General features: G+C 39.6%; 3 protein-coding genes across 3 annotated transcripts; 1 reads left to right on the forward strand and 2 right to left on the reverse strand.

Moving 5' to 3' along the window:
- Positions 1 to 34147: 34147 nt before the first annotated feature.
- On the reverse strand, positions 34148 to 34930 carry LOC138894544 (uncharacterized). Its single transcript, XM_070179248.1, has 2 exons — positions 34615 to 34930; positions 34148 to 34467 (listed from the first exon to the last, which is right to left on the reverse strand). Exons 1-2 carry the CDS (start codon positions 34928 to 34930, stop codon positions 34148 to 34150), a joined length of 636 nt encoding a protein of 211 aa, XP_070035349.1.
- A 142-nt stretch (positions 34931 to 35072) lies between these two features.
- LOC138894545 (uncharacterized) lies at positions 35073 to 35792 on the reverse strand. Its single transcript, XM_070179249.1, has one exon. It carries the CDS (start codon positions 35790 to 35792, stop codon positions 35073 to 35075), a length of 720 nt encoding a protein of 239 aa, XP_070035350.1.
- Positions 35793 to 37421: 1629 nt separating this feature from the next.
- On the forward strand, positions 37422 to 42120 carry LOC138894546 (cytochrome P450 71D7-like). Its single transcript, XM_070179250.1, has 3 exons — positions 37422 to 37514; positions 39619 to 39672; positions 41503 to 42120. The coding sequence occupies exons 1-3, from the start codon at positions 37422 to 37424 to the stop codon at positions 42118 to 42120; spliced, it is 765 nt and encodes a 254-aa protein (XP_070035351.1).
- Positions 42121 to 72089: the final 29969 nt, after the last annotated feature.

Below are 72089 nucleotides of genomic sequence, written 5' to 3' on the forward strand. Positions count from 1 at the left end.
GACTGAGCAGTTGGTGCTTCACGATCGCATAGCTTATTACACGATCACGTAGTGTATTTTCAGGGGCAATGCATTTTCTTCTTCGCGATCGCGAGGGTATTTTCGTTATCGCGATTCATTGATTCGCTTAGTGATTATAAAGTACTCTATTGGTTTAGACCATTTTTGCATTTTGGGAGCTATGGAGCTCGGATTGAGGCGATGCTTGAAGCAATTTTCACCTTATGAATTGGGGTAAGTGTTCTCTACTCGGTTTTGGCTATATTTTATGAATCTATCTTCAATTTTAGCGCTTGGTTGATGAATGTTAAAGAGGAAATTGGGGATTTTGGCCTAAAGTTTCATAATATGAATTTTTGAGTTTTGAACATCGACTTTGAGTCAGAATTTAGTGAAACTAGTATGGTTGGACTCGTAATTAAATGGATTGTCGTATTTTTTGTGAGTTTTATTGAGTTCCGAGGCGTAGGCCCGGGTGTGATTTTTGGCCGGTTTTGCATTTGACTTAAGGATTCGATCATTATCATTTGGGAATTGTTTCCTTAGGCCTTATTTGATGTATTTGAGTTATTTTCGGCTAGTTTTGAGCCGTTCGGAGGTCGCTTCGCATGTGAGGGCATTTTTGGAGCATCGCTTGGATTGCTCGGTGTTGGAATTTGCTTGTTCGAAGTAATTAACTCTTCTAAACTTAGTGTTGAGGGTATGAAACCCCGTAATACATGTTATGTGATCGGTATTAAGGTGACGCACATGCTAGGTGATAGGCGTGTGGGCGTGCACCGTGTGAATTGGGACTCTATTGCTTCTACAACACAGTATACTGGTCCTACTTTGTTGATATCCGTGTTTTCACCATGAGAAAAAGTAGTTAAGATGTCAACCATACTATATATCATGTTTAGGTATTATGCTGATACTGTTTGGACCCATTGTGGTCATTTCTTACTGTCATCTCACTGATTTTATTGATATTTGGTACTCAGTCATATCCATGCATTCATACCATACTCAGTCTCAGATATTATTTATTGATACATCATATCATTGTTGTCGGCCTAGTTTCATGTCATTGTGAGCCCGTGAGTGAGACTGGAGAGATTGATGACTGAGTGAGGTCGAGGGCCTGAGTGAGAGTGACATTTTGGGATCGGGATGCACGCCACAACATATTATATTGATTATATTTTATGGGATCGGGCTGCACACCGCAGCGATATATTGTTTATGGGATTGGGCTGCACGTCACAGCTATATATTGATTACATTTTATGGGATCGGGCTGCACGCCATAGCGATATAGCACTTGGGCTGAAGGAGCCCCTTCGGAGTCTGCACTCTCCCAGTGAGCACAGTCGACTATATATATGTGGATCGGGCTCTACACCGCAACGGGTATTGTACAACGCTGAGTGATTGAGTGTGCTAAGCATTGAGCATAGTGAGAGAGGATGCGAGATAGTGAGATTGGGTACTATGAGAGTGTGTGTATATGAGCTCATCATCGAGATGCTTTGCATTTGATATGCGTACTTGAGATACATGCATAGAGATGTATTTCCTTCTACTACCCAGTGTTGGGACATTTATGATTTTACCGATATCTTGACTTGTAGGCATAGAGACGTACTTTTCTCATGCTATCTGAAAATGAAACATCTTACTTATTGTTGAAAGGACTTTTAGGAAAAATCACAGTTTTCAAACTAACTCGTATTTTGGCATATTTGGTAAAAGATTTGAGTTTTCACTGAGATACTTCTTTTATTACCTGTATTATGTTGTTATGAACTGTTGTGGAATATTGGTATTGTACCCGACCTTGTGTTAGCTCGTCACTACTTTCAACATAATGTTAGGTTTGGTACTTACTGAGTATATGGGGTCGGTTATACTCATACTACACTTATGCACCTTGTGTGCAGATGTTGGATACTGATATTGCTGTGTTCCATGGGAGCTGGATTGAAAATGTACCTGCGTCCCGGTTGTATCTGCCTTTTGTTCGTGGTAGCCTTAGATCTATAAAACCCTGTTTATGTACTTTTCAAATAGACTATGAATTTATTTCATTTTAGCTTTGTAAACTCTATTCCTAAAATCTCATGATTTGTACTGCCAGTCCTTGGGAAATGTATAAAATTTAGTAAATTACTATTGTTTATTTGTCTTGTTAATATCATTGGAATTGGATAGTTACTAGTTGGCTTACCTAGCGGGTTGGGTTAGGTGCCATCACGACTAGTGGATTTGGGGTCGTGATAAGTTGGTATCAGAGCTCTAGGTTCATATGTTCGACAAGTCATGAGCAAGTGTCTAGTAGAGTCTTGTGGATCGGTATGATGACGTCTATACCTATCTTCGAGAGGCTACTGGACATTTAGGATATACTTCCCATCTTTCTTTCCTTATTGTGCGGCATTGATTCAGTTTGAAGCATAACCCTTTGAATTCCTTCCACGCATTCGTATGCACATATAAGTGCTCGGTATTAGCTGTGCAATGACGGCTTGTGATTCCATGGTTCAGGTGCGAGATGTGATTTTGTCATACTGACGATGGTCTAGTCAGGAGCACTTGAGGTAGGGTTGTGATGGTAGCCTTAGCACAAAGATTTTGATTGAGTGAGCACGCACTTTTTGGATTTATATGTCCGTTGGTGTCCCTATTAGTAGAATTTATTATTAGATGACTACGTGGTAAGTATGATGTGACTGCGAGATGTGCTCAGATTGTTCGAATGCGACGAGAAGTGTTTCCTTGAAATTTAAAGGAGGGGCCATTGGGTACTTGATTTTCGTTTTGTTGTGACGTGTATTCTTGAGTATGAGTGTATTGAAGGATCATTTCTATTGCTTAATGGTGGAACGAAATAGGTTCTCATGTTTTATTGTCGAGATCAGACTCAGGGAGATTAAATGATTGCTTAGTAGTTGTGGCTATGAAAGGGTATCAAGAGATGTCAGTTTGAGGCTAGGCAGGTGGGTTATAACCTGCGAGGTAATCTACATATGTGTGATTTTTATAATGTTGTGTGGAGGATTGTTTTTCTACCAGCGGGGTATATTTGTGCAATTTGAGTTTGGATCGGTTGTAACAGTTAACCTGACTATCACGAGGATGAATGTGAGATTTGCAGACGATTTGAGGTATTATATGGTATGTGTTACATGATCTTATGAAGGATTTAGTTGAATTTCAGTGTGGAATTTTGGCAGTAATAGAGTATGGGTATCATGATGCTATTGACTATTTTGTTCTATGGCTTTGAGCCAAGTGGGGGAGTCTGCTATTGATGAGTTGATTGTACGATTATGTGTTGTATTGGTTTCAGTTTGACGTATACTGGTGAATCAATTATGACTCGCAGAGTTAGAAATAGAGGATGACTCGGGTAAAGGAATTTCTGAATACATGTTGTACTACACTCTATGGGTATATATGAATTATAAATAATTGAGTGGTTATTCGTGAAGGACGTAGTGTACATGGAGTAGGAATTTGCTCGATTGCTTAGGAGTGTGGGTTACTACCTTGGGTGTTGGTGTGCTAATGGGGCACATGCCATTCGGTTCGTTTGGTCGGTTTAATTGAGATTTGAGAAGAGTGGATGACTCTCGAGAATAGTTCTAATGGATTAAAGATTTAAATATAGCGATTTGGAATTTTCAAGATTGGTATATGGCTAGGAACTGAGAGTTACATTGGACGGTGTCGAGACTTGTGGCATTTTTATATCATTGGGGATATGCATTTCAATATCAAGAAGGTGAAGGAAATAATTTTAGGTTCACATAAGAACTCTTTAGAGTGAGTGTCTCGGTTGTGGTGCTTCGGGGTGCTTAAGAGGGAAGTCAGCGACTTGTGGGCCTTAGGGCGTTGTGATTTTATACTAGGGTCTCTTGTGTGGCGAATTTTGGTTAAGGATCACGGTGTTCTAGCAAGGAGAAGTATCAATTTGAAGCCAATTTGGAAAGGACTTGGAGAAATAGGACAACTTGGTAGTAGGTTGGGTTAGCACATTAATGGATATAATAGGTTCTTTAGGTACTCACGATGTGGCTAGTCTCTACAGGTATTTCGTTGAAATTCTCTTAGGTTTTGGCAACCTGCGTGGCTGGGTTGAGTTAATGAGATTCGGTTCTGATAGCTTGGTTATGTGGAAATGGGTTCGAAAAGTTCTCAATGGTTTTTACCAAGGATTCGAGGGGTATTTTTCCTGCTGGCATGAGGAGTATGTGGTGTATAGTGAATTTCTCCTGGATGAAATCAAATGAAAGGTCCTTAGCTAATTGATTATGTAGTTGCTTGTGACTCGGAGTGGATTATGAAGTTCTCGTATTTTTTATATGATGGCATGGTATATGCGGTGTGTTGTGTGGGATTGAGATTTGCATGAGCGAGGTCACAGGTAAGTTTTGAAGGGAAGGTCATAAAAGTTTTAGGCAGCATGGACAGTTTCAGATGATTAGGTAAATGATATTACTATTTGGTATGGCTTAATGAGAGCATACATTTCAGAAGGTCATTGTGTTTTGATTTATGGATACTTCATTGGTATTGCGGCACTCTCCTAGTTGATTGACTGCTGATATTCAAATTTTGCTTTGTGGCACGGAAGAATTATAGATGTATTCCTCGTGGGATGATCGTGTATAGGGGATGTGTTAGACATTCAGGCGGTGGAGTTGGGATCAAATATGGTGATTCATGTATTCTATGGATTTGGAGATTGGGAGTTGTCAGGAGCAGATTGTTTCATGGTTGTGGACTGTGAAATTGTGGCCGAAGCTAGCCAGATGATAAAATGTGTTATGATTCAGTCATTGTGGACTTTCGGAGGTTATTTATCTATATGTGGGTGACTAGATCTGTTTTGGGAGTTCATTGGTAGGCCATATAAGGATGTGTATTCTACACCGAGCTGGATTGGTTGGCTCCATACAACTATTGTTGAGGGATGTTCCATTCGGTTGTTGTTGAGCTTATTCGTGTTTTGAAATGATCTGTGAGTTACTGTTCTATGCTACGAGGAGTTGTGATTCACTGGTTATATGAACATATGGTGTGGTTCTATTGGGGCCTTATAGCGGAATTTGAGCGAGAAGAGTATTGGGTATTGCTTGGTTGATATCGTATTGGTTATATTCTTTCGGTTTTTATGTGTCATTGTGTCATTTTCTTCTCTGTGGTTATGGTAATGCACCTTGAGTACTTGATGTCGAATTGCGCATGGTTATTGATTTTTAGCAAGGTAGCTTGAGGTATTTCATATGGACCCGTATTTGGATAGGGTCGCGCATTATAGCAGAGTTATGTGGAGATATGATCCTTTGTGTTAGATTCGTGTGTTATGGTTCTATGGTGTGTGATGGGTTTTAAGCATTTCGTTGTGGTGGTACTTGTTAAGCTTGTAGGACGATTCTCTCGTTGAGTCATTTTTCCATGATTGAATACATTTGGAATGTTGCTATTTGGTGCACGGATTGCACGGGTTGTGGCTTTAGATTGTATTGATGACGATGTGTCATGTCACTAGAGTGGTCGTGTTGGATGAGATGAGGTCATTGGACCTAGACTGGATACTATCAGATTTCATTGTGGTATATTTGGAAGGATAATATCGGAAGTCGGCTTAGAAATTGGCTATAGTTCTTGTAGAAGGAGAGGGAGCTACATGACCTATTAATCTGATGAATGGTTATGAATTCTGCATGTTTCTTTCATCGTCAGCAGTGTACGAAGGTTTTAGAACAAGGCTTTGTTTGATATGAGGTTTATTACCGGTATTGGGTTGTTTGGAGCAGCTACTGTGATTTGAAATTATTGCTATGAGTATTTGAGTTATGTGGTACATCATGTGATTACATCTTGGGTTATGGTGAAGGCTTGATACAACTTGTTCAGACTTATACAGTGTGTAGATGCGAGATTCTGACCGTAACAAATTTTGGATGTTGAAAATTGGATTCTATGGTTTATGGGCTAGGTTGAATTAAGAAACTATAGTATGTTGTGTTGTCGGGCCTATATGGGATAGGGTGACGTGAGATCACCCCCGGGTATGGGCATGGTAAGGTTACATGGCGATTTGAAGGCTTTTGGAACAACTCTTGGCACGTTCGAGGGGAAACATATGTTTAAGTGGGGGAGGATGTAACGACCTGACCGGTAGTTTTGAGCATTTACACATAGCTCGGTTGTTTGAGGGCATGGGTAGCTCCATATCATGTATTATGTCTTATGTGACTCGTCGGTTTTGGTTTTTCAGGTTATTCAGAATTGATTTGGAAGAATGATTCTCAGCTAGAAGCTTTAAATTTGAAAGGGTTGACTAATTTTGACTTTTTAGTATTTGATCTCGGATTGGATTTTTGATGGTTCTGTTAGCTCCGTTGGGTTATTTTGGACTTTGGAGCGCGTCTGGATTGTGATATGGAGGTCCGTAGTAGAATTTGGCTTGAAATGGAGAAAGTTGGAATTTTGGAAAGTTTGACAGGGGGTAGACTTTTTGATATCGGGGTCGGATTTTGATTTCGGAAGTGGGAGTAGGCCCGTAATGTCAAATGTGATTTGTGTGCAAAATTTGAGATCAGCTGAATGTGATTTGATAAGTTTTGGCATTTGTTGTGGAAGTTTGAAGTTTCAAAGTTCATTGAATTCGAATTGAGGTGTGATTCCTTGTTCCAATGTTGTTATGTTGTGTTTTGAGGCCTCGAGTAGGTCGGTTATGTTATGGGACTTGTTGGTATGTTTGGACGTGGTCACGACAGGACCGGGTGAGTTTCGGGCTATTTTTTCCTTCATTCTTCACTGCTGGTTCTGCTAATGCCTGGTGCACCTAGTGTTCTTCGCGATCGCGGACTAAGGGATGCGATCGCGTAAGGGAAAAATTGAGGCTGAATGTTTCTTTATCACATAGGTTACTGTAAATTGAGCATCGCGTTCACATAGGTTTGCACGCGTTCTCATTGTAGAGCTGAGCTGGGCAGGTCTTCATGGCTTCTTCATCGCGTTCGCAAGCCTGGGGCCGCGTTCGCGTATGTTCTTTTCGAGACTGAGCAGTTGGTGCTTCGCGATCACATAGCTTATTATGTGATCATGTAGTGTATTTTCAGGGGCAATGCATTTTCTTCTTCGCGATCGCGAGGGTATTTTCGTTATCGCGATTCATTGATTCGCTTAGTGATTATAAAGTACTCTATTGGTTTCGACCATATTTGCATTTTGGGACATATGGAGCTCGGACTGAGGCGATTCTTGAAGCAATTTTTACCTTATGAATTGGGGTAAGTGTTCTCTATTCGGTTTTGGTTATATTTCATAAATTTATCTTTGATTTTAGCGTTTGGTAGATGAATTTTAAAGAGGAAATTGGGGATTTTGGCCTAAAGTTTAATAATATGAATTTTTGAGTTTTGAACATCGACTTGGAGTCAGAATATAGTGAAACTAGTATGGTTGGTCTCATAATTGAATGGGTTGTCGGTTTGTTTGTGAGTTTTATCGGGTTCCGAGGCGTGGGCCCGGGTGTGAATTTTGGTCGGTTTTGGGTCTAAATTAAGGATTCAATCATTATCATTTGGAATTATTTCCTTAGGCCTTATTTGATGTATTTAAGTTTCTTTTGGCTAGTTTTGAGATGCTCGGAGGTCGCTACGCGCGTGAGGGAATTTTTGGAGCATCGCTTGGATTGCTCGGTATTGGAATTTGCTTGTTCGAGGTAAGTAACTCTTCTAAACTTAGTGCTGAGGGTACGAGGTCTCGTAATACGTGTTACGTGATCAGTAGTGAGGTGACGCACATGCTAGGTGACGGGCGTGTGGGCGTTCACCATGTGAATTGGGACTCTGTTGCTTCTATGGCACTGTAAAGTGGTCCTACTTTATTGATATCCATGTTTCCACCATGTGATAAAGTAGTTAAGCAGTCAATCATACTAGATATCATGTTTTGGAATTATGCTGATACTGCTTGGACCCATAATGGTCGTTTCTTACTATCGTCTCACTGATTTCATTGATATTTCGTACTCAGTCATATCCATGCATTCATACCATACTCAGTCTCAGATATTATTTATTGATACATCATATCATTGTTGTCGGCCTAGTTTCATGACATTGTGAGCCCGTGAGTGAGACTGGAGAGATTGATGAATGAGTGAGGTCGAGGGCCTGAGTGAGAGTGACATTTTGGGATCGGGATGCACGCCACAACATATTATATTGATTATATTTTATGGGATCAGACTGCACACCGCAGCGATATATTGTTTATGGGATCGCGCTGCACTTCGCAGCTATATATTGATTACATTTTATGGGATCGGGTTGCATGCCATAGCGATATAGCGCTTGGGCTGATGGAGCCCCACCGAAGTCTGCACTCTCCCAGTGAGCGCAATCAACTATATATATGTGGACCGGGCTCCACGCCGCAATGGGTATTGTACAGGGGTGAGTGATTGAGTGTGCTAAGCATTGAGCATAGTGAGAGAGGATGCGAGATAATGAGATTAGGTACTATGAGAGTGAGTATACGAGCTCATCATCGAGATGCATTGCATTTGATATGCGTACTTGAGATACATGCATCAAGATGCATTTCCTTCTGCTAGCCAGTTTTGGGACATTTATGATTTTGTCGGTATCTTGACATGTAGGCATAGCGACGTACTTTCCTCATGCTATCTGAGTACACGGGGTCACAATTTTCAAACTTACTCGTATTTTGGCATATTCGGTAAACGATTTGAGTTTTCATTGAGATACCTCTTTTATTACTTGTATTTTGCTGTTGTGGAATATTGGTATTGTACCCGACCTTGTGTTAGCTCATCACTACTTTCAACCTAAGGTTAGGTTTGTTACTTACTGAGTACATGGGGTCGGTTGAACTCATACTACACTTCTACACCTTGTGTGCAGATGTTGGCTGTTGATATTGCTGTGTTCGATGGGAGCTGGATTAAAGATGTACCTGCGTCCTGGATTAGAAGCTCATGATTTGTACTACCAGTCCTTGGAAAATGTATAAAATTCAGTAAATTACTATCATTTATTTGTCTTGTTAATATCATTGGAATTGGATAATTACTAGTTGGCTTACCTAGCGGGTTGGGTTAGGTGCCATCATGACTAGTGGATTTGGGGTCGTGACAATTTGGTATCAGAGCTCTAGGTTCATAGGTTCTTCAAGTCATGAGCAAGTGTCTAGTAGAGTCTTGCGGATCGGTATGATGACGTCCATACCTATCTTCGAGAGGCTACAAGACATTTAGGATATACTGCCCATCTTTCTTTCCTTAACGTGCAGCATTTATTCAGCTTGAAGCTTAACCCTTTGAATTCCTTCCACGCATTCGTATGCACACATGAGCGCTCGATAGCATAAATTCCTAATGGGAAGTAAAGTGTGTTACCAAGTTAATCATTATCTAGCAATGCATTAGTGGAATCTTCGAAGATACAAGACTTCCAGTGTTCCGATTTACACTCTTTGCATTCGGACATGGGGGGGAAGGGGGGGGGGATGATATGAGAATACGACAACAATGACTGCCACGTCGACCGGGAAATGCAAAACCGAAAATATAATTGCATCATCGGGAGCGGGGACTGCGGCCAGCCCCGTAGAAATAAGTTGTACAAGTTAGCCACAAGTAATGACAATTTCTTTTCAGCATAGCAAATGCTTATGTATTTTTTGAAAATAGAATGAATAAAATGAAATCCTTTTGTATTTATCTTGTTTCTTGTCTGAACGATTAATTAACTTTGTCATTAGAAAGTTAAACAAGTACTTCAAATGCTAGTACCGTAATGAACATAAGACATTCTCTTCAAGAGCACCGTAATCATTAAAGGGCCCTCTATTATAAAAACCCTCACGTTAAAGGGTTGGTTCTAGAAAACTTTATGCCCGGAATCAAAAATGCGATCGGGGAAAAATACACCCGAAGCCGTATATGAAAAGATGCAAAACAGTTTGCACCAAATTCTTAAATAAAATTCAAAGATTAAAGACTTGCATGAATATTTTAACGAAAAGAAGACTCAAACAATACTTGAGTAAAAGATGTTTTGTTTACAAAACATGTCAAAATGGCACAGGTATGAGAACTGGAAAAACAAAAGAAGCTAAACTGTAGTATCTCCGGAACTAGGAGGAAGAGAAGTGTCCGCGCCCCCGGGAGAAGTATACAGACCCACCGATGGCTCAACATTTTCACTAATGTGGCCTTCGGCTTCATCATCCTCTGATTCCTCTTCAGTTCTCGAAAAATCAAAACCAGAACCAAAAGGACCAGGTACATCAAACATCGATGGGAGTCCACTTTTAGCATCCAACTCAAGCTCGCGGGCCTTAGCAATTTTGGCATCAAAATCAATGACATCAGCTTTGGCCTCTTCCAAGGTTTTTCTCCTCATACTGTACATGGCGTAAGTTTTTTCAACAATGAGGGATGCCGCTCGACGCTTACGTTCTTCCTTGAGTTGGGTTACCTAGGCAGAAAGGTTTTTCCAGGCGAACCTAGCAGATTTGAGACTGACATCAAGGTTGTAGACAGTTGAACTAAAAAGCCTATTATACTCGATAGTTTTCCTGTACTTCTCTACTAGTTGGGCTTGTTTCGCCCCCACAACAGCAAGATCTTCAATTTTCGAATTCAAGGTTGCCTCTAAGTTAATCATTCTTTCAGCTGAGGCAGCCTCATGTTCGGTTGCAGCAAGAACGATGTTATGGACTTCAATCCACTTGGTCTTGGATTCATCAAATCTAACCCTCAAAGGGCCAACTTCTTGGCTAAAGGTTACTACTTATTGCTCCATTTGCCACAAACGAGCCTCCCATACAACAACCTCCGCGACTTTGGCTTCAAGTTCCGAAAAACGAGCGACATGTTGCTCCTACTATGCCAAAAGCCGATTCCATGTGGAGGTAATCGCTTCCTTTTCACGAATCAACCTCTGAAGACCCTCGGAAGAAGGAAAGGAATGTACCGCTACAGCGTTGTGCATGGCATTATTTAACAGCACTCTCCCGAGAGTGCTTGAATCTTTTCCCATCCTTTCTCTAAATCCAAAGGCTTCAGATAATTAGCAAGCTCCACCAGCCGGGGCAACAAGTTGCATCCGGTAGAGACCGAAAGAGTAACGTTCCTCCTCCTTTGTAGATCTTCAGAAGGGGCAGCATAATTTTTCCCTAACTTTTCCATGAACTGGGGACTTTGGAAGAGGAACACCTTCTTTATGGTCAGGTGTGGCCGGCGGAGATGGTGTAGCAATTGTTGGTAGAAGGATAGATGAAGATGAAAGTAATGTAGCAGTTGCTGGTGTTGGTGAAGATGGAGATGAAGCTGATGGAGTTGAAGGGTGAGAAGCAGCTGCATCAAATGCAGTGCTGGTTGTTGGATGCTCGCCAACCACAAATGGCAAGAGTCCGATACTCACTCTCGCAGTACCAGACACAACAATTGGGGCCCAAAAATGGGAGTTGACATTATCTACAAAATCAAATTCTTCCCAAAGTGCCGAGGCATCGTCCTCGGTTGGTGTAACTCTCTCAATAGGTTGAGCATCCTGTAGAGATAATAAGGATCGTCGTCCTCTATGTAGAGAAGCCTCATCACTAGCTTCTTCATCATCATCATCATCCATCATCACGATGTCTATGACCGGCCCAGAAGAAGGGATAGTCATCATCGCTATCGGAGATGACTCTGGGGCATCGGTCCTCACCCTTTTATTCTTTTCCCCGGTTGCAGATGAGCGTCTTCTCTTTGGTTGTTTGTCTTCCAACCGGGGACTCCGTATTGAAGCATTTGCTCTCGAAGCAGGCCCAAAGCCACCTGTTCGAGTAAGCGCATCTTGAAGCAGGGGGACTATCTATATAGGGTAAAATATGTTATGACACATGGCCGTCCGAGAAAGGGCCATGTGGAACCCCAGGCAAGGGGATGGCTGAATACTGAAGAAAACTGTTTCGTTTGTCATCGAGAAGAATAATGCTCAAAATGGTGTGATAAATGCTCTTCTCCCGGTAGCATTTAATAAAGAATATTCATCGCATTAAGAGCAGTTACCCGTTATAAGGAATTTGGCATTTATATTCACCGTTATATCTTCATCAATGTTCCTCCTAATTCACATTAAATAAAGGAACAACCCTAGGACCTTCTTCATATCTATAAATAGTGAGCTCAGTTGTCATTATAAAGGGAATGAATTTTCTGGCAAACTTATACTCCCTCCGTTTTAATTTATGTGAACCTATTTCCTTTTGACTCTGTACCAAAAAGAATGACCCCTTTCCTTATTTGGAAACAATTTATATTTATGAAATAATTTATAGCTACACAAAATATTTTTGTCTCATTTTACACCACAAGTTCAAAAGTTTTCTCTCTTTTCATAAATTTCGTGCCCAGCCAAATGGGTTCACATAAATTAAAATAGAGGGAGTACTATAATTTATACAAAGCTCAATCCAATCTTATCTTCTTATTTCTTGATTACTTTATTGTTGTGCCCTGAAACCCTATTCCCGGAAGTGTAGCTTCTGCTGCTTCGTCTATATCTTAAGGCTAAGCATTGCGTAACTCTTCAATTATTTATTTATTTCAGGATCAATTAATTCACTCATATAGAAACCACATATAAATTCAACTGTACCATTTTACGGGTAAACAAACATAATGTCATTCCTCCCTTTTACCCTTTAAAAATAGAGATTACACCAAATAAAATATTCATTTAATTATTTTCCAAGTATTTATGACTTGAAAATTTTGGTTATTAAATAATTTCTTATTTAAACTAGATACTTAAAATTTAGTACTTCAAAATCGATTAAGATTTTACCTTAAATAAATTTTAAAAAGTCAATTATTTCATTAATATCTATAACTTTGAGTTCAAATAAATTTTTTATTAAAGCTTTCCATATTTTACTTATGTAGGAACTCCAATACTTTAAATCAACTAAATTTTATTTATCAAATCCTTCCTTATTTGAACTATATAACGCAATAAGTTATAGAAACAATTAACTACAAAAAATCAAAGTAGGAAAATTTCTTTGACTCAAAACACTTTTAGATTTAGGAGTTTTTTCGTTGTTATATAATTATAACCGCTTTATTCTTTAAATTTTATTACTTTATTTTATGTTGTAGTATCATTCAGTTGGTATTTGTTGGTTTTGTTTACTTTTATGCTGCCTTCTTTAACTTTGTCATCAATAATTAGGAGATATATATATCAATTCTCTTTGAGGCTTGTTTAATTAGGAAACATCATCTCGCGAAAACCACTTCAATTGAGCTGTAACGACCCGGTCGGTCGTTTTGCGTGTTGTAGCCTCGTTCCCCTATTTACTATTTTTTCTGTGTTCAGTTATTGTTATGTGATTTGCCGTGGTAGTTGGTTTGGTTCCGAGGATGATTCGGAATGAAATGGGACACTTAGTCCCAAGGTTGGAAGCTTAAGTTTAAACAGTTGACTGGATATTGACTTAAATCCAAACGACTCCATAATGGAGTTTTGATGGTTCTGATTGCTTCGTATGGTGATTTTAGACTTAGGAGTGTGCTCGGATATTAATTTGGAGGTCCATAGGTGATTTTATCTTGAAATGGCGAAAGTTGGATAATTAGAAGTTTGGAGAGTTGCGAAGTTTGATCGAGAGTTCACTTTGTGGTTACTAGGCTCGGATTTTGTTTTCGCAAGTTGGAATAAGTCCGTTGTATCATTTATGACTTGTGTGCTAAATTTTAGGTCAATCGAAGTTGATTTGATAGGTTTCATCATCGTATGTAAAAGTTAGAAGTTCATAAGTTCATTAGGCTTGAATTGATACGCTATTTGAGGTGTTATTGTTGTTTGATGTGATTTGACACCTCATGAGAGTTCATATGGTACTTTAGGACTTGTTGGTATGTTTTGTTGAGGTCCTGGGGGCCTCGGGTGTGATTTGGACCATGTTCGACGTATTTTGGAACTTGAGGACTGCTAATTTGCGAAGAGCATTTTGGGCCAGGTGAAAATTTGTTAACAGCGTTCGTGATGGTTTGGGGATGATATGCATCGCGATCGCGATGAGGAACGCGCGTTCGCGTAGAAGGTGCAAGCAGCTTGGGCACCAGACCCTTAGCCTTCGCGTTCGCGATCAGGGAGACGCGTTCGCGTAGGCCAACTTATGCGAAGCATCGCGTTCGCATGGGCGTTTATGTGTTCGCGTAGAGTAAATTTCTGGGCAACTCTGTTTTGTGCTTCGCGAATGTGAGGCACTTTCCGCATTCGCGAAGAGGGGATTTTTGGAGGGTTTGAGTTATATTTTACAATTTGCTTTTGGGAGCTCAGATTGTGGCGATATTTTGAGATATTTTCAAGGAGTGATTGGGGTAAGATATTCTAACTCGGTTTAGGTTAAATTACATGAATATATCATTGATTTCATTATTTAATTAGTGATTTGGGGTTGAAAATTTGGGAAAACATTGTAGAAACTTCCTAGGCTTTAATTTGAGGATTTGAATGTCGAGTTGTGATCAAATTTGAGTAATTTTGGTATGGTTGGACTCATGGTTGAATGTATGTTCGGAATTTGTTAATTTTGTCGGATTCTGAGACATGTGCCCAGGGTTGACCTTTTGAGTTGACTTTTTAACATTTTCTTAAGAACTTAGGTTTTTCATATGGAATTGATTCCTATAGCTTGTGTTGTTTGTATCGAGTTGTTTGTGGCTAGATTCGAGTCGTTCGAAAGCCGATTCACGAGGCAATGGCTTATTAGAGTAGTGATTTGCACGGTTTGAGGTAAGTAACACTTCAAAACTTGGTTCTGAATGTATGAATCTCTGAATTACATGTTATATGGTTGGTGTTGAGGTTGGTGACTGGCGTGTGGGCGTGCATCGTATTTATTGTGACTTGGTCGATTCCGTGAAACTATGTAGTTGAATAATCTTGTTGTTATCCGTATATTCTCCATGTGTTAGAGACATTGAGTTGCGATTCATGTTATAAATCATGCTTATGCTATATGCTGGTACTATTGATACCCACAGAGGTCGTATTGCTGTTAAATTACTTTATTAATTTGCAATTATGTACTCAGTCACAACTATTATGCATATCATACCTCAGTCTCTGTTTCCATTTATTGATGTATCATATCATCATTGTTTGGGATGATTATCTTGCTACTCATGAGCCTGAGAGACTGGAGAGATTCATGATTGAGTGAGGCCGAGGGCCTAATAGTGAGGATATTTATGGGATCGAGCTGCATGTCGTAGCATGCTTTATTGATTCATGACATGATTAGCTTATTATAGCGCTTGGGCAAGATCCTCCTCTCCGGAGTTTGACTTATCAGTAGTGAGCACAGGTACTTACTGAGTGCGAGTGCGAGTACCGAGCGATTGGGAGGATTGAGTGATTGTGATAATTGAGTGATTGTGAGGAATAAGTGAGTGTGAGGATTGAGTGAATGGGAGAACTGAGTGATTTGATACTCTGAGAGTATGCTTATGATTTCATCACTATTTTGCATTACAGTTTGCATACATAATTGACATGTAGATATCGAGATGTATCATTCCTCATTTCTGTTACACTTGGCATATTTTACCCATTTGAGCTTTAACTGTTGAACTTTAAAGCATGCCTATATTTTTGTATTGTTATTTCTATATTTGGACTATACTTGTTAAGCTCGTCATTACTTTCATCCTAAGGTTAAACTTTTTACTTATTGAGTATATTGGGTCGGTTGTACTCATACTACACTCTGCACTTTGTGTGTGGATCTAGGTAATTCCGGGTACGATTGTTGTTGATTTTGCAGCTTTATTAGTTTGGAGATTCTCGAGGTAGCTTCTTTGGCGCCCACTGACCTTCACTCTCCTCCTTTATCTTTTAGTTTTGTTTATACTGTTCCACCTTCCTAGAGAGTGTATCTAGCAGTCAGACTATGTTGTTATTTAGATGCTCATATACTCAGTGACACCCAAATTTTGGGGAAATATTGTATTGAGTAGCGGTATTTTTGTATCTGTATTTATGAGATTTAACTCTTAAACTTATTTTATTATGTTTTCAAACTCAAATAATGCGTGTTTTATCATAGTTGTCGACTTGCCTAGTATTGCGATAGGTGCCATCACGACATATGAGATTTGGGTCATGATAAGTTGGTATCATAGCCTAGGTTACATAGGTCTCACGAGTCATGAGCAGGTTTAGTAGAGTCTTGCGGATCGGTACGGAGATGCCTGTACTTATCTTCGAAAGGCTGCCGAACCGTTAGAAAAACTTCACTTTATTGTGTTTTTGTTGTGCGAAATTGTTGATTCTGGAAACTAAACTTCTATTATTCAATTCTCTCATAGATGGTAAGGAAACATGCTATCGGATGGGGCGGACATCCACCAGTTCCACCAGCTAGGGCCACGAGAGGCCGGCGCCACAATAGGGGCCGAGGTGCAGCTCATACAGTAGCTAGAGCAATACCTTCAGATCCCCCAATTGCTCTAGCTCAGGAGAAGATTCCAAATGTGGCTTCAGTTTCTACCGCAGCCACCAATTGCTTTAGCTCAGGAGGCTCTGGCCCAGATAATGACTGTTTGCACTAGCCTTGCTCAGGCCGTTTAGGTTTCTACCACAACAACCACTTCTCAGGCCGAGGGAGGTTCTCAGACTCCTGCCGCCCGTACTCCAGAGAAGGTGATGCTGGGACTTCAGACATCGGGGGTACTACCAGCCCATCTGGTTGCAAATGCTTAGGTCTAGGTGGGTCCCATTTTGAGTGATGAGGAGCAGAAGAGACTAGAGAGGTTTGGGAGGCTCAAGCCTCCAACATTCAATGGGGCTAAGTATGAGGATGATCGAGACTTCTTGGATAGGTGCCAACGGATTCTTCGCACGGCGGGTATTCTGGAGACTAGTGGTGTCTCATTTACTACTATTCAGCTGAAAGGGGCAACCTTTAGATAGTGGGAGGCCTATGAAAGCAGCATGCCAGCTAATGTTGCACCACTTTCATGGTACGAGTTCTCAGTTCACTTCTTGGAGACGTTTGTGCCACCGACCCGTAGGGAGGAGTTGCGTAGGTAGTTTGAGCAGCTATGCTAGGAGGTCATGTCTGTGACCCAGTACGAAATGAGATTTTCAGATTTGGCTAACACTTACTATGAAGACTAGGTAAGCCTAACACTTACTAAACAAATAGAAGAATCCAACCATCAAATGAAAACATATGAGATAAAAATCTTATACAAATTATAATTCCCAAAATCGGTAGTACAAGACATAAGCTCTACTGAGTTTGCTAGAAAATCCCTAAATACAACTGTTCGGAATGGAAGTAAACATTACAATGAAAATATCATAAGGTGACTCTGAGGCTTGCGAACGCGACAACAGGTTTACCTTGAGTCTCCACAGGTCGACCAGCCAGATAATAATCAACAACCGTGGCACCTGGATTTGCACAAAAATGTACAGAAGTGTAGTATGAGTACACCACAACGGTACCCACTAAATATCGGGATAAACCTCGGTGGAGTAGTGACGAGGGACAGTCAAGACACCTACTAGACTAAATAACCTAAACAAGTATGAAGGTGAAATAACAGAGAATAAAACAATATTAATATACAACTAAGCAGGATAAGGAATACCAAACAATACTTGCAACGAGACACCAATAACAACAATATTTAATAGGAGGCAGTCAGGTAAGAATTTTGTATAGTAGGATGGACACAGTCTAAGTCCGGTGAATCAAAATAAAAGAAAAGCCAACAACAAATCAATAAGAACAACCACTGTCACACCAGATCTGTTCAAGCATTTCCACGAGGTACTGAACCTCATAATCATAGCTCACGGGTCCCAATTCTTGAACCTTAATCACTTGGCATCTTCTGCCCACATTATAACTCATATCCGCACGGACGACTCACATGCCAATAGAATATCTCTCACACAGAAGGCAAATAGTCAAGAGTACATATAATGATTAATTACGGCAAGATTCACCTTTTGAAACTGATATGGGTGATTTAACTATGTATATGTTTGTGCAAGTGTTCTACCACAATTCCAGTCAACAAATAGGAGTAGAGACAATGAATGGTACATAAGAAATGATCACAATGAAATGTATAGTGTAACAAAAGCATCAATGAATTTTGAAGCAACGACCAACACAACAAGTTTAGCTACATAGAACTGAGAAAAAAGAGCATCACGGAGGAAAACAATTAGTAGTATGCTAAGGAAAACAACAATCAAAGACAAGTGCAAAGAAAAGGGAAAATGACAACAAGATCCCTCCCGAGGTACCACCTCGTAGTCTCAAATAGTAAAATGAATCACAACTTTTCTTATATCACTGCGAGGGCCTTTATATTTAGTTTTGAAAATTATTTTCCCGAAATAGCATCCCCTGTTTTAGCCCACCTTACCACACCACATGGCTTCTAGTAGTTCCCTCACTAGTCACGTGTTTCAAGCCCACATTATCTCACCGCATGCGTTTCAAAGACCCAGAACTTTTACCACTGCATGCGCATCAATAATAATAATAGCACGACAGAATTCTCATGCAACACAATAACAACCGCATGGTAGAAACCTCGTTCAAACATAATAACAACCGCACAACAGAAACCTTGTGCAAACATAATAACAATGGCACGGCTAAAACCTCGTGCAAACACATTAACAATCCTTTCAACAATAACATGTGTGTCAAAATATAACAACTCAACAAAAATGAATTTCACAATATATGCCCATATGCCACAATATTTCCTCAAAACAGTTTCAATATCACAACCACACATAGCCCTCGGCTAAACAACATTGAATACAACAACAACAACAAAAATAATAACACGAGAATACGAAAAATAAATCAACACAAGAACTTAAGAAAATAAAGAAATGGAAGAACGAACTCACAAAGGAAAACACAACAGGGAAATAATAGTCTCAACAAGAATAGTTCAACAAGGGTGAGGTAATGTGTAACAATGATTCCATGAAGGTACAATTCAACAACAAGAGAGATAACATGAATCAATGACCCCAAATAAGAATATGTCAACAATGAAAGGGATAGCAAACTTCAATTAAGGCTAAGCAATTACGGAAGAGATAATACTGATTTCAATAAAGGTTAAGCATTTGCAGAAGAGATAATAATGATTTCAATTAAGGTTAAGCAATTACGGAAATGATAGCATGGCGATAAAAGAGGAAACAACTTCAGTTAAGGCACATAAGAGTTTAATCGGCAATAAGGGTAAAACATGAAGGAATTAATTCCAAATAAGACATGTAAGGGTGAATTTAGTAGATGGGGAATTTAATATGACAAAACTACTTCATATCTAATGAACATAAGAACCTAAGAGCCCTAAATGGTCAAATTTCTACAAATAAGCCCGAGCACGTACTCGTCACCTCGCATGCACGGCCTTCACATGACACAATTAACACAATGACTCAAATCCTAAGGGGTAGTCCCCCTCCCCCCCCACATACAAAGTTAGGCAAGATACGTACCTCAAAGAAGCTAGACCGATAATCTAAAATGACCTTCTCGAGAGAAACAACCTCCGGATGACTCAAATCTATCCAAAATAACTTCAAATCATAAATAAAACTTATAGGGAACAATTTCGGATAATAAAGATTCAATCTTTAACAAGAACTAAAAGTCAACCCCCGGCCCCGCATCTCAGAACCTGACCAAAATTATAAAATTTGAACACCCATTCGATAACGAGTGCAACCATACAAGAATTATCAAATTCCGATATCAATTCGCCCTTCAAAAAACTCATTTTACATTTTGAAAGATTTCTTAAAAATATCCAATGTTTCCTCAACTAAAAATATTAATTTAATGGTCAAAATAAAGATGAAATCATGAAGTATATTAAAATCTGGGTAGAGAAGATTTACCCCAAACCAAGACGTGAAGAACCCCTAAAAAAATGCTAAATTCTGAGGCCTACAACTCAAAATATGATAAAAATGGCCAAACCCTCGAAATAGAGTTCTTATAACTCTGTCGAGGCTTTCCTCTTACGCGATCGTGGAACACAAAAATCACTTCTCAAGGAAATAAGCTATGCGCTCGTGGAAAACACCTCGCGAACGCGATGAACAGATTGGCTAACCTTCGCGAATGCATACCGAATCTCGCGAATGCGACGAGTAACATTTCACCAATCTCCAATTCCTTTATGCGAACGCGGAACACCCTATGCGAATGCGAACAACAACCAAATGAACCTTCGCGAACGCATGCCCACTATCGCATTCGTGATGAGCAAAAATGCTGATTTTCCTAGAATCAATTCGCAATCGCAGCTTCATCTTTGCGATCGTGAAGAGCAACAACAACACCAGAAATCCGCAACTTTAAAGCATGAAGAAATGACCTGTAACCCATCTGAAACACGCCCGACGCCCCCGGTACCCCGTCGAAACATATCAAAAAGTTCTGTAACATAACACGGATCCGCTCGAGGTCTCATATCACATCAAACAATGTCGAAACTACTAATTGCATCACGAATCGAACTTATAAATTTCCAAATCTTCTAACTTCTAAAACTCGCGCCGAAACATATCAAATCAACCATGAATGATGCCAAATTTTGCATGAAAGTTCCAAATGATATAACAGAGCTAATCCAACTCTCGGAATCATATTCCGCCCCCGATATCACCAAAGTGAACTCTCGGTCAAACCTCTCACATTCCAAAACTTTAACTTTGATATTGTAAATTCTTGGCAAATTATGATATATGGGCACATGTGGTGCGAGTTGTTATTGTAATATGTTATTGATGAGCATGCAGCGGTATAAGGCTTGGGGTTGATGTGCGTGTGGCGGTATATGGTGGTACTTATGTGCGTGTTGCTACTAGGGGAACTACGTAAAGCCACTCAGCGTCATAAGGTGGGCTAAAGTGCGTGTAGCTATTTCAAATATAAGGCTCACGCAATGGTATTGAAATTGAAAAATGTGAATATAAGGCAGTACATCGGTTGTGATTCTTGATTATATGAGGCGGTACCTCAGTTGTGATTTCATTATACACAAGGTTGTACCTCGGTGTGATTCTTGCTGTTTATTTCATATTGAAAAGAGTTTTGGTGGGAAGACTTCTTGTTGTTTCATTCTTTATTGTTCTAGCAGTTGTTGTCCGTATATGATCATTTTAGTTCTCTTTAGTTTCTTCTTTTTTGCTACTTCTATGTTTGAATTTCGGTATTAGTTCATGTTACTATCTTGTTGTTTATCAGTTATTTCTCCAATTTCTTATTTTTATATATTCGTATTACGTTTTCATACTTCTTATTTATATCCTAGTAGGTTTCTTGACCTGGCTTCGTCAATACTCTACTGAGGTTAGTCTTGATACTTACTGGGTACCGTTGTGGTGTACTCATACTACGCTTCTGCATATTTTGTGCAGATCCAGGTACGTCTGCTCGTGCCAGTCATTAGAGATCATTTGTAGCTGCTTTATGGAGACTTTAAGGTATGCCTTCTCGGCGTCCCCAGGTCTCGGAGTCACCTTCCCTATTTCACTTCCTGTTGTATTTCTTTCAGACAATGATGTATTAGATATTCTAGTTTTATTCTATAGAGCTTATGACTCAGTTCCACTGGTTTGGGGAGCATATTATTGAGATTATGTTTGTATCGGAAAGTTATATCAGTATTTAGTTTTGTTTAGTAATTTGATAATTGTTATTGTCAAGTTATTATTATTTGTTAGGCTTACCTAGGCGTTCTACATTTTCTCCCATATAAAGCTTCATAAGGAGGCATGCCTATTCTTGATTGGTAGCTATTATTGTAAGCAAATTCTATCAGGGCTAAGTGTTTGTTCCAACTATCCTCAAACTCAATAATGCAGGCTCGAAGCATATCATCCAAGATTTGTATTGCCCTCTCAGACTAGCCGTCTGTTTGTGGATGGAAAGCAGTACTAAAATTTAACTTGGAAACCAAAGTTTCTTGCAAGCTAGACCAAAATCTGGATGTAAACCTTGGATCTCTGTCAAATACAATAAAATTAGGGATTCCATTTAGCCTCACAATCTCATTGATGTATAATTCTGCCAAACGTTCTAGTGAGTAGTCCATTCTGATTGCCAAGAAATGAGCACTCTTAGTTAGTCTATCTACAATGACCCAAATTTCATCATGATTCCTTTGAGTGCGTGGAAGTCCAGAAACAAAGTCCATCATTATCCTTTCCCATTTCCACTTAGGTATTGACAAAGGTTGCAGTTGACCAGCTAGGGCTTGATGTTCAGCATTTATTTGTTGACATACCAAGCATTTAGAAATAAATTTTGCAATGTATTTCTTCATACCACTCCACCAGTAGTGCTCCTTGATGGTCCGATACATTTTAGTACCTCCATGATGCATTGCATAAGGTGAACTATATGCTTCAATCGAGATCTGCTTCCTTAATTCATCATCATTAGGAACACACAACCTATTTTTTATAAAATAAGGTATCATCTTTCTTCAATGTAAAATCTGATTCTCTTCCATTTTGGACTTCTTCAACCCGTTTCACAACCTTCTCATCTAACTTCTGTGCTTATTGGACCTGCTCAAGTAAGACTGGCTTGACTTGAAAATTAGCAATGATAGAACCATTAGAATTAAATGAAAGACAATCATTCATGGCTCTTAATTCAAGAAGCAAAGGCAAAGGACTTAGAGTTAAACTTACAACGGAATTTCGACTCAACGCACCTGCAACCACATTGGCTTTACCAAGATGATAATCAATCATGCAATCATAATCTTTGATTAGTTCAAGCCGTCTACGTTGTCTCATGTTTAACTCTTTTTGTGTGGCCATGTATTTCAACTCTTGTGATCAGTAAATATATAACACTTCTCCCCGTACAAATAATGCCTCCAAATATTGTTACAACCCAAATTCGCATATCATAGATCACGCCGTAAGGTAGTCGACGTAAATCCAAGAAGAGATTATCTTTGAGATGATAATAAGTTAATCCTATTGGTCTTAAACGATACAAGGGTGTATAAGAGTGGTTAACAAGTATTTGAAGTTAAGCTAATCAAGGATGTTGTAACCCGTATTTTCGGATAACACTAGAGGTGATTAACTGTCCCAAGAGGTCTTGTTTTAATGTATTTGAATCATATAATATCCGCATCATAAGTCTTGAAGTCAAGCGAGTTATGAAATAAAAGTCGATAAAAGTTGTCGCAACTTAGGTTTATAATTTTACTTAAACTTTAGGTCAAATGTTACTGCATTTTACTCCCAATGTCCTTGGAATTATGGGGTGATCTACCTATCAAATTGAAGATCTATGAGTCTAGTTTCCAACGCATTAAACCGTTCGTCGATACGATCTCGGAATAGAGAGATATTCGCGTTTTCGCGAGAGTGCGCCAAGCTGCTCTCTATGGGGCCCACAAAGGCGGTTTAAGACATTTGGACATATATAAGATAACTCAACCCCGTTTTAAGTCATTATTTTTCAGTATATTCAGACCTTATAACCCTAAAAACATTCTCTCAAGGTTCTCTCATGATCCAAGACCCAAACAAAGGGCAAACAACACAAATCAAATGTCGGGAATCCCGTGGTGCTAGTAAGTTTCTTGTTTTTCTTGTTGTTGCTGATTTTTGTGTTGTTCCAGCTCGTGTGGGAGGTTGTTTTAAGTGCTTTATGTTCTGTAAATACACCTTCAAGTTTTTAATATCAACCCTAGGTGATTTCAAGTCTTCTAAAGTAATTCTAGTGCCGAAAAACCCGAATTAATTGCTAGTTTCGCTTCCTTGTTCTTGTGGCAGAATTGAAGGGATATTTCGTGGAAAATTAAGGTCAAATTGGAGTTGTTCTTTCTGTTTAAAGGTGAGGAACCTCTTACTCTATATATATTTAAGATTATCCAAGTTGCAGCTAAGTCGTTGAAGCTAGAACTTGTGAAATATATATCGAAAAGCTTGGTAGTAATGTTGTTGGTTGGTGGACTGTTTTGGAGGCTCAATATGATTATTAATGATGTTGTTTGGGCTGTTTGGTGATTGTATTGACTTGTGGGAAGTCATATAAATAGGGGAGGTGCTGTCCGTTTCATCGTAAAATAGGTTGTGGTCGATACATAATAGTTACGACGCTTAAACGATAATGATAGTGTCATTTGTCTTATTGTAGACTAAGGAGTCGTGATATTTGCATAGCTTGAGGTTGGGCAGTATATACAAGGTATGTGAGTCTATCCCCTTCATTCTTTTGCACGACTCCAATTGTACATAATGTAATGAACGAGCTCCCAAAGATACTCTACTCTTAGAAGCTAGCAGTACTTACATTGCTGCCCTTCTTATGAAACGATTGATATTGATGTTACTTCTCTTATTCTTATATTATCAATGTTGTTGGTAGTTCCTGATTCTTATAAGATTCTTGATGAAGAGTTAATCCTAATAACGTGTACGAAGGATACCGACCTTACGTCACTCTGAAAGGTTCAAAATGTGATTCCAATGAGTCCAGCATGCATCATATATATGTATCTATTTTACTCTACCGAGCCGCGCTATAGTTGGCCGGGTATGGCACCTATTGTGCAACCACTGATCAGTTGGGTTTTACCGAGCTCCACGTGGCCGGGTACGATTCTACCGAGCCCTATGATGGCCGGGTACGTTTTACCGAGCCTATTATGGCCGGGTACGATATGATGATGATGATGCCCACAAAGGCATATGTTTTAAACGTTTATGTATATATATATGTATGTATCATGTATTTCATGTCAGTAGCCCTCAGAGGTACCCAGATGTCATAGGTTGTATATTCCCTATCACTGTTTACATTATTGTTCTTACTTATGCTATTCTGCCTTACATACTCAGTACTTTATTCGTACTGACGTCCTTTTTATTTGTGGATGCTGCATGTCGTGCTGCAGGTCCTGATAGACGGGTAGACGCAGCTCCCCCATCACAGTAGGCTATCCGGTTCAGCGTTATTGGCAAGATCCTTTCTCCGGACTTGCCGTGGTCTTGGTATGCATTTTTGTTATAGACATTATGGGTATGTCGGGGCCCTGTTCCGGCAATGTTGTAGCACTTATGTTCTTTTAGAGGCTCATAGACAGGTGTCGACTCATGTATGGTTTGGAATGCCTTGTCGGCTGATTTTTGTTGTATAGTCTTTCATGGCACCATGGTAGCTCGTACCTTATATATAGTTTCTTGACAGTCTTGTCGTCCCATGTTACGTATGTTCATGACATTATCTTTCATTGTTGGATGTTCATGATCCATGTCTTTCATTTATATTGGTCTTGTCGGCCCTTAAAGATAATAAGGAAGGTTAGATAAAATGTACGTTGGTGCTCGGCAAGTATGGCCCGGGTGCTAGTCATGACCCTCCAGTTGGGTCGTGACAAACTTGGTATCAGAGCAAGTCTATCCTAGGGGTTGTCTATGAGCCGTGTCTAGTAGAGTTTTGATTATGGATGTGTAGCGCGCCACATTTATAATCAGGAGGCTACGTGACATCTAGGGTTGTTACCTTCTTCCTGAATCTAGATCGTGCGTAGAGTTGAGTCATAAGTGTTCATATCTAATATTCACCTTGTTTTCTTTTAAGCGATGCCTTCGACTAGGAAGCAAGCGATTAGTAAACGGCTTGATACAGCTGTAGGAGAGGGTAACATTCAGGTGCCTCCAGCCATAGCAGGCCAAAGTGAGCCTCAGAGTGAGATGCCGTCTCATACCTCTCTGTCTCCTCCAGAGGATATTAGGAGGCACCCAGTACATCCAGTTCCTCCGTCTGGCACTACAGACCACGATATGCGCAGTGCAGTGCAGTTGTTGAGTAGCTTAGTAGCTGCTCAGGCTCAGAGGCAGAATACCGGTGCTGCTGATAAACCGGTTAGTGCAGGAGTTCGTGATTTTATTAATCTAGACCCTCCAGTGTTTACCGGATCAAGCCCCAAGGAGGACCCGCAAACATTTATTGATCAGGTTCATCGTACATTGCGGGTTATGCATGCTAGTGATACGGAGGCAGTAGAGTTGGCTTCTTATCGGTTACGGGATTTAGCGGTTTTCTGGTATGATAGTTGGGAGAGATCTAGGGGTCCGAACGCTCCTCTAGCCGTGTGGAAGGAATTTTCTGAGGCCTTTCTTCGTCACTACTTACCAGTTGAGATACGACGAGCAAGAGCTGATAAGTTCTTGAACCTTCGACAGGGTAATATGAGTGTACGAGAGTATAGTATACAGTTTGATTCTTTAGCAAGGTATGCTCCCCATATGGTGTCAGAGATGAGTGATAGGGTGCATCTGTTCGTGAACGGGTTGGGACCACATCTGATAAATGAGTGCACAACAGCCTCCTTGGTAGAGGGCATGGATATTTCCCGTATTCAGGCTTATGCCCAGACCCTAGAGGATCGTAAGCGCCAGCAAAGGGCAGATAGGGAGCAGGATAGGGGCCAGCATAAGAGGGCAAGATTTGCAGGGTATTCTGATGAGTTCAGAGGCAGTATCAGGCCCCAATCTTCGAGGAGTTCGGCGCCACCTGTAGCTAGTGCTCCTCCACAGTTTCAGAGGCCTCGGTATGATCGATTTACCTATTCTGGTTCAGGTCAGAGTTCGAGGGCATCAGGCTCACAATTTCATAGAGATACTAGTCAGACGAGACCCCCAACACCTCGTTGTGATCAGTGCGGCAAGGCCCACTTTGGACTGTGCCGTCGAGGTTCCGATGCGTGCTATTCTTGCGGACAGCGTGGCCATATGATGCGGGATTGTCCTAACAGAGGAGGTGGTGGTATGGCTCAACCGACTGGATCTGTGTCTGGTTCTTCCTCATCAGTTCGACCTCCAGCACAAGGTTTTCAACAGTCGACAGGTCGTGGTAGAGGTAGAGGTTCAGTGCCGAGTTCGAGTGGTGCTCAAAATCGAACCTATGCTCTAGTAGGTCGACAAGATCTCGAATCGTCTCCGGATGTTGTTACAGGTATATTGTCTGTGTTTTCTTATGATGTATATGCGCTAATTGATCCAGGATCTACCTTATCATATGTTACACCCTTTGTGGCTAATAAGTTTGGCATTGAACCTGAATTGATAAGTAAACCACTTGCGGTATCCACTCCGTTAGGAGATTCTGTGATTGCTAGAAGGGTATATAAAGGTTGCACTGTGATGATTTGTAGTCGTCAAACCTCGGCAAATTTATTTGAGTTAGAAATGGTTGATTTCGATGTGATAATGGGAATGGACTGGTTGGCCTCATGCTATGCAACTGTTGACTGTCGTACGAAGATGGTTAGGTTTCAGTTTCCGGGTGAACCCACCATTGAATGGAAGGGGAACATTGCTATGCCGAAAGGTAGGTTTATTTCCTATCTTAAGGCAAGGAAGATGATCTCAAAAGGTTACATTTATCATCTTGTTCGTGTTAGGGATGTGGAGGCGAAGCCGCCTACTCTACAATCCATCCCCGTGGTCAATGAATTTCCAGATGTTTTCCCAGATGAACTCCCAGGCCTTCCTCCTGAAAGGGAGATTGAGTTTAGCATTGATGCGTTGCCTGACACTCAACCGATCTCTATCCCTCCATACAGGATGGCCCCGGCAGAGTTGCGAGAGTTGAAGGCGCAGTTGAAGGACTTGCTGGATAAGGGTTTCATTAGGCCTAGCACTTCACCTTGGGGTGCACCAGTCTTGTTCGTGCGGAAGAAAGATGGGTCGTTAAGGATGTGTATCGATTATCGACAGTTGAATAAGTTTACAATAAAGAACAAGTATCCACTTCCAAGAATTGATGACCTATTTGACCAACTCCAGGGTGCCAAGTATTTCTCCAAGATTGACTTGCGTTCAGGGTATCATCAGGTGAGGGTTAAGGAGAAGGATATTCCAAAGACGGCCTTCCGGACAAGATATGGGCATTTTGAGTTCTTGGTGATGTCGTTCGGGCTAACAAATGCCCCAGCAGCTTTTATGGATCTCATGAATAGTGTATTCAGGCCCTATCTTGATGTGTTCGTGATCGTATTCATTGATGACATTCTGGTGTATTCTCGTTCGGAGGCGGAACATGCGGGCCACTTGCGGATAGTATTACAGACCCTTCAGGATCATAAGTTATATGCTAAGCTCTCTAAATGTGAATTCTGGCTGAACTCAGTAGCATTCCTTGGCCATGTGATATCTGATGAGGGTATTAGTGTCGACACTCAGAAGATCGATGCAGTGAAGAATTGGCCGAGACCTACAACACCGTCAGAAGTCCGCAGCTTCCTGGGGCTAGCAGGATATTATAGGCGGTTTGTAGAAGGGTTTTCCTCTATATCAGCACCATTGACTAAGTTAACACAGAAAGCTACCAAGTTCCAGTGGTCTGATTCTTGTGAACATAGTTTTCAGGAGCTAAAGAATCGATTGACATCTGCGCCAGTGCTCACTCTCCCAGAAGGAACAGAAGGTTATGTGGTATATTGTGATGCCTCAGGTATAGGTTTGGGGTGCGTATTGATGCAACGTGGGAAGGTGATTGCTTATGCATCACGACAATTGAAGAAGCATGAAAAGAATTACCCGACTCATGATTTGGAATTGGCTGCAGTAATATATGCTTTGAAGATATGGCGGCACTACTTATACGGCGTCCATATTGACATCTACACAGATCACAAAAGTTTACAATACATCTTCAAGCAGAAGGAGTTGAATTTGAGGCAGCGTAGGTGGCTTGAATTACTGAAAGACTATGACGTCGAGATATTGTACCATCCTGGTAAAGCCAATGTTGTGGCAGACGCTCTCAGCCGTAAGTCAATGGGAAGCTTAATACATATTGAGGCAGGTAGACAAGGGTTGACCAAAGAGCTTCACCAGCTGGCCAATATGAGAATCAGATTGTTGGACTCTGATGACGGAGGTGTTACTGTACAGAATACAGCAGAATCATCTTTGGTAGCCGAGGTAAAAGCACGGCAATATGAAGATCCTACCTTAGTAAGATTGAGAGAGGGAATTCAGCAGTGTAAGATTACAGCTTTCAAGATCGGAGGAGATGGGACACTGAGATACCAGGGCCGATTATGTGTGCCTAGTGTGGCAGGGTTGCGAGAGAAGATTATGATTGAGATTCACCAGTCCCGATATTCTATCCATCCTGGCTCGACAAAGATGTATCATGACGTTAAGGAGCAGTATTGGTGGGATAACATGAAGAAGTCTATTGCAGAATTTGTAGCCCAGTGTCCTAATTATCAACAAGTAAAGATCGAGCATCAGAAACCCAGTGGATTGATTCAGAATATAGAGATTCCGACCTACAAATGGGAGGTGATTAATATGGACTTCATTATTGGATTACCTCGCTCTTATCATAAGTTTGACTCCATCTGGGTGATAGTTGATCGACTTACAAAATCTGCCCATTTTCTACCAGTTAAGACAACTTACACGGCTGAAGATTATGCGAAGTTGTATATCAAGGAGATTGTTAGGCTTCATGGTGTGCCGGTATCTATTATATCAGACCGAGGAGCTCAATTTACGGCTAACTTTTGGAGGTCTTTTCAGAAGGGTTTAGGCACACAAGTAAATCTCAGCACTGCATTCCATCCGCAGACTGACGGACAGGCTGAACGTACCATCCAGATGCTTGAAGATATGCTACGAGCATGTGTTCTAGATTTCAAGGGGAATTGGGATGACCATCTGGCACTTATAGAATTTGCCTACAATAATAGCTATCATTCCAGTATTAAAATGGCCCCGTATGAGGCACTGTACGGGAGGAGATGTAGATCACCAGTTGGATGGTTCGAAGTCGGTGAGACAGAATTATATGGGCCAGATTTGATTCACCAAGCCATTGAGAAGTTGAAAGTGATACAAGAGCGACTGAGGACGGCACAAAGCAGGAAAAAGTCTTATTCCGACGTCCGACGTCGTGATCTGGAATTTGAGGTTGGTGATTGGGTTTTCCTGAAGATCTCGCCGATGAAGGGTGTTATGCGTTTTGGGAAGAAGGGTAAGTTGAGTCCACGGTATATTGGGCCGTACAAAATTCTTCGACGAATTGGACAGGTTGCTTACGAGTTAGAATTGCCATCTGAATTGGAATTTGTCCACCCGGTATTCCATGTATCTATGTTGAGGAAATGTATTGGAGACCCTTCTCGGGTCATCCCTATCAAAGATGTACAAGTTACAAAGGATCTATCATATGATGAACTGCCAGTGGCTATATTAGATCGACAAGTCCGCAAGCTGAGAACAAAGGATGTAGCTTCCGTGAAAGTATTATGGAGGAACAAGAATATAGAAGAAATGACATGGGAAGCAGAAGAGGAGATGAAGTCTAAATACCCTTACCTATTCCAGAGTGAAAATAACGAGGATACCGGGGGAAAGAAGGACGCATTATAAGGTGAAACGGCTCTATGAGGTAAGCAATAGCTTGTGAATACTCTTTTTTTTAATACAAAATGGTGATATGCAGATAATGTACATATCCATAATGCTTTGTATAGTCTTGTATGGCCATAGGTTGGGTTTAACTGCTTGCAAGTTTGGCTAGTGTCCATTTTATAAGGGAAACTCAGCCGGAAATCTCCGTCGGAATCCACGATGAGTTAGACACCCCATAAACCCTTACATTCGAGGACGAATGTTCCTAAGGGGGAGAGGATGTTACAACCCAAATTCGCATATCATAGATCACGCCGTAAGGTAGTCGACGTAAATCCAAGAAGAGATTATCTTTGAGATGATAATAAGTTAATCCTATTGGTCTTAAACGATACAAGGGTGTATAAGAGTGGTTAACAAGTATTTGAAGTTAAGCTAATCAAGGATGTTGTAACCCGTATTTTCGGATAACACTAGAGGTGATTAACTGTCCCAAGAGGTCTTGTTTTAATGTATTTGAATCATATAATATCCGCATCATAAGTCTTGAAGTCAAGCGAGTTATGAAATAAAAGTCGATAAAAGTTGTCGCAACTTAGGTTTATAATTTTACTTAAACTTTAGGTCAAATGTTACTGCATTTTACTCCCAATGTCCTTGGAATTATGGGGTGATCTACCTATCAAATTGAAGATCTATGAGTCTAGTTTCCAACGCATTAAACCGTTCGTCGATACGATCTCGGAATAGAGAGATATTCGCGTTTTCGCGAGAGTGCGCCAAGCTGCTCTCTATGGGGCCCACAAAGGCGGTTTAAGACATTTGGACATATATAAGATAACTCAACCCCGTTTTAAGTCATTATTTTTCAGTATATTCAGACCTTATAACCCTAAAAACATTCTCTCAAGGTTCTCTCATGATCCAAGACCCAAACAAAGGGCAAACAACACAAATCAAATGTCGGGAATCCCGTGGTGCTAGTAAGTTTCTTGTTTTTCTTGTTGTTGCTGATTTTTGTGTTGTTCCAGCTCGTGTGGGAGGTTGTTTTAAGTGCTTTATGTTCTGTAAATACACCTTCAAGTTTTTAATATCAACCCTAGGTGATTTCAAGTCTTCTAAAGTAATTCTAGTGCCGAAAAACCCGAATTAATTGCTAGTTTCGCTTCCTTGTTCTTGTGGCAGAATTGAAGGGATATTTCGTGGAAAATTAAGGTCAAATTGGAGTTGTTCTTTCTGTTTAAAGGTGAGGAACCTCTTACTCTATATATATTTAAGATTATCCAAGTTGCAGCTAAGTCGTTGAAGCTAGAACTTGTGAAATATATATCGAAAAGCTTGGTAGTAATGTTGTTGGTTGGTGGACTGTTTTGGAGGCTCAATATGATTATTAATGATGTTGTTTGGGCTGTTTGGTGATTGTATTGACTTGTGGGAAGTCATATAAATAGGGGAGGTGCTGTCCGTTTCATCGTAAAATAGGTTGTGGTCGATACATAATAGTTACGACGCTTAAACGATAATGATAGTGTCATTTGTCTTATTGTAGACTAAGGAGTCGTGATATTTGCATAGCTTGAGGTTGGGCAGTATATACAAGGTATGTGAGTCTATCCCCTTCATTCTTTTGCACGACTCCAATTGTACATAATGTAATGAACGAGCTCCCAAAGATACTCTACTCTTAGAAGCTAGCAGTACTTACATTGCTGCCCTTCTTATGAAACGATTGATATTGATGTTACTTCTCTTATTCTTATATTATCAATGTTGTTGGTAGTTCCTGATTCTTATAAGATTCTTGATGAAGAGTTAATCCTAATAACGTGTACGAAGGATACCGACCTTACGTCACTCTGAAAGGTTCAAAATGTGATTCCAATGAGTCCAGCATGCATCATATATATGTATCTATTTTACTCTACCGAGCCGCGCTATAGTTGGCCGGGTATGGCACCTATTGTGCAACCACTGATCAGTTGGGTTTTACCGAGCTCCACGTGGCCGGGTACGATTCTACCGAGCCCTATGATGGCCGGGTACGTTTTACCGAGCCTATTATGGCCGGGTACGATATGATGATGATGATGCCCACAAAGGCATATGTTTTAAACGTTTATGTATATATATATGTATGTATCATGTATTTCATGTCAGTAGCCCTCAGAGGTACCCAGATGTCATAGGTTGTATATTCCCTATCACTGTTTACATTATTGTTCTTACTTATGCTATTCTGCCTTACATACTCAGTACTTTATTCGTACTGACGTCCTTTTTATTTGTGGATGCTGCATGTCGTGCTGCAGGTCCTGATAGACGGGTAGACGCAGCTCCCCCATCACAGTAGGCTATCCGGTTCAGCGTTATTGGCAAGATCCTTTCTCCGGACTTGCCGTGGTCTTGGTATGCATTTTTGTTATAGACATTATGGGTATGTCGGGGCCCTGTTCCGGCAATGTTGTAGCACTTATGTTCTTTTAGAGGCTCATAGACAGGTGTCGACTCATGTATGGTTTGGAATGCCTTGTCGGCTGATTTTTGTTGTATAGTCTTTCATGGCACCATGGTAGCTCGTACCTTATATATAGTTTCTTGACAGTCTTGTCGTCCCATGTTACGTATGTTCATGACATTATCTTTCATTGTTGGATGTTCATGATCCATGTCTTTCATTTATATTGGTCTTGTCGGCCCTTAAAGATAATAAGGAAGGTTAGATAAAATGTACGTTGGTGCTCGGCAAGTATGGCCCGGGTGCTAGTCATGACCCTCCAGTTGGGTCGTGACAAATATTTAAGGCAAAAACAATGGCATCAAGTTCAAGATCGTGAGTGGGATAATTCAACTTAAGAGATTTCAACTTTCGAGAGGCATACACAATTACTTTCCCTTCTTGCATCAAAACACAACCCAAGCCACGGTGAGATGCATCACTGTATACCATATAATCTTTCCCTTCATCTGGAAAATAAAGTATTGGAACTTGTGTCAACAAGGATTTGAGATTTTCAAAGCTCTCTTGACACTTGTCATCCCACACAAATTTGGCGTCTTTCCCCAAAAGTTTGGTCACATGAGAAGCTATAATAGAGAAGCCCTTCACGAACCTCCTATAGTATCCTGCTAAACCCAAGAAACTTCTGACCTCAGTTGGAGTTTTAGGAGTTTTTCCAATCAACAATAGCTTGAATCTTACTAGGATCAACCTTCACACCTTCAACTGATACAATATACCCCAAAAATGCCACTTCACTCAGCCAAAATTCACATTTGGAAAGCTTCGCGTAGAGTTGCCTCTCTTTCAGAATTTGCATGACAATCCGGAGATGCTTATCATGATCTCCTCTATTCTTGGAATAGACTAAAATGTCATCAATAAAGACCACCATAAATTGATCAAGGTAAGTCTTGAATACACGGTTCATTAGATCTATAAATGAAGCAGGAGCATTTGTCAAACCAAATGGCATTACCAAAAATTCATAATGGCCATACCTAGTCCTAAAAGCAGTTTTAGGAATATCTTGCTCCCTCACACGCAACTGATAATATCCTCAAGTTAATTTTTGAGAACAAGCTGGCACCCTTCAGTTGGTCAAACAAGTCATCGATTCTAGGCAGTGGGTATTTGTTCTTGATTGTTACCTTGTTCAGCTATCAGTAATTAATGCAAGCCTAAGAGTGCCATCTTTCTTTTTCACAAATAAAACAAGAGCTCCCCAAGGCGAAATACTGAGACAGATAAAACATTTCTCAAGAAGTTTTTGCAATTGAGCCTTCAACTCTTTTAATTGAGTTGGAGCCATTCTATAAGGAGTGATAGAAATAGGAGTAGTTCCAGGGACAAGCGCTATAGGAAATTCAATCTCCCTTTTTGGAGGCAACCCAGGAAGATCATCAAGAAATACATCAGGAAAGTTGCACACGGTTGGTATGTCCTTAAGACTTGGACTCCCCAGTCGTGAATCGACTATATGAGAAACATAGGTAGCACAACCTTGACAAATCATCTTCCTTGCCAAGACCGCAGAAATAATACTAGATGTCAATGATCTTTCTCATTGAACTACTATGTGTGAGTATGAAAGAGTTCTAAAAGTCACTTGCTTCAACCTACAATCAACCAATGCATGGTGCCTATAGAGCCAATCCATACCAACAATAACATTATAGTCTTGGAAGGGCATTTCAAGCAAGTCTGCAGGGAAGACCAGATTTTGAATCATGAATGGACAATCTCGGTAAATCCTGTTAACAACAGCCTGATGACCTAATGGACTCGTGACCAGCGCGTCAAAGTCAAGTCTCACAGATTTAACAGTATCAGAAAATGCAAGTGATGAGCAAACATAAGAGTGAAGATCCAGAATCAAATAATGTAACAACAGATATGCCAAATAAGTGAAATTTACCAACAACCATGTCCGGGCCATCTGGGTCATTCTTCTGTCTCATAGAATAGACTCGTGCAGTAGATCTCGACCCACTAGCCTGGTTAGCTCCACCCGAACCCGCTGCTTTCATATTTCTAGGTCTTGCATCGATATTAGCTTGAGAATGAGTAATGATAGGCTTTTAAACTGAGCCCTCTGTATGTGTATAAGAAAGAGGATTAGTATTAGGCCAATACTTCACTTTATGATCCATACTTCCACAATTAAAACAAGCACTAGAAGCTCTTCTGCAGGCACCATAGTGATTCCTTCCGCACTGTGCACAACTAGGTGTATAAGTTTTGCCTTGGCCATAACTTGGAGTACTAGCAGCAGAGAAATTTGGATTATTCTGCTTATGATATGATGACTTCTCTGAACTTTCAGTCTTTGAATAATCAAACTTTCCCTTCTTGGATGGACCGCCATAATCTGAATTACCCTTCCTAAACCTATATTCTCTCCTACTAGCTTCTTCCCTGTCAATTCTTTCCCAAGTAAGAGCAGCTGAAATTAGTTTGGAAAAAACCTCAAGTTGCAAGATTGCCACAGATTTTAGAATGTAACCATTCAAACCTTCCTCAAATCTTCTGCACTTGTCTCTTTCACCATCAATAATACCTCCAGCATAGTGAGAAAGACTGAGAAATTTTTGTTGATACTCTACAATGGACATACTCCCTTGTCCTAAATTTAGAAACTCTTTTTTCTTAGCATCACAATAGACGGGGGGGGGGGAGGCATATTTCGCCCCAAATGCTTTCACAAAGTCATCCCAAGTCAGCACCGGAGATTTTGCTTTTGCATTTGGTACACTTACCCACCAATCATAGGCATCTTTTTTGTAAAAGAGAGATATCATACTTAAATTTGTCAACATTAGTACACTTTAGTTGTTCAAAGACCCTCTCCATGCGCTCGAGCCATTATTCAGCTACCATGGGATCAGTAATTCCTTCAAATTCAACTCCACCCATTTTCATCATCTTCCAAAATTCATTTCACTAGGTTCTGACATTGTCCTAGCCAAGTGACGAAAGAACTCAGCCATCTGCTAAAATGGAGGAGTCATAATAGGAGTATTATGACTCATTGCTCTTGGATTATTGACCACTTCATTTTTACTAACACGAAAATAATTTAGGTTTGGCAAAGATACCTCATCTCCTTCCTGGAGCTGAGGTGGAGCATTATAATGGGCCTGACTTTCATCAACGGATTCTATAGCTCAATTTGAAGAAGAGACCATATTAAATTCCTATAAAAGATAAGATCACACTGCATTAGGGACATGTACATGATGCATATGCGTAAGGAATACATCAAATTAAATTAAACAAGTATGAAAAAATTTATAATCTCCAAGTCATTTTTCAGAAAGAAAATATCAAAAATATTAGGTACGATGACAACAAAAATCCTAGAATCACAAACCTAGGCTCTGATACCAAAACTTGTAGCAACCCCTTTGGGAGGGTGCTACTTACGAAACAAATATAATTTACTACTTACAACATAAAAAAGATATTAATTACAAAAAATATTCAGAATAATTTAGTAGCAGAAATAGGTCCATGTGGTGAGGTTCAAAGTGCAATATTTTTATTTTTGAAAATACTCTTCATTTCATTTTTTCTTAAAATGAAATACAATGTCAAAATATCAGCATAAGATGATATAACCCTTTTTTTTGAATAGTCAACACTTTAAAGCAACTTTCTAACAAAATTATAATTTCATTCAACATCACTGCACGTTTATATTGTACATAAATTTCAAACTGTCGGGTATAAAAAGGAAAATTAGTTTTCTCCTTTGTACATATTTACAAGACAAAGTGTAAATTCAGCATATTACAAGACTTGAGTTATTAACAGACCCTAAAACAGCAAAATAAGTTACCAAATTCAAGTTACAAGATTTTGGTCAACAAGCCTCCTAATAACATACATAAGTGTGACATATATATCATGTACATGTCCCAAAACTGTACAAAATCATGGTGCATATGCAAATGTGATCTCCATAAGTGCTCCCAAAAAGACTACTTCATAAGGCCGTATTCAAATGTTATCCCGTACATTACCTACGATAGAAAACAACTATCGCTAATCATAAACCTTAGTGTCGTATAAACTTTAGGCTTGGAGCCATTAACTTCTCCAATTCCCATTTTCAATCATAGGTAGTTCAAATGAAACATAATTTAACACAAGTGAACAAATATATCAAAAGTATCAAATATCAACTCTTGAAGTGTTTCCAAATATCAATAACAATGTTCAAGATTCAAGAGTTGAGAAAGCATATACTATCAATCCAAGAGAGTTTATCAAATATCCATTTTTCGCACAATGTGTACGTCATGCCATCACACTAAGCAAAATTAGATATCAAAATGGGCCGAAACCCCAAATCAAGTAGGGTCAAAACCCAATAGTCAAAAGAATCAAGAACCATATTAAAAATGGCTTCCTAATTCGTACTTAACATGGACAAGTTCCATTATTTAAGACGAAGTACAAATCCAAAGTCACGATGGCAAAAGATCCAAATCAAGAAGCATGCCAAGATGAGTGACAAGGTCACTGCCACAAGAAGGATAATGTCCCAACAAGAATGCAAAATGATCAAACAATCCGTACGAGTGGGCGATTTAGAAAATATCTTGCAATACTTAATATAACACGAATATAATGCTATTAATTGAAGACATGAAAAACAAAATATCAGGTTATTTCAAAATATTCCAGCAAGTAAAAAGAGTACAAAGTTTATACACAAACCTTGGTGTTTTACCACAATACAGTTCAACCACAACTTGAGGACGTTCTAATTGTCTATGCCATAGACAAACCAAATGTGTCCACTTCCTTAAATACTTCCCCTTAGATTTTACAAGGGTATATATACCTTAAATACATAATCAAATATCTATATAAGTTCAGTGATTTAACATGTCAAACTAAACATGATATTGGTGAAAATTACCGAAAATGTTTGAAACAGAAATTCTGGACAGTATCACTGTGTCGTATTGTGACTCAGATTTGATGATGAAAAAGGACAAACTAGGTTGTTTTCACGACCGGAAATTCCCACCGTCGGGACCGTGATGGCGCCTAACATTTCACTTGCTAGGCAAGCCAACGTTAGAGAATCATTAGACCAAATCCATATTTTCCATTCAGTCAATAACAATAATTAGCTAAGATAAAATATAATAAGTGTGGAATAATATAAAAACTGCCTTAATTACTACCACTTGGATCTGGAGTCACAATCCACGAGCATTCTAGAATTTACTACAAGTAATAGTCTGAAAGAAATACAATATTCTGAATGAAAGAAATATAATTGTCTGAATGAAAGAAACAGTAGAACAAAAAAGATAGACAGCGACTTCAAGGTCTGTGAACGCCGACAGATCTACCTTGAGTCTCCGGACAGCGGACCAATAGCATAATCTCGATCAACCCGAACCGGTATCAAAATCTACACAAAAAGTGCAGAGTGCAGTATCAGTAAAACCGACCCCATATACTGGTAAGTGTCGAGCCTAACCTCGATGAAGTAGTGACGAGGATAAGGCAAGGCACATACAAATCAACCTGTAGAATTTAACAGTGTATTTGCAAATAACAGAAATGAAGAACTAAACAGGAAATGTCAGGAGGGGAACATACTGAGGGGAATACCAGATAAAGAACTATAACAGAATGATCACCGGAGCAGTCAATATACCATGAATCAACATAAATAGTGAATACAGTAAGGAAAAATACACGGCATCACCCTTCGTGCTTTTACTCTCAATCTCACCATAAAATTAATAGAAACGGCACGACATCACCCTTTGTGCATTAATTCTCATATCATGGCACGGCATCACCCTTCGTGCATTAACACTCACAATATGACACGGCATCACCCTTCGTGCATTAACACTCACAATATGGCACGGCATGACCCTTCGTGCATTAACACTCACAATATGGCACGACATCACCCTTCGTGCATTAACACTCACAATATAGCACGGCATCACCCTTCGTGCATTAGCACTCTCCCTTACCATAATGCAATGCATAAATAATAACAGGGAGATAGAATAACAAGTACAAAACTTATTTCAACATTTGGTTCCATAATATTAATCTTAACTTTGAAATAAAAACTCAATTATCACCAGAAAATCCGTAAACATGATAAGAGCGATAAATTGAACAACACTAGTATAACACGTAGCAATTTGGCATAGGAATGGGACAATATAAGAAAAACAGAGAAACATGAATTTGATTATTTAAGTTATGGTTACGGCTTTTGGTACAGCTTGTTCAGACTTATGCGTTATGTAGATGCGAACTTCTGATCTTATTGGAAATTTCGGATGTTGGAAAGTTAATTCGAGAGAAATTTCAGTTATGATGTGCGATCGGACCTGTATGGGATAGGGTGACGTGGGATCACCCCTGGGTATGTGCATGGGAATGTTACACAGTGATTTGATGGCTTTTGGAACAACTTTGGGCACGTTCGAGGACGAACGTATATTTAAGTGGGGGAGGATGTAACGACCCGACAGGTCGTTTTGAACATTTGCACTTCGCTTGGTTGTTTGATGGCATGAGTAGCTCCGTATGATATACTTTGACTTGTGTGAATCATCGTTTTTGGTTTTGCAGGTATTTCAGAATCAAATTGGAAGAAAGAATTTCATTGTTGAAGCTTTAAATTGTGTGAGTTGACCAAGTTTGGATTTTTAGCATTTGACCTCGGATTGGAATTCTGATGGTTCCATTAGCTTCGTTAGGTATTTTGGACTTAGGAGCGCGTCCGGAATGTGATTTGGTGGTCCGTAGTGGAATTAAGCTTGAATTGGCGAAAGTTGGAAATTCGGCGATTTCGGTCGGCAATGGAAAATTTTGATATCGGGGTCGGAATGGAATTCTGGAAGTTGGAGTAGGTTTGTAGTGTCATTTGTGACATGTGTGCTAAATTTGAGGTCATTCAGACGTGGTTTGCTGGGTTTCGGCATCGGGTGTGAAATTCGTAAGTTTAGAAGTTCTTAGGCTTGAATCCGAGGGTAATTTGGTGATTTTTATGTTGTTTTGAGTGATTCGAAGGTTCGACTAAGTTCGTATGGTGTTTTAGGATTGGTTGGTAGGTTTGGTTTAGGTCCCGAGGGCCTCGGGTGTGTTTCGGGGTGAGTTTGAGCGAGTCCGGGCATTTCCGAAACTCAGGTATTGTTCTGGTGCTTGGAATATACATGAATATATCAATGATGTCATCATCTGATTAGTACTTTGAGGTGAAATTTGGGAAAAATTGTAGAAACTTCATAAAATAAAATTTTGGGATTTGAATGTCGATTCGAAGTCGGATTTGAGTGAAACTAGTATGGTTGGACTCGTGAGTGAATGGGTATTCGTAATTTGTGACTTTTACCCGATTCTGAGATGTGGGCCCAGGAGCCGGGTTTGAGCCAATTTCGGGTTTTGGGCTAATTTGATAGTTTTTCTTGTGGAATTCATTCCATTAGCATATATGGATGGTATTGTACTGATTGTGAATAGATTCGGGCAAGAGCACTGCGGAGTAGGGACTTGATCGGTTTAAGGTAAGTAATGATCGTAAATCCAGTCCTGAGGGTATGAAACCTCAGATTTTTGCATCATTCTACTATTTCGAGGTGACGCACGGGCTAGATGACGGGCGTGTAGGTGTGCACTGTTGGAGATTGTGACTTGGTCCGTCCCGTAGCAACTGTAAAGTTACATATTTTTTGTTGAAACTATATGATACTTATATGTTTTAGAAAGAGTTAATGTAAATTGGGTTGAATGCCATGTTTTGGGCCTTGTGCCAGTGTTGTGTGGACCTTGGGCCTTTTCTTACTATCCTCTCACTGTTTTCGATTGATAGTCTATTTGATGCATATAAATGTTTTGATTTAATGCATATAAATGTTGTTTTGGGTTGAATACCCTGTTTTCACTAAAATGCCCGAGTGGCTTGAGAGGTTTATGACTGAGTGAGGCCGAAGGCCTGATTTGTGAGGATATTTATGAGATCGGGCTACACGCCGCAGCATGTTTGATATAGGCTGAGGGCCTGAGTGATTTATGCCATGATTTGGGTTGATATAGCGCTTGGGCTGAAGGAGCCCCGCCGGAGTCTGTACACACCCCTAGTGAGCGCAAGTACCTACTGAGTGCGAGTCCCGAGTGCTGAGTGACTGGGATGCATGAGTGATTGTGAGGAATGCACGAGTGGCACGGGTGATTGTGAGGTATGCCCGAGTGGTATTAGTAACTGTTAGTTATGCCTGTTTGATCTCTTCTAATTCTTACTAATAATTCCTAACAACACAAGATAGTTGCAGTAAATTACTTGTCTGAGGGAAAAATATAAAGTTGTATAGGTCGCGACCCACTAATTCTTACATACTCAAAGTTGGAAGTTTATATAGCTCTAAACCCCTTTAAGATTTCTCTTCAATATTTTAGTACCCAAATTTTATTGAGTTGTGTTTTATTGACTTTATTTTATTTGTTTGTTGATTGTAGGACATCTTTATTGCTGGAAGTGAAACTTCATCTACTACAATTATTTGGGCATTGTCGGAAATGATGAAGAACCCAAATATTATGGCTAAGGCTCAAAGTGAAGTGAGACAAGTCTTTAAGGGAAAAAGAAATGATGAAGAAGATCTTGAAAAGTTGACATATCTAGACTTAGTGATTAAGGAGACATTAAGGCTTCATACTCCAGTTCCTCTTCTGCCCAGGGAATGTAGGGAGCAAACAGATATTGATGGATACACCATACCTCTTAGGACTAGAGTGCTAGTCAATGCATGGGCACTTGCGAGAGATCCAGAAAGTTGGAATGATCCTGAATGTTTTATACCAGAGAGATTTGAGAATTCTCTTATTGACTATATGGGAAAGTTCTTTGAGTTTATTCCATTTGGTGCAGGAAGAAGGGCTTGTCCGGGAATGCAATTTGGTTTAGCTAATGTTCGACATGCATTGGCGCAGTTACTCCACCATTTTGAATGGGAACTCCCATATGGAACTAATCCAAAAGATTTGGATATGACTGAATCACATGGATTAAGTGCAGCGAAACAACAAGATTTATATTTAGTTGCAATAAATCATAGAAACGATGAAGAACTTTGATGTTTTGCTTGAAATGGTGAAATGTCGTTAGCTCGGCCTACACAATTGTATTCTTCATCTGCTTCTCGCTTGGTTTATGTATGTGTATTCATTTGGATCATTGAAGAATGCCAAGAAAATGCCCAAAGAATAAGATCATCCATAGTTGATTATATGGTTTTGCTTCAATCCGGTCGAACCAAATAAATAATTTGTTCCCCAATGTATTGTAAGACATGTTGAGAGCTTTGGTTTTATTTTCTCAAAGACATGTTTATGCTCTACAACCCAGTTCTAGTTAAAAATATTAAATGATATCCCTTTACCAAAATAAATATCTAAAATAGATTTAAAACTAATTGAAGAATTAAGAAGTAAATAGTAATCTAATTGTCATGACCCAAAATCCTTACCCGTCGCGATGACGCCTAACACACCGGCTAGGCAAGCCAAAACATGATAATAAAGGCAACAAAATAACAAAATTTATAGAAATAGCATATGTGTGAGTTCAAAATACAATAAAACTGCTAATACAAAGTAAATCCCCTGAAACTGGTAAGTACGGAGTCACGACTTTCTACAATGGAATACAAGTCTGAAACTGAACAATCAATACACTGTCTGGACTATAACAAAATTATGAAAGGAAAGGACAAGTCAAACTGCGACCAAGGATGCAGCTCTACCCCGCCTTTAGCAGATAGTCCAACAAGCAAGCCTACGGCTGATAACTGGTCCCCACACCTGGACCTGCACAATTAAATGCAGAGTGTAGTACGAGTACAACCAACCCAATGTACTCAATAAATATCGTAAATAAATACGGCAAGGTAAGAGATGCACAAATTATTAATGATACTAGTTATCACATGTGTAGTTTCATCTTTTGACCTGGTACAGAACAATATTTGAATCAAGTCATAAAGTTCAGTAAGAAAACATATGTGTGTGTATGTGTACAAATTATCAAATACCTTGCTTAGTCAATATCTTGACATATAGAGATGATATGCAGTTAAATCAGATAAATGATCAAAGAAATTGCAAGTAAAGATGAAATGAAAAATCCAACAAAATATTGGCCAGATTTCCTCAACTTTTTCATATCCGTTCCAAACCACTGATCAGTATTCTCAATAACTACGTGTACACCATCAAGAGAGAAATATGATAGGGTGACCCTAGGGGTATAGATCCATATCCACACGCAAGCACGACCAATTCACCATGCTACCACCCCGACGTAGTCACAAGCTCAATATCATAATCTGCCCTGCGTGGCAACATGCATTATAGTATAATCCGCCCGACGAGATCACAAGCATAACAATATTTATCGCCCAATGTGGTCACAGGCATAACAATACAATTCGCCCGACATGGTCACATGCATAACAACACAATCCGCCCGGCGTGGTCACATGCGTAACACACACAATCTGTCTGGCGCGGTCAGATGCACCCAGTCCAATCATAACATACACGAGCAAATAAACAAGTATACATGTATGAGCTCTAAACTATGTCGATCTTTTTGGGTTCAACTTTAATACCCTCGCCTGATACAATAATTCACAAAATAATTATAGAGTCTAGAAAACACTCACACTTAGAGAACTTAGCATATAGGTTTTGTTCCCGCAAGGTCTGAAGCACCACTCTCATATGCTGCTCGTACTCCTCCTTACTGCGCGAGTAGATCAAAATGTCATCAATGAAGACAATGACAAACGAATCAATATATAACCTGAACACCCTGTTCATCAAATCTATAAATGCCGCCGGGGCATTAGTCAAATCGAAGGACATTACTAGAAACTCATAATGACCATATCTAGTCAGCAAAGCAGTCATCGGAACATCCGAACCCTGAATCTTCAATTGATGGTACCCCGATCTCAAGACGAGCTTAGAGAACACCCTAGCACCCTACAACTGGTCAAATAGATCATCAATACACGACAACAACTAGTTGTTCTTAAATGTAACTTTGTTTAATTGGCGATAATCAATACACATCTGCATTGTCCCATCCTTCTTCTTCACAAATAATACAGGTGCGCCCCAAGGCGACACACTGGGTCTGATGAACCCTTAGGCTAGTAGTTCCTCAAGCTGCACTTTTAACTCCTTTAACTCTTTCGGAGCCATGCGATACAGTGGGATAGATATAGGCTGGGTACCTGGAGCCAAGTCAATATAGAAAATAATATCATGATCGGGTGACATACCTAGAAGATTAAAAGGCAACACATCGGAAAACTTTTGGACTACGGGCACTGAATCAATCACCAGAGTCTCCGCAGTAGTGTCCCGAACGTAGGTAAAATAAGCCAAAAAATACTTCTCGACCATGTGTCGGGCCTTCAGAAAGGAAACAACCTGACTAGATGCACTCGCAAACGAACTGTTCCATTCTAATCTAGGCAACTCTGGCATCGCCAAGGTAACAGTCTTGGCATGGCAATCTATGATGGCGTGATACGGAGATAACCAATCCATGCCCAGGATGATCTCAAAGTCGGTCATATCAAGCAGCAAAAGATCTGCTCTAGTTTTGTAACCAATGTAGGACTGGTAGATTCGATCCACAACAACAGAATCGCCCACAGGAGTGGACACATAAACAAGAGTACCCAAGGGTGCACAAGAAACACCCAGGAAATGAGCAAATAGAGATGACACATAGGAATATGTATACCCTGGATCAAATAATGCAGAGGCATCTTTGCCGTAGACATAAATAATACTTGTGATCACGGCATTTGAGTCCTCTACATCTGGTATGTCTAGAAAAGCATAGAACCGAGTTGGAGCGCCACCTTACTGGCCTCCACCTCTAGGACGGCCCCTTCCCATCTGCCCTCCACCTCTGGGCGGTCGGACGGTCGGTGGAACAACTAGTGCAGTAATCATGGGCAGCTGACCCTGCTGCACTTGCCTACCCTATAGCCTGGGGAAAAATCTCTGCATATGACTAAAATCTTCGCACTTGAAACAACCCTCGGTATGATGGATTGCTGACCTGAAGTCTGGCCCTGATGACCTGAATACCCACTGGAAGAACCCTGAATAGTTGGTGGGCGGTAAGAACTATCTGGCATAACACTGAATTAAGGTCACACTAGAGCACCCCGAGGAAGTGGTGGTGCTGGGTATGGGGGTCTGCTAGACTGGCCTCTCATGAATTGACCTCTACCCCCACACGGGGCAACTCTAAACTCTCTAGAATATCTAAACCACTTATCTCTCATAACCTACTCTCGACTATGATAACGCACAACCTTAATCCTCCATGCTATCTCTACAACCAGCTCAAAAGAAGTCACCATCTCAACCTCTTGGGCCATAGTGGCCTGAATACCAGTGTGCGAATCGGCAACAAACCTCCACACTCTCTCTAGATCAGTAGGTAATATCATAATTGCATGGCAAGAAAACTTATAGAACCTTGCCTCACAATCTGTCACTAATATCTAACCCTATTGGAGTTGCTCGAACTGGAACCCCAACTCTTCCCTCTAGGATGGTGGAATATACCTATCCAGGAAGATACGGGTGAAACAGTCCTAAGTCATGGGAGGATAATCTATTGGTCTGCCAAGATGATAGGACTGCCACCATCTACGGGCCCTACCCTTTAGCCGAAAGGTAGCAAAGTCTACCCCATGGGACTCCAATATCGTCATGTTGTGCAGTCTATCCCTGCATCGATCAATGAAGTCCTTGGGATCCTCATGTCGCTCTCCCACAATGATAGGAGGATGTAACCTGGTCCATTTAACCAATAGCTTCTGCGGCTTGCCGGCCGCAACTTGTTTTGGCTCAGGTGTAGCTGTTGCCACTGGTTGGACTCCACCCACAGGTAGTGCACCATGGGTTTGATATACCACTGCTGCATTCCCATGAGCCTACGCGATAAGGATCTGTGCTCCCCCTCCCGCCTGAGATATGGTTGGGTCTGCCGGGAATAAATCGGCATGAGTCATGGTATCCATGAACCACATCATACGGCCTATGACCTCCTTGAATCCTAGTGCGGACTTGAAATTCATAAGAGCTGGCTCTGCGGCAGGCACCTCGCACCCTACCAAGGGCAGGATCCCTCCCTCGACCTTTTCCTCGGCCACTAACAATAAGGAGAGCAACTCTTCCCTGGTTTGGAACCTCCGTAGAGCGCGTTCTCATCATTTATAAGAGAATAAGAGAAAGATACTTAGTACTACATCAACGACACGATAGGAGATGAATAAAGTAAGTTTCCTAAATCCCTAAAGCCTCTCGAAGATAAGTACATACGTCTCCATACCAATTCTCAATACTCTATTAGGCATGCTCATAACTTATGAGACCTACATGAATGTAGTGCTTTGATACTATGTTGTGTAATGACCCAACCGGTCATTTTAAGAGTTGTAGCCCCATTCCCCCATTTACTACTCTTTATGTACTTTATAGCTATGTTATGACATGCCGGAACAGTCCATTCGAGTCCGGAGAGATTTCGGAATGAATTGAGATATTTAGTCTCAAAGGTGAAAACTTAATTTGAAAAGGTTAACCGTATATTGACTTATGTGTAAACGAACACGGAATAGAGTTTTTATTAATCCAATAGCTGTGTATGGTGATTTTCGACTTAGGAGTGTGTCCGTAAAATTATTTGGAAGTCAGTAGCTAAATTAGGCTTGAAATAGCTAAAATAAAAATTTAAGTTTGGAAGTTTGACCAGAGAGTTGACTTTTTGATATCAGAGTCGGAATCCGATTCTGAAAATTTTCATAGCTCCGTTATGTCATTTATGACTTGTGTGCAAAATTTGAGGTCAATCGAAATTGAATTGATATGTTTCGGCATCGAGAGTAGAAGTTAGAATTCGTTAGTTTTGTTTAGCTTGAATTGGGATATGATTCGTGGTTTTAGCGTTGTTTGATCTGTTTTGAGGTTTCGACTAAGTTCGTATGATGTATTACAAATTTTTAGAGTATTTGGTTGAGGTCCCGGGGGACTCGAGTGAGTTTCGCAAGGTTAACAGATTAATTCTGGATTTGGAGAACAACTGAAGAATTTATGGTCCAGCTCTGGTTTCCTTCTTTGCGTTCGCGAGAGAGGTCTCGCATTCTTAAAGGGGAACCGGGGCAGGCGAGAATTTGATCTTCACGTTCGCTAAGCAAGGGACACGTTCATGAATGGTGAGGGCCATTGTGCATCGCGAAGGTCTGAAATGTATAGAACAGTACAATAACTGAAGGAAAGAGAGACAAGGTTACCGGGCACCAAGCAACTACCTTGATAGTCTTCAACAGATAAATCCTCAAATCTGGCAACCGCCGTATCCGGAAGTACCTGGATCTGTACACAAGGTGCAATGTGTAGTGTGAGTACAACCAACGTAATAAGTAACAAAACTAACCTCTGGGATGAATGTAGTGACGAGCTCCTCAGGTACAGTCCAGTATAAATAATAACAATACATAAATGTAGGCATGCTTTCAAGTTCAACAGTTACTTTCAGTACAAATAAAGCAGATCAATTCTAAACAATACGAGGAATATGACATCTCTATATCTACATGCCAATGTACATACTGTATGTGATGCACTTTAATGAAAACTCCGTGTACTCACAATCTAAAATACTTAATCACTCAGTACTATAGATGGCCAATCCAGCCTAGGGAAGAACCATCCCAAAGTATATATATGTATATCCATCAACTGATAGTCAGTCACTCAGTACTGTATAAGGCCAATCCAGCCCAGGGGAAGATCCATCCCCAAATATCAATGATTCGGACAAGATCCATGTCCAGGAAAGATTCATCCCTCAATATAAATACTTCGGTCAAGATAGGGAAGATCCATCCCTCAATATATATATATATATATATATATATATATATATATATCAACTGCGCTCACTGTGGGGGTGCTGACTCCAAGTGACCCCTTCAGCCCAAGCGCTATAATAGCCAGTTCCTAGCATAAATAAATAAAAATAACTATCACTCAAAATCTCCAGTCTCTCGGGCTCTCAATAACATGAAGAATCAACCCGACATGATGATATGAAGTATCAATGACTGACAACAGACACTGAGATACGATATGCAAGTGATAGATATGACTGAGTACAAAATTGTAAATTTAAACAAATAGTCCAACAACAATACGACCCATGTGTGTCCCAAAATATATCGGCATAGAGCCAAATCGTGATCTTTAACATGAGTCTCAACTCAATTTCTCTAACACATGGAGGATGTGCGGATAATGACATTTATTTAATAATGCAACTCCACGGAATCAATTAAGGCACATTTCCTATGATGCACGCTCACACGACCGTCACCTAGCATGTGTATCATCTCCAAATAATTCATACAACATGTAATTCAGGGATTCATACCCTCATAACCAAGTTTAGAAGTGTTACTTACCTCAAACCGCATAATTTCTTACTCCGCTATGCCCTTGCCTCGCGAATTGGTCTCCGAAAGTCTCGTATCTAGCCATAATTAATTCGATTCAGTCAATACCAATTATTGTAATTAATTCCATAAGGAAATACCAATTTTTCCAATAGGAACCCGACAAAAGTTACAAAATATGAACGCTCATCCAACCATGAGTCCAACCATACAAGTTTCACCAAATTCCGACATCAACTCGACCCTCAAATCTTCAATTAAAGTCTTTGAAGATTTTTACCATTTTCAACCCAATCTTTACCCATTTGAACTCCACAATCTTTCTACAACCTTATTGATATGTGTATGTATAATTGATACTCTTAATATCCCAACATTTACCCCAATATCAAAATTGAAGAATTGGGGGAAGAAATCCTTACCTCTTTGAAGCCCTAGCAAGATACTTGTGAACTCTTCTAGCCTTGAACAAGAATTGATGATCAATTGACTAAGTCTTCACTTTCTCTCTCTAAGATGCTCTCACCACTCTTTAAAATATCAGATGAAACCCTTCAAAATGACCCCAATAGTGTTTTATCAAAATGGGGCCAGGTTTATAAAATCAGAAAAATAAAGCTCAGAAACACACTCTGCGGTCGCATATGCGATCGCAGAATTGATATGCGGTTCGCATATCGGCCGCAGAAATTGGTGCCTAAATCTGGGGGTCACCTGCCTGGGTCTGCGGTAGTTATGCGGCCTGCAAACCCGTTATGCGATCACAAAATGCATCGCAGACTTGATATGCGATCGTATAATGCACCGCATAACTTCTCTCTGGAAATCCCAAGTTGATTCTGTGATAGGTTTTGTGGACAGCGAAACGATTATGCAGTAGCATAATTGACCGCACAATGGCCCTCAAACTTGGCTCATTTCTGCTTCACTCTGCTGCCATTATGCGGTCCGCAGAGTGATTCTGCAACCGCATAGTGGGCCGCAGAAATGCCCTCTTTTGCCAAAAATTTCCCTTTACTCCTCAGTGCATTGTTGAACCCCAAAAGTCCGAGCCGCGAGAAATTTCTATAACCTTTGTACTAATTGATCTACCTCGGCACCACAAAACCTTAATTTCTGTAGCAAACATTCTCCGGGGTCATTACACATAAATCAACATCTGGTCAACCGTTTCAACTTAATTTCTAAACTTTGGAACTAGGTGTTCCAAATCATTCCAAAAACTCATCGGACCTGAACCAATTACCCCCAGCAAGTCTCATAACAAATGTAAAGCAAACATTGAGCCATAAATGGGGAAACGGGGTTGTAATACCCAAAATGACTGGTCGGGTCGTTACATATACATAGACTAACGAAGAATATATGAATAATACTATTGTAATACAAAGGGGTTCTTTTCCTTAATTGAGGTAAATTATCAAATGAATTTAAACTCCTAAATTAAAGTATCTAATTCAATAAGAAAAGTTATAATGATTAATATTTAGTTTATTTCAAAGTCCAAAGTATTAGGAAAATAATTTAAATGACTATTTAAATGACCCGGCCGGTCGTTTTGAGTATTGCAGCCCCGTTCCCCCATTTACTACTCAATTTATGTCTTACAGTTGATTTATGACTTATCAGATTAGTTGGTATGGGCCCGGAAGGAATTCAGAGTAAAATGAGACACTTAGTCTCATAATTGAAAACTTAAGTTGGAAAGGTTGACTGGATATGGACTTATGTGAAAATGACCTCGGATTCAAATTTTGATAATTCCAATAGCTCCCTATGGTAATTTTGGAATAAGGAGCGAGTCCAGAATATTATTTTGAGGTCCGTAGTGGAATTAGGCTTGAAATGGAAAAGGTCGAATTTTTGAAAATTTTGACCGGGGAGTTGTCTTTTTGATATCTGGGTCGTAATCCAATTCTGAAAATTCGAGTAGCTTCGTTATGTGATTTATGACTTGTGTGCACAATTTGAAGTCATTCCGGATTGATTTGATGTGTTTCGGCACAAGATAAAGAATTTGAAAGTTCAAAGTTTATAGATTTTAATTTGAGGTGCGATTCGTCATTTTGATGTTGTTTGATATGATTTGAGGCCTCGATTAGGTCCGTGTTATGTTATGGAACTTTTTGGTATGTTCATATGGGGTCCCGAGGGGCTCGTGTGTGTTTCAGATGGTTAACGAATCAAATTCGGACTTAAAGAAAATCTGGAAATTTTTTATCTTCTGATGTGATCGCACCTGCGAGGAATTGGCCGCAGGTGTGGTGCCGCAGATGCAAAGTTGATGGAGAGGCATAACCGCAGGTGCGGACCATTGAGCGCAGAAGCGCGACCACAAATGAGGTCCTAGGTATCACAGAAACGATCATGGCTGGCCAAGCTGTTATCGCAGAAGCGAGCTTTTTTCCACAAAAGCAAAGGTCGCAGATGCGACCTCTTGTCCGCAGGTGCAGAATGACTTGACATAACCCTTTAAGTTCGAGGGTTCGTGATTTTTCACCATTTTCAGATTTTGGAACACGGTTTGGGCGATTTGGGAGACGAAGTTTTCCACACAACTTGGGGTAAGTATTCTTAACTCACTTGTGATTATATTCCACAAATTAATCTTCGTTTTCAGTGTTAGATTATTGATTTTTCAAGAGAAATCAGAAGAAATTTCTACATTTTCATAAAATGAATTTTCGGGATTTGAACACCGATTCGAAGTCGGATTTGAGTGAAATTAGTATGGTTGAACTTTAATTGGATGGGTTGTCAGATTTTGTGAGTTTCGTCGGATTCTGATACGTGGGCTCCACGGGCAATTTTTGGAGTGTAATTTCGGATTTTTATGGAAATTATATTTTCATGTGGAACTAATTCTAATAACTTTTAATGACTGAAACGAATTATTTGTGACTATATTCGTGGCATTCGGAGGCCGATTTGTAAGCCAAGGGCATAGCAGAGTAAAGAATTTCACGTTTTGAGGTAAGTAACAGTTATATATCTGGTCCTTAGGGTATGAAACCCCAGATTTTGTATCATGTGATTATTATGGATGTGACGCACATGCTTGGTGACGGGCGTGTGGGAGTGCACCGAGGGGATTGTGACTTGGTCCGTCCCGTGGAAACTGTAAAGTTGAATAACTTGTTTTTAGCTATGTGCTCTCTATGTGTTGTGGAAATTTGACTGTAAGCCATGTTAGAAACGATGTTTAGGCTATATGTTGGTACTGTTGGGACCCACATAGGTCGTGTAAATGTTGAACTATCTGCTTAATTGTTGTTTTTTTCTCAGTCACAGTTTACTTGTTTATTTTATCCCAGTCTCTATTGTTCATTATTGATGCATCATATCATTATTGTTTGGGCTGATTTCATGATTTTTGAGAGCCCGAGAGTCTAGAGAGATTTATGGTTGAGCGAGGCCGAGGGCGTGATTGAGAGATATTATACTATAGCACGTGAATTTCCTGTGAAACACGTGAGTTGTCCGTGCGGATCCATATATTGATACTATAGCACGTGAATTGTTCGTGCAGCACGTGAGTTGTCCGTGCAGATTGTAGCGCTTGGGCTGTGGGAGCCCCTCCGGAGTCTGTACACCCCCAGTGAGCGCGGGTACCCATTAAGTATGAGTGTTGAGGGCTAGGAGCCCAGTGAATGATTGTTGTTCTGAGAGGCTATACTTGCTTTTAATTTGTTGTAGCACTTAGTTGCTATCTATCATTTTTGTGAAATTTTCTGAAAGATTTTATATCTGGAATACATGAACTTGAACTGTATAGAATTGATTTGACTTAAACTTCTGGATTTAAAAGCATGTCTATTTTTGCTGGAATTACTGAACATGAACTATAACTGTGTAGCTCTTCACTATCTTTAGTTCTTTATTTATTATTGTTACTTTCTGAGTTGGTTGTACTCATGCTACACACCGTACTTCGTGTGCAGATCTAGGTGTTCCGGCCATTGGGTGTTGATTCTCTCGTATAGTTGACTTTTCAGAGATTCAACGGTAGCTGTCGTGTTTCAAAGACCTTGTCTCTCCCATTCCCTATCTCCTTATTTACTGTATTTTGTCTCGTACTATTATAGACCGTATTTTCCAGAATTGTATTCAGATTAGATGCTCATGTACTCAATGACACCGGGTTTGGGAGTATTTGTATTTGTACTTGTGAGATTTATTCCGCTGAATTTAATCATTATGTTTTCAAACTTAAAAAGGACATTGGTGGTTATTGATGTTATCACCTTGCCTAGTATTGAGATAGGCGGCATCACGACAGGTCAAATATTTTGTCGTGACAAGTTGGTATCCGAGCTCTAGGTTACATAAGTCTCATGAGTCATGAGCAAGTTTAGTGGAGTCTTGCGGATTGGTACGGAGACGTCTGTACTTATCTTCGAGAGGCTGACGAACCCTTAGGAAAATTTTACTTTTTTGTATTCTATCATGCGAAATTGATTCAGCTTGAAACATAACTCTTTGAATTCCTTCCATGTATTTTGTATGCACATATGAACGCTCAGTATCAGCTGTGCATCGCCGGCTTGGGATTCTATGAATGAGGTTCAAGAAGTGTATTTTATGTTTGGTGATGGGCCAGTCCGGAGGACTTGAGGCCAAGTTTGGACCGCAACTTAGGTTTGGTAGATTCAATTGTAACCTGTACATTTGGACTCATATGTCCGGTAATGTCCCTACGAGTGGAATTTGTGGCTCGATGAGCGATTGAATGTCTATATGATATGTATGATGTGACTACGGGATGTGCTCAGATGGGTTTAATGTGAAGAATAAAGTTTGCTTATGACTCAAGAGCATGCTATTGGTTACTTTAATTCTGACTCGATTTGACGTATAGTCTTGAGTTGTGAGTGTATTGAAGGATCGTTCACATTGTTAAATTGTGGGGAAAATTAAATTATTATGTCTTGATAATGAGTTTGGACTAAAAAAGAGTAAGTGATTGTGTAGTAATTGTGGTTGAGAATGGGCATTTCTAATGTTGATGGCTCAAGAAAGATGATATTCGAAGAGTCGATAACATTTTATGGGTTCATGTGCGGCAAAGATGCATTTTGATTTGATGCAATAGTCGAGAAGCAAAGTATAAGGGAAGACTTGACGGGAAGTGTTTCACGGTTATTGAAGTACTAGCAGGTCAAGTAGGAGAAGTAGAGGTTGAGAAGTTTCTTAAAGGAGATAATTTAACCGAATTAAGAGTGGCAGATTATCATATGAATTCTGTGGTAGGGTGGTTGCGCGCTTTGAGAAAGTGTAGAACTATTTAGAATCGTGATAGAATGTGATTTGGACAACAGAATTTATTTAGAGAAATGGTCACTGTACGAAGAATGATTGAATACGGCAGAAAGGAGTTGTTTGAAATGAAGAGGGATGTGAAGATCTGATTATCGTTTCAGGCATAATATGACTTGATTTCGGAAGGTATTGTTAAACTTTCAGTTGATGTCGATAGGGAAAGTGCAGACTTATACAAATGGTGGGTGAGCATGAATTCGGGAGAATTTACTGATTACGTGGTCGTTGCACCCAGTGCAGCATCTTTGGAAGATGTCGGTAAGGAGTTCCACAGGTGGGTTATCTCCTGTAAGCAGTTAGCGTTGGTGTGATGTTGATGAAGCTTCTGTGAGGAATATTACTTGCTACCCTGTAAGAGGTCGGGTGTGTGAATGTGGCTGGTGATTCAAAATGTTCATGAAAATCTTAACAAAGGACTTCGAGAAGTTTGGCGGGTTAACGGTGCGAGATCATGGTAATTGAGAAGGATAAATCCTTGCGGGTTCTAAGTTTATATAATTGCAGCTTAAAGCTAAGTGGGGGAGCCTGCTATTGACAATTTGATTTAATGGTTATGTGATATAATTTTAGTTGGTCGGAAACATACTTGTGGATCAGTTATGACATGCAGAGATGGAGATCGAGGATGACTCAAGTAAGAAAATTCCTGAATACGGGTTATATGGCACTTTATAGAAATGCTAAAATCTTGGAATGATTAAATTGTTATTTTTAATAACGTAGTGCGCACGAAGTATGAATTTGATTGGTGGTGTTAAAGCAGGGTTACTTCTTAGGGGGTTGTTGTGCTAATGGGGCTTGTTCCTTTCGGCTCGTTTGGGCGGTGTAATTTAGATATGAGTAAAGTAGGTGACTCCCGAGAAAATTCTAATGGGTTTGAGAATTATATATAGCAATTAAGAATGTGTCCGGACTTGTGCATGGATAAAATTTGAGATTTGCATTTGAAGGTGTCGGGACTTGCGGTAATTTTGTATGACTATGGATTCTACATTTCAGTATAAGGAAGGAAAGAGGAACAATTTTAAATTCGCATAAGGTATTTTCAGAGTGAGTGTTATGGTTGTGGTATTTATGGAGGTTCTTAAGAAAAATACAGTGGCTTATGGGCCTTAGGGCAGTGTAGTTGTATGTTAGGATGTCTTGTAGTGTGCTTTGGGTAAGGATCGAGGAGTTCTGACAAGGAGAAGTGTCAAATTGAGGTTGGTTCAGAAGAAATTCAAAGAAAATAGGACGACTGGGTAGTAGGCTGGACCATATTAGGTAATGGTATGATCATATGTGTTGAGACTCTACGGATGTTTTAGTGGAAATATTCTTGGATTGGTGACCTGCGTGACTTGGTCGAGTCAAAGGAATTTAGTTTTGATATCTTGGTTGTGTGCAAATGGATTTCAAAGTGTTCCTGATGGTTTCTACCATGGCTTGCGCCGGATATGTCTTACCAGCATGAGGAACATGTTGTGTATTATGATTTTCTCTTGTTTGGGAGCAAGATGAACGTTTCTAACTAACCGGGTAAGTAAATTACTGGTGACTCAAGGTTGATAATGAAATTATTGTGCTTGTCACATGATGACTTGATAGGTGTGGTGTGGTGTGGTGTGCAGGATTAAGATTTGCAGGTACAAGGTGGAAGTTCATTATTGAAAGGAAGATCACGAATTTTGGACATAATGGTCAATTTCAGATAATTAGATGAATGTTATAACTGTTCAGTACTCCCTGAGAAGGGTGCGCATTTCAAAAGGCGCATTGTGTTTTGACTTACGGATGTTCATTGGTATTGCAATACTCACCTGGTTGATAGACTGCTGATATTCAAATTATTTCTATGTAGCACGGAAGAATTATGAAAGTATTCCTTATGGGAAGATCATGAATGGAAGATGTATTAGTCACTCTAGCGCTGGAGTTGGGATCAGTTACACTGGTTCATGTGTTTGATGAATTTGGAGACTGGGAGTTCTCAAAAGTATATTGTTTCGAGTTGCGACCTGTTTGAGGTGAGTATTTTTTTTTAACTCAGTGAAGGCACTAGTTGCGTTAATTATTTGTGATAGCTACACACTATATGTGTGTATATATGTGAGGTTTGAGCCAATGTGCGGGCATCGGGGCAAGTATTCATACTCAAAAGAATGCTTAGGCTATGATATTCCAATAGTTGACTGTTAAGAATAAAGTTACAACGTTTCTCGTGTTCGTACCTTTGTGTAGAACTATATGGGCTACATTTGAGATTACAAAGAGGCTAATTCCCCTGAATAAGTGGGGTAATTACTATTTCCGCGTTAACTTGCCGATTTGAAGTGTGATAGCAGACTTTGCACATGCTTACACTATGGCGTGCTATTTATACCAGTCCAGGAGCATGAGAATCTTATTTCATTATCATATACACGTATACTTGTTTAATTTCTCCAGTATGATATGCTGGGACTGGAGGTCTGTGACCATGCCGGGCGATTCATATTATTAACACATGAGTTCTCTGTGCCATGTGTGAGAATTTTATTTCTTTGATAATTTATCTGATTCATTAATTTCCTTCCTCTACAATTTTGCACATGTGCCTATGGTTATCTTCTTCACGAAATTTGAGGAGTTGGTTGTAACATTGCGGTTGTGTTGGTGCTTGTTGAACTTGCAATACGGTTCTCTTCCTTGAGACATCTTCCATATTTGGGTACACAAATTGCGCAGTTTTGGCTTGAGTTATATTTATGTGGCGTGTCTGTGGGATAGTTGTGTTTAATAAAATAAGGTCATTGGACCTAGAATGGGTACTATCAGGTTTGATTACGGTATATTCGGAAGGATAATATTTAAAGTCGGCTTAGAAAGTGATAATGATTCTGGTTGGGGCGAGAGAGCTCCATGACTAGTTGCTCTGGTAAGGGGTCATTAGATTTCTGCATGTTTCTTTTATTATTAGAAGTGTACGAAGATTTTGGAATGAGGTTTGGCTTGATATGAGGTTTTATACTAGTACTTGGTTGGTTTTGAGTAGTTACTATGATAAAAAATGGTGTTACGTGTATGCGCATTGTGTAGTATGTTATGCGATTATATCTGGGATTATGGATATGGTTGGATATACAGTGTGTAGATGTGAGATTCGGGTCTTGAAAGTAATTTTGGATGTTAGAAATTTGGCTCCAAGGTTTTTGGGCTAAGGTTAAATTAATGATTTTCAGTTATGTTGTGTGTTCAGGCCTATATAGAATATGATGACGTGAGATCGCCCCCGGGTACGTGTGTGGTAAGATGTGAGGTCTTCGCACGTTCGAGGACGAACGCATGTTTATGTGGGGGGAGAATGTAACGACCCGACTGGTCATTTTGAGTATTATAGCCTCGTTCCCCCATTTACTACTCAATTTATGCCTTACAGTTGATTTATGACTTATCGGAAGGAATTCAGAGTGAAATGAGACACTTAGTCTCATAATTGAAAACATAAGTTGAAAAAGTTGACTGAATATGGATTTATGTGAAAATGACCTCGGATTCGAATTTTGATGATTCCAATAATTCTGTATGGTGATTTTGGACTTAGGAGCGTGTCCGGAATATTATTTGGAGGTCCGTAGTGTAATTAGGCTTGAAATGGCGAAGGTCGAATTTTTGGGAAGTTTGACCCGGGAGTTGACATTTTGATATCGGGGTAAGAATCCGATTCTTGTAATTTGAATAGCTTCGTTATGTCATTTATGACTTGTGTGCAAAATTTGAAGTCATTCCGGATTGATTTTATGTGTTTTGGCACATGATATAGAATTTGAAAGTTTAAAGTTCATAGATTTTGATTTGAGGTGCGATTCGTCGGTATGATGTTGTTTGATATGATTTAAGGCATCGAGTAGGTCCTTGTTAGGTTATGGAACTTGTTGGTATGTTCGGACGGGGTCCCGAGGGGCTCGGGTGAGTTTCGGATGGTTAACAAATCAAATTTGGACTTAGAATAAATCTTGAAAATTTCTGTCTACTGGTTGGATCGCACCTGCGAGGAATTGGCCGCAAGTGCGGTGCCGCAGATGCGGAGTTGAGGGAGAGGCATAACCGCAGGTGTGGATCATTGAGCGCAGAAGCGTGACCGCAAGTGCAGTCCTAGGCATCGCAGAAGCGATCATGGCTGGCCAAGCTATTTTCGCATAAGCGAAATGTTTCCCGCAGAAGCGAAGGTCGTAGATGCGACCTTTTGTCCGCAGGTGCGGATTGACTGGACAAAACCCTTTAAGCTCGAGGGTTTGTGATTTTTCACCATTTTTGGATTTTGGAGCACGGTTTGGGGTAAGTGTTCTTAACTCCCTTTTGATTATATTCCACGAATGAATCTTCGTTTTCAGCGTTAGATTATTGATTTTTCAAGAGAAATCGGAGAACATTTGAACAATTTCATAAAATGAATTTTCGATATTTGAACACCGATTCGAAGTCGGATTTGAGTGAAATTAGTATGGTTGAACTTGTAATTGGATGTTTTATCGGATTGTTTGAGTTTTGCCGGATTCCGAGATTGGGGTGTAATTTCGGATTTTTATGGAAAACATGTATTTTCATATGGAATTAATTCCAATAAATTTTATTGACTGAAATGAATTATGTTTTACTATATTCGAGGCATTCAGAGGAGATTTGCGAGGCAAGGGCATAGCAGAGTAAAGTATTTCACGTTTTGAGGTAAGTAACAATTATAAATCTGATCCTCGGGGTATGATTCCCCGAACTTTGTATCATGTGATTATTTTGGAGGTGACGCACATGCTTGGTGACGGGCGTGCACTGAGGAGATAGTGACTTGGTCCGTCCCGTGGAAACTGTAAAGTTGAATAACTTGTTGTTAGCTATGTGCTCTCTATGTGTTGTGGAAATTTGAATGTAAGCCATGTTAGAAACTTTGTTTAGGCTAAATGTTGGTACTGTTGGGACCCACAGAGGTCATTTACATGTTGAACTATCTGCTTAATTGCTCTTTTGTACTCAGTCACAGTTTACTTGATTATTTTATCTCAGTCTCTATTGTTCATTATTGATGCATCATATTGTTTGGACTGATTTCATGATTTTCGAGAGCTCGAGACACTGGAGAGATTTATGACTGAGCGAGGTCGAGGGCCCGATTGTGAGATATTATACTATAATACGTGATTTGTCCGTGTAGCACGTGAGTTTCCCGTGCGGATCCAGATATTGATACAATAGCACTTGAGTTGTCAGTGCAGCACGTGAGTTATCCGTGCGGATTATAGCGCTTGGGCTGTAGGAGCCCCTCCGGAGTCTGTACACCCCCAGTGAGCACGGGTACCCATTCAGTGTGGGTGTTAAGGGCTGGGATCTGAGAGAGTGATTGTTGTCCAGAGAGGATGTACTTGCTTTTCATTTGTTGTAACACTTAGTTGCTATCTGTCGTTATTGTAAAATTTTCTAAAAGATTTTATATCCGGAATACACGAACTTGAATTGTATAGAATTGATTTGAATTAAACTGCTGGATTTGAAAGCATGTCTGTTCTTGCTGGAATTACTGAAAATGAACTATAACTGTATAGGTCATCACTATCTTTAGTTCTTTATTTATTATTGTTACCTTCTGAGTTGGTTGTATTTATGCTACACCATGCACTTCGTATGCAGATCCAGGTGTTCCGGCCATAGCTGGTGTTGATTCTCTCGTACAGTTGACTTTTCGGAGATTCACAGGTAGCTGCCGTGTTTCGCAGACCTTGTCTCTCCTTCCATATCTCCTTGTTTACTGTATTTGGTCTCGGACTATTATTGACCGTATTTTCCAGACTTGTATTCAGATTAGATGCCCATGTACTCAGTGATACCGGGTTTAGGGAGTATTTATATTTGTACTTGTGAGATTTCTTCCGCTGAATTTAATCATTATGTTTTCAAACTTAAAGAAAAACGGGGGTTACTGATGTTATCGGCTTGCCTAATATTGATATAGGCGCCATCACGACAAGTCAGATTTTGGGTTCGTTACAGTGAAACAGGTAATAAGATTTTTCTTAGTGGAAGTAATTATAGATGCAAATCGAGTCTCTTGAAATATGTATTTTTAATAAATATAATGATTACAATATCAATTTTGTAATATTTCCAAATTTACTATAAAACATGTTGCCATACGTAGTATCTTGCAGTAACTATGAATATTAATTAGGCTAAACTAATTATATTAATAAAAAAATATGAAATTACAGAAAATGATTATCTACGAAGAACGTTATGATTTTCTTTTGAAATTATTCTTGAACACATGCATTTTAGTTTTTAAACTCAACACATAGGTTATAGTTCTATTCTTTTCATTCCCCAATTGGTTGGCTTGGTCAACCTTGCTCAACCAAGGTGGATCCCCAACATGCATTATCCCAAGTATTTATTTTCTCTAGTTATAGAATTAAAAGAACATTACATGATTCACCAAACATAATTGTTTACCCTAAAAATTGAGTAACAATTAAACTTATACTGTGGTTTTAAGGATATGTGATTTAATCTAGTATCAATTGATAAACAACGAATTGAATAAATAAATTGGACAATGAAATGAATCAAACCGATCTGCAAATAACACCTCGACCTCGATTTGAGACAGTCTCGAGGCTAGTTAATAAAAACAATAGAGAATGGAACAAACAACGATGAACAGTGATGAACAACGAAAACTATGGATATGTATATTCTTCTCTATGAATATTAATTGCCTCACAAGTGAATGGGATCCGTGTTTATATAATAGAGGAATCTTAAATAAGGTACAACTATAATAACGGAAGTAGATCCCATGATTGGCACTAACAACCGCGTTGATTTGATCGGTTCTAGGATTTCCGTTGTGATCTGCGGCCGGTTACTTATATCTCATCATTCCATTATTATGCCTTACTCGACATCAGTCATGCTTGATCTCGATTGTTGCTGGCCTCAATCTCATAGAACACTTCGATCTTCAAGCTCGATGTTCTATCTTCGAGCTCGACCTATTATGAGGTTACCTCGGGGCAACCCCCCTGCCAACGAAAACAGGTATGCTCGATTTCGACTGTATACAGATAGTCCCCTCATTTTTTGGAGTGTAATGAGAATAAACAAATTTTGAGACTTAGATTTAATATTTCGATCAATTATGACGTCAACATCATGACGAAAGCAACAAAAGCGATTGAAGCGTCATGACTACACAGTTCCCAAGGTCATTAATTAGCGCCAGTTGATGGTCGGCCACCAGTGCTTTCAAACCATCAAAGTGACTATTATAAATAGACTGCCTTACAAATATTCTCAAACTTTACTTTCAAACTTAGTCTAATCATCCAAAGCTCTTCTATTCTCTTCAAGTTTATCAAATTTTCCAGTTTCCAATGTGAACTCAATTCCGACTTTAAAGTTGAAAAACCCTCTTCGGTTCCTGGCCGATGCAAGCCCATGTCTAGATATATTTGTTCCATATCCGAAGGCTATCTCGAAGACTGCCACTGGGAGAATAAATATGTGGTGATTCCTACCCCCGAGGAGGACATCACCACTCATGTGAAAGGGTTCTTGAGTGTGTATACTTACACTTTCACACTAGGTTCCGTCGATCCTGTCATAATCGACTTCTGCCGCCAATACTGGGTAACCTTAGGCCAGATATACCCCTTTTTTTGGCGCATTGTCATTTTGCTCAGATTCTTCTCGAGCAAGGTCGATGGTATGTCTTTCACCATCGACCATCTCATTAGGCTATACAGCCCCGTCTTTATCGGGGCGGACTGATAAGGCTTAAGCATCGGGCCACGAAGGTGTTGTTCTCTAGCATAAACGAGGACAATGACTGAGGGTGGATGGGCCGGTTTTTCCAAATCCGGACCTCCAACTTAATCCCCGCCAAGAAGATGCCATTTACCAAAGAATGGAACATGAAGTGTAAGTAGAACCTCACTGATAACGTTTGATTACTTGTTATGTTTCCTTTACCTCTTCTCATCTATATTCTTATTTATGGTGCAACTTCCCCCTCGTTTCCTGGTGCAGTCCCGAATCTTGCAAGTTGGGTTCGACTACTGGTTTCAACCTCTTCGTATGCTGAGCGCTCGTGGTGTGATTTGGCCAAGGGCCGATCGGAGGACAAAAATCATGGTCAGTTCCCCTGTCCGTGTTTGATTCTTTCCTGTGAAATACTTCTTTTTAACTTGGTTTCTTCTTATATAGGCCTTGGAGATAATTTCGTCAAGAAAATGAGAAGGGCCTCGACTCCAGATACCCCAAATCCCAAGAAAAGTAGGGCTCGAAAGTCGAAGACTGATCCCTCCGTTCTGTCTGCCGATGTAGTCCAAATGCTACGAGATCAAAACGAGGAGGGAGAAGATGTCGACTGCCTATTGGTGGCTCGAAAGAGGGAAGACACCTAAGCTTCGAAATCTGCTGAACCAGTGATGATCAAGGAGGTTCAGTCGCAGATCGAGGTGATCTCGGGGGAAGGATTGAGTAAGGTCCCCGAGTCATCGGGTGTTGATGATGCCTCCTGCCTTGATGAGAAACCGGCGGGTGTGCCCGAAGGGTCTAGTTCTGAGGCCTTTCAAAGAGAAGAGAATGCCCCAAATGACTCGCTCAGGGCAATTAACATCGATGATTCGCCGCACGGCCCCACGTTCTCTAAAGGGTAGTTTCAGAATGCCCGATCCTTGGGGACCCCTAATATGGGGACGGCCCCCAAGGGGATGATATATTTCACGACTGCTTCACGGGGTTCGAAGATGTTCCCGAACTGGACGCATCACTCATTTTTGATGAGGCTCAACAGCTTCTTAAGCAAGTGAGTTTTAGCCTATTTTACCATGCTTGTGCTTGTTCTTATTTCTCTAAGTCTAACTTCCTTCCTTTTTGTACATGCTACGACGCTCCATCCAGAAACGTCCTCCAAATATCGACCTGAGCTGTCCCGATGCGAGGCCAATCTCAAAAAACTTATAGAGGAGAGAAACTCCCTTAAACTCCTCATTGTGAACATAGAAGAGGAGATCATGAGTATTCAAGCCGAGTTGAGCGTCAACTCCAAAGTGTGAAGGAGGAGAACTTGGCCCGAGCCTAGAAGGTTGAAGAGCTTGAGATTCGGTTGGACGCTGAGCTTGCAAGTGCCACATCCGAGGTAGAGGTGCTTGTGGCCTCCTACCAAGCTGACGCCGAAGCCGCTAACACTCGGGCAAAGGAAATCTTTGATGTTACTGAGATTATATTGTCCCGTGTTGCTGAGCATGCTAGGCGCCAGTCTCGAAGAGAAACTTTTGAGAACATACATACTCGTGGCTTTGACCTCAAGGCTGATATCAAGAATGCGAAGGTTTTGGATGACGAGGGCGGAGCTTTGCTTTCCGATGAAGAAGACTCTGTGAGTGGATCCGAGAGTGGAGGAGATGAAGATGAAGCTCCCGAAGCGGACTAGGCATTTAGGATTTTTTCTCCTTTTGGTTTTTATGTAAGACCCTGTGTGGTCTTTGTAAAAACTTTGCAAATATGAAAGATTCCTTTTCTTTCCATTTCGTCTTCGATTTCTGATTTATGATAAATTCTATTTTGCCTTTGCCTTGTGAAAACTTTTTCACAATTAGGTTGTTGTGGCCTGTATAATCGAGTGAGCAATAGCTCGAACTCAGAGTAGAACAAACCCTTAGGTGTTTTAGTTAAGCGCGGGCGAGCCCCCGAGCTTAACAATATGTTCGGGATTTTGATTTCGGACGGCTTGATCGAAGCCGTAATTGTACTATTTTTAAAGCCGAGTTCGAGTAAGTTTTGAACTCACAGTAACAGATACCTTAAAGTTTTATACCAAATAATGATGAATCCTCGATCTATATTCAAGTCAGTTTTATTTGAGCTCGGAATAGTGGAACCCTTAGGTCCGAATTGAGTGAGAACAAAATCTTGAACTCTAAGTGTATCAGCCCTTAGGCTCTTTAGATTGGGCCGATATGGCCTCTAAAAGATGTTTATTGTTTCCCTTTTTCGGCATAGATGACTTAGTAAAAACATTCTTTATGCCTTAACACGTATTCTTTACCCCTCGGGCTTTTTGAGGGTTCGATGTCAATTGAAACCCCTTTGCCTTTTTTGCCTTAGCACATTTGTGTTAAGATAATTTGATACCTCTTATGGTTTTTCGAGGGCTGATTTTATCGAAGACCTTTTGATTACTTACCAAGGGTAGCCTTTTTTAATCGGTTTTTCAAAGAATTCGAAGGCCTATTTGTATTGCGGTATTCGGATGTCTCCAAGCCGCCTTAATTTGGCCATAGCCTTTGGTTATGTCTCTTGGGCTTATTTTCCAATAACACTTCGAACTTGTTTGAAGTGTTAGTCCCCTGGAATGATGGCCTTGTCCTGTAGATCGAGGGGTACCTCTTTGAGGTCATATAAATTTGAGTTTAGATTACTCGAATATGTCGATTGTCGACGGTAGTCCCCGAGTGTATGAGGTATATTTGCACTTGACCCTTGAGCTATCTCTCACAAAATCATAAGTATGAAGCTTGTATAGTAGAAAATGTTCTTTGAGACACAAAATGTTTGATATAAAAAGAATGATTCTTTGTGTAATTTATACAAGCGTACATATTTTGCCATAGGGGCTCGACAAATCTATACGGACACGGTTCATTCGACCGTTTGGCCCATTACAAAGTTTTCCAGTATTCGAGGTTGATTGTAAAGAAGCTTTAGACACTGTTGATGATGTTGCCCACAGTGGCCGAAAAGATATGATGGGATGCCCTCAGAGGCTTGATGATGTTATGAACTCATATATCCATGCATGGTATTACATTTATACGCATATGCATGACATTATAATATTAAATGATTCACAAAGCTATTCAGATATACATGTTGAGTCTTTTACTCCATGTTTCTCTTATGTCTATTATTTACTGATTACATTCCTTACATACTCGGTACATTATTTGTAATGATGCCCCTTTGCCTAGAGATGCTGTGTTTCATGCCTGCAGGTCCCGATATACAGGTCAAGTGTCCTCCAAGTAGGCTATCAACTTAGCGGAAGGTGTTGGTGCGCTCCATCTGCTCCGGAGTTGCTATTTGGTCAATATAATTAAGACATGTATTGATTGGTATGACGAGGCTCTGTCCCGACCTTTGTGATATTTATGTACTCTTAGAGGCTTGTAGATAGATGTCATGTATACGGATACTTGTATGGCATTGTCAGCCTATGTTTTAACTATATCAAGCAAATCGATTGGGTAAGTGTTCTTCACTTATAATTTATTATATTCCATAATTTTATCTGTATTCTTATCATGTAATTTGTATTTTGAGTTGAGGAAAATGGAGGTGTTTGAAGAAAAATTTCAAAATGAAAAATCATGATTTGAGGGACGAAATGGTTTCGAAATTTGATGCTTTTAGTATGGTTGAACTCGAATTGGAATGGGTGTTCGGGTTTTTGTGAAATTTGTCGGGTTCCGAGGTGCGGGTTAGGGGTCGATTTTTAGATTTTGATAAAGATTGAGGCTTTATAATCCGGAATAGTTTCTTATGAGTTTTATTTGTGCTTTGAAGTTATTTTGGTTAGATTTGAGCCATCTGGAGGCCATTTCACCCGATAAGTTTATTTTAAACTATCAGGCTATCTTCTTCGAGGTAAATATCTTATCTAACTTCGTGTGGGGGAGCTACCCCTTAGAATTTGAGTCTTCTATGTTAATTGTAGACTGTGTAAATGAGGTAACGAGTACGTGCTCAGAATTATTTGTGGAAAATTGGCTTTTTTGGGTTCTTAGGTCCTTGTATTCACTGAATATGCAATTGTTCTTGTTATGCTTACGTTTTTTAATTTCTAGTTTTACCTCTACCTGCTTTAATTAGAAGTTAATTGCTTCATGATCCACTCTTGTTGCTTATTTGATTCATTTGTGCCTTGACTGAAATTGTTATCTTTTCTATTGACATGTTATCCTTTCCTAATTGCTTATCTTTATTTGAAGTTATAATTATCTCTTATGTGATTGTTCATCCTTAATTGAGGCTATGATTACCTTTATACTGCTCATCCTTAATTGAAGTTGTTGTGTCTTTTTCGTAATTTCCCAACTTTAAAGAAGTTAGATATCCTATACTTTGGTTGACTTGTCCTTATTTTGAATTATTCGACTTGTGTTAGCTCCCTCGTTGTCGAACTGTATATTGTGGATCATTTGTTACATAGTATTTCCTTTCTTGTTGAGATGTTCTTATTATGTCTAGCATTCCCCGATTGTGGTTACTCCTTGGGGATTAGTTCCTCAGTATCTTTGAGTTCTAGAATCTCCGAGTTGACTTATTTGTCGTACCATTGTATTATTGTCATCATTGCTGTTGTAGTTGTTGTTGTGATACACGATGTCTCTGCCATGCGGTTGTTGTTATTGTGATGCACGCGGTTTCTGCCGTGCGAGTCTTATTGGGTTGCACGAGGTTACTGTCGTGCTATTATTACTATTAATATTTTCACATGCATCGTGACAAAGCGGGATATATATATATGGGTTGCGCATGTGGTTAGACAAGGTGGAAACATTATTATGCACATGTGGCAAAACAAGGAGGGCATTCACTTTACTATTGCACACGTGGCAAAACTAGGTGAGCTATGTCAGGGATTGATTTGTGATCACTTGTGATGGCCTGGGGGCATTCTTGTTGTTGATGTTTGCGTAGTGGTACACTTACCAGTGTGCGTTTTATCTTGAGGAAAGTTGTGAGAAAACATTCTACGTGCTGTCCATTTCCCTTCCTATACTTACTAGCTGGCATGAACCATGTTAGGACACTTGCACAAGCATATACGAAGTTGAGCACTCTTATCGGTTAAGAGGTTTTCTTGATACTGCTGATTATAGATGCGCACCCTTGTTACTTGCCTTCTATGTGAGAATGGCTCTATTTGGCACGTGAGTCGTCAGTGAGGTTATTTTTGATACTTGCTGGGTACCGTCGTGGTGTACTCATACTACAGTTTTGTACATTTTTGTGCAGATCCAGGTATTTCGAAGTGAGTTGATCATTAGATAGCTGTGCAGATTGTTGCTATGGAGGCTCAAGGTAAACCTGCGGCCATGTTAGCAGGCTTCGGCGTCACCTTCTTATTTTGTATTCACACTGTTTTACCTATTTCCAGACAATTGTATTTATAAATTCAGAGCAAACTCTAAAGAGCTTATGACTTGTACTACAGGTTTTGGGAGTTATAAATTTTATAGAGATTTCTATTTCAAAAAATTATTAGATGTTATTTAATTATTGTTGTTATTCAGTAAATGTTAGGCTTACCTAGTCCCTAATACTAGGTGCCATCACGATATCCAACGGAAGGAAACTTTGGGTCGTGACATATGGAACATGTGCTAACAATTTCAAGTAAAGCACGTACAAACAACTATAACACAAAAGATGTAGTCATGAAACAATGGTTACAATTAGTTATATGAAGGGAGCCTAACAGTCCAAACCGATCAAATACCACATATAGGTGGAGTACCCACTCGTCACCTCGCGTACACGACCTTCATGTAACACAAATGACACAATCATCTCAAATCCTAAGGGATGGTTTCCCCTACACAAAGTTAGACACGACACTTACCTCAAATCGTGTAATTCTTTGTTCCAATATGCCTTTGCCTCGCGAATCGGCCCCTGAACGCCTCAAATCTAGTCACAGTTAGTTCGATTCAGCCAATACAATATATAGAAATAATTTTCATATGAAAATACTAATTTTTCAAATAAAATCCGAAATTTGCACTTAAATAGGAACCCAACAAAAGTTACAAAATATGAACGCCCACTCAACCACAAGTCTAACCATACCAATTTTACCAAATTTCGACATCAACTCGACCCTCAAATCTTCAATCTAAACTTAAGGATTTTCACAATTTTTGCAACTTAAATCACCAATTAAATGCTAAAAATAGCTATATATTCGGGTAATTTGACCAAAATTGAGTTAAGAACACTTACCCCGATGTTTCCCTTGAAATTTTCCGAAAATCGCCTAAAAATCACTTTAATCCGAGCTTCATAAATCCAAATATTATAAAATAGCCGAAATCTCGAAATATAGCTTCTGTCCAGGCATTTACTCTTCGCGATCATGGAGCACAAAATTTTTCAACACAAAATTTGCTCTTCACGATCGCGGAAAACAAATCGCGATCGCGAAGCACAAACTCACCAACTCTTCCTGACAGCCTCTAGTATAATGGTCATAACATTTTTTACAAAACTCCAAATGATAAATGGTTTGACTTTTTGAAAACTAGACATCAAGAGATACAACATACATGTTTTGTTCATCTGCCAATTCCTTATAGATTTTGAGATATAAGATTCCAAAGTCACCCCTGTGCAGCAGCAATTGCTTCTTCGCGATTTCCAAACTCTTCCCAGACAGCCTGTAGTATATCCATCATAACATTTTGTACACAACTCCAAATGCCATATATTTTACTTTTCTCAAAACTATACACAAAGGGCTACAACTTTTATTTTTTGATCATCTCCAAATTCCTTATAGATTGCAAGATATAAGCTTCTAAAATCACGTGAGTGCAGCAAAAGTTTCCTCTACGTGATCACGAAAAGACTTATGCGATCGCGATTCACAGTGTCCAAACAACAAAAGTGCTCTTCGCGATCGCGGCCATATTTCTGCGATCGCGATTCATACCTATGTGGCCAAAAACTAGCAACTAAAAATGGTCTAGAAATGGTCTGGAACCGCCCTAAAACTCACCCGAACCCTCGGGACCCCGTCTTAATATACCAACAAGTCCCATAACATAACGCGGACCTGCTCGAGGCCTCAAATCACATCAAACAACGTCTAAATTGCAGATAGCGCCTCGAAATGAATCATGAGTTTATGAATTTTCCAAATTCCATAATTTATGTCGAAACGTATCAAATCAATCCGGATTGACTTCAAAATTTGCACACGAGTCTTAAATGACATATTGGAGATGTTCCAATTTCCGGAATTAAATTTCGACTCCGGTATCAATAAAGTCAACTCCCGGTCAAACTTTCTAAAAATCTTTCATTTTTCAACTTTCGCCAAAATGTGTCAAATTGTCCCACGGACTTCCAAATCCAAATACGGACATACGCCTAAGTCCAAAATTACCATATGAAGCTATTGACATCATCAAAATCCTATCCCAGAGTCATTTTCTCAAAAGTCAAACTCCGGTCAACTATTTTCATTTAAGCTTCAAAAATAAGGATTGTTCTTCAAATTTAATTCCGAACTTTTCAAAACCCAAACTCGACCGCACACGCAAATCATAATACGTATTACTAAGCTGCTCGAGATCTTAAACCGTCGAACGAGATTCTAATTCACAAACGACAAGTTGGGTCGTTACACTTACAGAGTATATGGGATCGGTTGTACTCATACTACACTAGAGTTGGTCCCAACGGCGTACTGTAGATTTGCTCGGATTCAGATATGAGAGGAGACTTGAGGTATATCTGCACAACATTCGCAGCTCTGAAATCCCCTTCTACTTTATCTTAGCTATGTGCTTTCTTTCAGACAACTTTATTTTATTCAAACTCTTGTTTGTATTAATCTAGAAGCTCGTGCACTTATGACTCCAGTTATGGGATGGTATTTAGACATCGTTATTATTTTGGTTTGTTAATTTAAAATTCAGATATTATTCCGGCTGTTGGTTTCTTTACTATTTAATTAAGATGAATTGTTAAAAATGGTTAAAATTATTCTAACATTGGCTTGATTAGGAAGTGAAATGTTAGTCGCTATCACGGTTCCGAAGGTGGGAATTTCTGGTCGTGACACCCGTGTTATTGTCTATGACTAGACTCAAGTACTTTTTAAAAAAAAAAATTCCTCCCAAATTTGGAGGACATATAGTGTTTCCATACTTCCCCTCCAGTATGACTTGAACCGAGGACCTAACAGTCGTGGGTAGAGATTCAAGTACTTGTTTATGCTATACATATAATATACGTGGTGCAAATTGTTTTCTCGATATGTCTACGCTGCAGGAGCCTAACAAGGGGTAGAGAAGGCGAAGTTATGGTAAATTACATTTTTGAAATTTTTTTACACGTGAATGCTGTTATTTTGTTAATTTATCTTTACAATTATTTTTGAAATTGTTTTTATTTTCACCTTTCCTGTCTCTTTAATGGAAAAATCGTGCGACGCAAACTACTTGTTCACAAATATCGTGATCAGGAGCTATTTCTCTTTATAATTGTTTTTATAATCTTTGTTTTCACCTTCCTATGGCTTTGATAAATCAACGGGTTCAATCTTTCACTTTCTCTTATCTCGTGTACTTTTTCTTATTTTTTTGACTTTTTGGTTGTTATTTTATCTATTGATTTTCTTATCACCAGAATCCTAATGCTAATAATAATTTTCGTAATTACCTTGTTGTTGCAGGCAAAAATTAATTCCAAGGATAAAGTCCAACGGTTATGACATATCTCCTAATTTCTTATGTGCTTATGAGTATATAGTTCAACATTTTCCAGCAAAAGATGTATAACCTCGGTTATGTATATTCATTGTCAATAGATGAAATTGGTCTTGTTATAATAAGAGCCTCAATATAGATTGAATTAACAATACTCACTATCTTTGATTCTTTAAGTGTATGACATCTTAAAGTTGTGAGGAATGGAAAACGTTAATTTTTTTGTCTCCAATTTTAATTTACGAAGAAATATTTAGTGTATGTTTGGCCAAAGCAGAACATAACCGTTTATTACCTATATAGCTTACAATTGACACCATCTTGGTAATATCAGTGAAAATATTGACTATTTTATAATTGTTCATTTTTTTAGATAATATACTTTTTAACGATTGAGAAAATATATTGGAGACTTTACAAGAAAAAAATAGATACCATCTTTGTATACTGGATACACGTTTAAAAACATCAAAATCGACACCTTGTCGAAAGGTGTCTGCTCTAGAACCTCTCTACTATGTATATACGGGACCTTCAAGAAGTTGTAATACTTTGATTTGTTAAGTAACAAGTGGTAGAAAGGCTTTAGATATTGAATTATTTTACTTGTAATTTGCTTTAGCATATCTTAATGGAATAGTAATTTTCTTAAAACTGAAACGAGTAAGTAGATATGCTGATTCAATTCTTTAATATATATACACACAATTCTATTTGGTAGAAAATTTGATTTCAGAGACTGAATCAAGGATGTTTTCAATTATTTAGTTAATACAACATACAAGGAAATTCAAATTTAGGAAGTACTTTTGAAATATATATTAGTCAATAGCAGTAATCTTTTTTTCCTACTCATATTTTGATAAAACTTGGGATTATATAAGCTTTTTAAAATTTATGCCGATGTTACTACTTATATTACTGTATACGATCGAAATCGGGCATACCCAATTTTGTTGGCAGGGGGGTTGCGCTGAGGGTAACCTCATAATAGATCGAGCTCGAAGATAGAACATCGAGCCTGGAGATCGAAGTGTTCTATGAGATCGAGGCCAGCAACAATCGACATCAAGCATGACTGACGTCGAGTAAGGCGTAATAATGGAATGGCGAGATATCAGTAACCGGTCGAAGATCACGACAGAAATCCCAGAACAGATCAAATCAAAGCGGTTGTTAGTGCCAATCATGAGATCTACTTCAGTTATTAGAGTTGTACCTTATTTAGGATTCCTCTATTATATAAAGAGGGATCCCATTCACTTGTGAGGCAATTATTATTCACTGAGAAGAATATACATATACGCAATTTTCGTTGTTCATCGTTGTTTGTTCCATCCTCTATTGTTCTTATTAACTAGCGTCGAGACTGTCTCGAGTCGAGGTCGAGGTATTATTTGCAGACCGGTTTGATTCATTTCATTGTCCAATTTATTTATTCAATTTGTTGTTTATCAATTGATACTAGATTAAATAACATATCCTTAAAACTACACTATAAGTTTAATTGTTACTCAATTTTTAGGGTAAACAGTTTGGCCCCCACTGTGAGGCTGAGGATAATAGTGATTGTTCAGTACTGATTCTAGTAAAACATATTATTTCACGCTTATTCTTGTCAAGTATCTTTACTTTCAGGTTAAAACATGTCAAACTCACAAAATGCATCCACGCACGGTGATAATGGCCTCGGATTCCATGGTGAAAATGAAAATGTGATTGCTCC

This window comes from Nicotiana tomentosiformis, chromosome 6 (assembly GCF_000390325.3).
Source record: "Nicotiana tomentosiformis chromosome 6, ASM39032v3, whole genome shotgun sequence".
Taxonomy (NCBI): domain Eukaryota; kingdom Viridiplantae; phylum Streptophyta; class Magnoliopsida; order Solanales; family Solanaceae; genus Nicotiana; species Nicotiana tomentosiformis.

Coding starts and splice junctions, on each gene's coding strand:
- LOC138894544 (XM_070179248.1), bottom strand. CDS start 34,930: ATGGCCCGGACATGGTTGTTGGTAAATTTCACTTATTTGGCATATCTG. Junction 34,468..34,614: donor GCACCATGCATTGGTTGATT/GTAGGTTGAAGC, acceptor TTTCTCATATAG/TCGATTCACGACTGGGGAGT.
- LOC138894545 (XM_070179249.1), bottom strand. CDS start 35,792: ATGATATCTCTCTTTTACAAAAAAGATGCCTATGATTGGTGGGTAAGT.
- LOC138894546 (XM_070179250.1), top strand. CDS start 37,422: ATGGACAAGTTCCATTATTTAAGACGAAGTACAAATCCAAAGTCACGA. Junction 37,515..39,618: donor ATGCCAAGATGAGTGACAAG/GTCACTGCCACA, acceptor TTGGTTTTGCAG/GTATTTCAGAATCAAATTGG. Junction 39,673..41,502: donor TTGTTGAAGCTTTAAATTGT/GTGAGTTGACCA, acceptor TGTTGATTGTAG/GACATCTTTATTGCTGGAAG.